Source organism: Panthera uncia, unplaced genomic scaffold (assembly GCF_023721935.1).
Source record: "Panthera uncia isolate 11264 unplaced genomic scaffold, Puncia_PCG_1.0 HiC_scaffold_1506, whole genome shotgun sequence".
NCBI classification, from domain to species: Eukaryota; Metazoa; Chordata; class Mammalia; order Carnivora; family Felidae; genus Panthera; species Panthera uncia.
In genome coordinates this window covers 1-61,496 of record NW_026058147.1, presented here as the reverse complement: position 1 = coordinate 61,496, position 61,496 = coordinate 1, and the positions used below count along the sequence as shown (strand labels likewise).

Sequence of the window (61,496 nt, the reverse complement as noted above, 5' to 3'; positions counted from 1 at the left end):
TGCCTTTAATTTCACCACTGAAGGCCAATTTCTAACATTAGTCATGCGTATTAATCATCAGTATTTTCTCAATAAAGCCCTATTTTGGACACTGAGTATACTAATTGGAAACCTACTGGTTATTGGTTGAGGTGTAGTAAATCAAAGACTGACTCTGGAGCAGGGTACTTTCTGATGGAATGTAGCTGCTGCCCCTTCACTGTGCTTTCTTGATTAGTTCCAGGGTTTGGGCTTCACCTAACAAACACACGTTTTAAAATAAATCACAGGTGCTAGAACACCTGTGCACAAAGGTAACTCACAGGATAAACTCAACATCATCTGGGATCTGACCATCAGTTTCCCAGGCCCAACATTTAATTTTGTCTTTATACCACAAAAGGAAAGCTCAAGGGCCGCCTGGGTGGCTCAGTCGGTTAAGCATCCATCTTCAGCTCAGATCATGATCTTGCAGTTGGGTTCATAAGTTCGAGCCCCTCATCAGGCTCTCTGCCAGTGTGGAGTCAGCTTCTGATCCTCTGTCTCACTCTCTCTGCCCCTCCCTCGCTTGTGTGTGCTCCCACTCTCTCTCTCTCAAAAATAAATAAAAGTTTAAAAAAAAAAAAGGAAAGCTCAAATTACTCAAGCTTATGGAACCTGGTTATAAACCAGAAAGCCACATTATTTGTTTACAATGAGATCTCAAACCACCAGGCAGCTTTGATATTAATAGGATAACATATTTTCTACCCGGACACCATTTTAAGGGGAAGTTATCATCACAAAGTTGCTTGTGAACATTGGACTCTGTACAAGAGCCTGTGGTTAGCAGGTATAGACCTGCCAGAGGCACCTGAGTCCTTAAGCCAGGGTACTTTTTCTCCTTATCTGAGCCCAAATGGACATTGCTAATTGCTGACTTTGGGGGTTCCATGCTCCATCTTTCTTCTGTTCACACAATAGGCCAGAATTCAGGCCACTGTATAATTCATTATGTTTCTACTTATGAAATTACCATGATATTGTGGTTCCAACTCTCTAGAAATATCCGTTTTCTTCTTTATTGAAGTTTGGAGTATAATCAAATTCTTCCATCACGCTTTAACAGGGAGATAGCTTTGAGCGTGTAGGTTATACAGATGGAAATTTCAGAGGACTCATGAGGCAGTGTTCTTTTAATTACAAGCAAATGAAAACCCAACTCAAAACCTCTTGGTTTATGTAATTTCAAAGTTTCTGGCACAGCTGCATCCAAGGGATCAGACAATGTCATCAACCCGGTCCTTTGGATGTGCTCTGCTGGATGTTGGCTTCATCTTTAAGTAGGCTCTTGCCACGTGGTGGGCCTCTAATGGCTCCAGGTTCACATGCTTATAGTTTCAAGTCCAGTTGGAAAAAAGCTTCTCTTTTTCTCAATAGTTCACTAAAAAACTCCTGCAATTAAATTGAACTAGCCTGGCTTGGGTTACATGCCCATTGCTGAACCAGGGTGTTTAGGGGGAGAGAATTCATGGATTGTCTAGACCTTGGTTACATGGCTACTCCTGAGATCTGGTTTTTGTGCATGGATGGAGAGTGAGTGTATCACAATGATGTTGTTACCAGAAGAAGGGGGATGGGTTCCATGTAGGCAAAACCAACAAGTATTCACTGAAGAGGCAACCTGATGTATCTTCTCTCCAATTTCTAGGGGGGTTATTCTCCTTTGTGCCACATATGTCCAAAAAGTAGGTAGAATGGATGACATTCTGCCATCTAGGATCTCAGTCTAGTAGGGAGAGTGTGCACAAATGACCACCACAAACAAACAAATAACCCAACAAGGCAAACATCATGTGAATTCAGTATAGAGGGCAAATGGGAGTTCTGTAAGTTTAAAGGAAAGAGGATTAGTGTAGTGTGAAAAGATAAAGGAAGGCTTCATGGAAGAGGTAGACTTTGAGCCCTGAAGGATTGGTAGGATTTTGGGGGGAGAGGGGTGGGTGGGAAAGCACAAGCAGGGGAAGGGCAGAGAGAGGGTGCAGAGAATCCCAAGGGGGCTCAGTGCTCACAGGCTGACAGCAGTGAGCCCAATGTGGGGCTCAAACTCATAACCAGTGAGATCATGACCTGAGCCAAAGTCTAACACTCAACTGACTGAGTCACCCAGGTGCCCCAGGTAGGATTTTGATAAATGGAAAGACAGAGGGTCTGACACTACAGGGAGGTGGAGGGTACTACACCCTGGAAAGAGCATGGTGGGTATGTCTTTTGTGTCTATGAGATGCTTCAGATTGTGTGTTAAGGATGCAGTCAAAGTCCATGTGATGTCAGGTTGAGCAGTGGGTCCGTGGTAGGTTTGGGCAGCTTATGCAGGGGGAATGCCTTCTGCAAAGGGTAAAGGTGAGTTTCAGGCATTGTGAAGATGTCATAGTTTCTATTTCAGTGTTTCTGAAAGTGTGGTCTGGGATGCGTTTTAAACATGCAGATTTCAGCACTGGTCCCAGACTGATAGAATCAGAATCTCAGAGGGAGTAGGTCCTTAGCCTTTTTGTCTGGGGCTCAGCCCACGCAGATTGTGAGATGTTCTCCAAGCCTACATTCAGCTCTGCCTATCATTTTGACCGGAAGGCCCACTTCCAGTCGCATTACAATAAAAACCTTGTAGCCCTTCCAGAAGACTAAGATTCTTCTGCTCTGCCCCACCTTTACGGCTGTGGCTGGAACCAGAGGCAAGGTGTCACAGCCTCTGGGCTGAGAAGAGTAGAGCTGATCATGGATCCAGAAGGGGGGGCAGGGTACAGGCCTCTCTTGACCTGAAGGAAGAAAGCGAGAGCCTTATCAGATCCACAGAATTGGCCAAGTAGTTCTTCCTGTCACTGTTCTTAATTGGGTACATAGGTACAGACCAAGAAGAGAGGCTTTCGGATTTTGTTTGGAAAAACCCAGACTGCGTGACGTCTGTCAGCACTTAATCTCCAAGCGCACTGAGTACTAACAGACACAAAATGCAATCAGTGGCCTCCCATCCTTTGTAGTGGTGGGCGGGTTTACACTGCAGGTAAATAAACACTTCCATTTCGCACACATTGTCAATAGCTTACATTTTTTTTTGCCTGCTACGGCGCTCTGCATGGAGTAGCCTGAACACTATTATTCTTAAATTAAAGGCTGTTTCCTCTGAGGAAGAAAGCCTGAGCCTGCTGGTAGTTCGCTACAGCAGCTTTTCTGAGTTCATGGTCCTCCTCACACCTTGGGAACTGCGTTAGCATTTTTTGAGAAAGGTAATAGTGGACCGTGCTGTTTATATTCTTTAAATTGAATCAAGATTCACTTGAAACATACAACGCTCTACCAGAAGTGGAAAGATAAGCTAAAGGGCAGACACGCCCAGGTGGGCCTTGTCGTTTTCTTCTCTGCTTGTTAGTGCAGATGCCTGTTGCCGGAAGACCTGGGACACCAAGTTGGGTGGCCCTGGCTGCTGTGCAGTCCTCCACCTAACCATTGCCTCCACCTCCCTCTTCTGAGATGGACTCAATTAGCAGGGCTGGTGGAGTCCCCTTCCCAAGATCAGGTTCAGGAGGAGGGCACACATGGGCTGCCCAGGGGAATCGCCAGTGAACATGCCTTTCCAACCCTGGTCTGTGTCTCCATAGTACCCTGGTGTCCTCTGTGGCCCCAAGCTCATGCCACTCAGGGCAGGCAAACTCAGGCAAAGACAGTATCTGAGCCCAGGAGCTCATTCTTCAATTAGTTGGCTCCCCTTGGCCTGGGACACCAGCGGCGTTCTTTCCCTAACTCTGCCTACTTCCTCCTCCTCATTTTATTTTGTTCTCAATTTTCAATCCCTTTGGAAGAGAAGTGTGATTCTAATTCCTCCTGGGTGATTCCTAGCATGGTGATGAGTCTTTGCTTTCAGCTTCCTGGCTCTGCTATCATGCGTGACCTTTGGAATTTCATGGCTCCCTGCCAGAAACCCTGGTTCTTCCCAGCATCTGTTTAAACACGGTGCTTCCGGTATCAATGCCCTTTGCCTTTCTAACCTTTTTGTCATCTGGCTCTGAGTTCCAAAGGGGATTTTACTGCCTGTCAGGTCAATAATGTTGCCCTGTGGCTGGAAGAAACGCCTTAATAATACGTTTTTGTGTGTGTGTGTAGAGAGTTGCTGAATTTTAAAGATTTGCAGTTGGAGAAAATTTCAAGCCTTCTTTTTACATCTTGAAAAGACCAGCCCTTAGTCTGGCATTCAGTGCCCTCCTCCATGTGGGCTAGCTTGCCTTCGAGCCTTTCCTCCAATCAGCACTACTTTCTTTTTGCTTCTACTTGTACTTTATCCAGTACCCTGGCCTCCTGGACTTTGCTTAAGCTGTTACTTCTGCCTGGATCACCTCCCCCCCGCCCCCCCAGGCTGTTTTCGATTTCTGCATGGTGCAATTTCCACCCATATTCTAAGTGTCAATGTCCATTCCAGAAAGCTTCCCCAGATCTCACTGCATCTGATTTACTCTCCCCCCCACCACACCAGACCCTGCCCTCCCAACCTGCTATTTAAAAAAATTTTTTTTAATGTTTACTTACTTTTGAGAGAGAGAGCACAAGTGGGGGATGAGCAAAGAGAAAGAGGGAGACACAGAATCGGAAGCAAGCTCCAGGCTCTTAGCTATCAGCACGGAGCCCAATGTGGGGCTCAAATCCACAAACTGTGAGCTCATGACCTGACCTGAAGTCAGATGCTTAGCCGACCAAGCCACCCAGATGTCTGGCAACCTGCTATTTTGAGACATAGCCACATTGATACAGCTGTACTGAGATATAATTCAGGTACCAACTCAAATGCATCCATTTAAAATGTTGCAATTCAATGCCTTTTAGCATAATCACAGAGTTGTACAACCAGTCCACAATCAGTTCTAGAATATTTTCATCATCCCATAACCCAATTCCATACTCTCTAGCCATCAATCTGCTCCCTGCCCCCAATCTTCTCCAGCGCTAAGCAACCACTGATCTACTTTCTATCTCTATAGATTTACGTGGTCAGGACATTGCATATAAGTAAAATCACACTATATGTGGTCTTTTGTGACTGACTTCTGCCACATAGAATAGTGTTTTCAAGATTCATCCATGTTGTTACTTGCATCAGTACTATTTCATCGAAGAGGCACACTTTAAAAGCATTATAACATCTCTGAAATAAGGATGCATCTTCAAAGCAATACTGTGCATAGGTTAAATAGCAGCAACTTTTTTTTTTTAGTACTTCTTAATGATGCATCATCCAATCAATGGCATCAAATGCAATGAAACGTTATATTCACATCTCTGCTCTAACCCCTATTGCAATCAGCGTTGTAGCCAACCCATTTGTTTATGTGTCCATCTTGTCCTGTAAACTATAGGCTCCAGAAGGATAGCAACTGTCTCTTAATTATCTTTGGATGCTTTAAATTACCTGGCATAGCACTTGGCTTTTAGAAAGTGCTCAGTAAATGTGAAGAATATGTTCTATTCAGAGACACATACTTTAACAGTAACATGGCAGAGCAGGAGAAAGGTGCAAAATCTTCATGCACACTTTTTTTTTCATGCACACTTAATGACTATGTGGTGTGCTTGTGATTGTTAAATTTTTGGTGACTGATATAGTTATTTAACTAAATATTTAGGCACCTACTGTGTGCCACATCCTGTGTTCTAGGAAGACATGGTACAAAAATGATCATGACACATTCCCGCTCCCAAGGAACTCATATTTTGGAAAGACATTTATATAAATGGTTATACAACAAGGAGAATGGGTGTGGTGTAGGGGCTCCCAATTCCCTGAGACAGAGAGGTGGAAGAAGCTAATTAGAAAGTGGTGCCTATTGGAGCGCCTTGGTGGCTCAATTGGTTAAGCATCTGACTTTTGGTTTTGGCTCAAGTCATGATCTCACAGTTTGTGAGTTTGAGCCCCATATCGGGCTCCATGCTGTCAGCTTGGGATTCTGTCTCTCTCCCTCTCTCTCTCTCTCTCTCTCTCTCTCTGCTTCTCCCCTGCTCATGCTCTCTCTGACTCTCTCTCTCTCTCTCTGTCTCTCTGTCTCTCAAAAACAAAACAAAACAAAACAAAAAAAGGAAGTGTTACTTGTCGTTAATACACAGGCATTACAAACATGGGCTTTACAGTCTGATAGTCTTGAGTGACCTTGTGATTATGACATTGAATTCTCCATGTCTCTATTTCATTATCTGTAAAGTGAATGTAATAAAAGTATGTATCTCTTACAGTTTTAAGAATCAAATGAGACAATGAATATAAAATACCTGACATATCAATAAATGCTCAAATAAATGATAGTCATTCTTGTGAATTTTAGATCATTCAGCCGTGGGGGATTTTACAAGTTATTTAGCCAGGGCGCCTGGGTGGCTCATTAGTTAAGCATCTGACTTTGGCTCAGGTCATGATCTCATGGTTCATGAGTTTGAGCCCTGCATTGGGCTCTGTGCTGACAGCTCAGAGCCTGGAGCCTGCTTCGTATTCTGTGTCTCCTTCTCTCTCTGCCCCTCCCCTGCTCATGCTCTGTCTCTGTCTCTAAAAAAAAAAAAAAAAAAAAAAGATACTATTTAGCCAACCCTCCCCTAATTTTATCCCTTTGAAAGCAAAGCACCTAGGGCTTAACCTCTAACTGGAGGAGGTGGAGTGGGCATCCAGGAGACACTGGAAGCAGGAGACATTAAAATGGCCAAGAATTTTTGGCAAGATGGGCACTTTGGAGGTGAGTTTGTGAAGGCCCGTTCCTCTGGCCCAACCCATTGGCTCTCCTTTTTTCTCCCCCACAGGCAGCCACTTTGTTCACTTAGGCTTCCTATTCATGTATGTAAAATGTGCCCTGTATTTGGACAGCCCTTAGCAGGAAAGTCTCAGCCCAGCCTGGACCATAAGTTCCAGTTCCTTCCTGGGTATGATTTTTCTCTTCTCAACTAACCTGTACATTCCTTGGACTGTCAGGGGCTGAGGTTTCTGCATTTCTGTTCCTCAAATTCTTAGCTGGATTGGCAAAGGAGTTCTACTTAAGTTTTTCATGTTTTTTTTTAACTTTTTCCTTTGAAATACTAACAAGTATTTTTGAATGAAAGAATGGGGAATGAGTATATTTGAGATGAATTATGAATAAATGCACAAACAAATGGTTACAGGGCTGGCTATAACAATTGTTCCTCAAGCAAATTACATTTTTTTTTCAAGGGGGAAAATGAAGTATAGAATGAAGCTAAAAGAATTATACTCCTTTATTAATATTTTTTCAGTTTTATGAATAACATCTTATAATATCACTGTTCAATCAACAGAGCTAGAATAATTGGGTTTTGATAGTTGGTTTCTTTTCTAATAGACATGGCATCTGGAAAACAGTGTTTTATTTTTTTTCTGCTAACTAGACAGACTGATGAAGCTGTTGGTCCCATGGTTACCAATCTTTGTCTAAAAGAAGATGCTGAATGATATAGAAGGCTAAGAAGTATTTTTAGAAACTGTGTATGTTCTCCTCTCCCTCTGGGTGGTGGAGGAAGGGGTGGGACTACAGTTTCAGGACGCTGGTCTTTCAAACCTGGGTCTGAGCACAGGAAGGCCCACGGGTACACTGTCAGAAGTGGGGTTCTACTAAACAGAGGGCATGAGTGTTGACTCAGTTAATAGGAAATGTGACAGAAAATCTGAACTAATAGTAGTTTAAGCAAGATAAAGTTCATTTCTTTTTTAAATTTTTTTTTCAACGTTTTTTATTTATTTTTGGGACAGAGAGAGACAGAGCATGAACGGGGGAGGGGCAGAGAGAGAGGGAGACACAGAATCGGAAACAGGCTCCAGGCTCCGAGCCATCAGCCCAGAGCCTGACGCGGGGCTCGAACTCACAGACCGTGAGATCGTGACCTGGCTGAAGTCGGACGCTTAACCGACTGCGCCACCCAGGCGCCCCGATAAAGTTCATTTCTTCCTCACATAAAACAGCTCCAGATGAAGATAGTGCAGGGCAAGAATAGCTCCATGGTATAGGCTCCTTTCAGCTCTGTGCTCCATTCCAAGGGGTGTGGTCCTCCAGTTTCCAAGATGGCAGCTGGAAACCCAGCCACCTAATTGGAGGGACAGGAAGGAGGCAAAAAGCTCAAACCACTTCCTTATAAGTTTCTTGAAGATGGCAAAGAACTCTTTTGTTTTTATTTTTTTTTTATGTTTATTTTTGAGAGAGAGAGAGATAGAGTGCAAGAAGGGGAGGGGTAGAGAGAGAAAGAGAAGCAGAATCTGAAGCAGGCTCCAGGCCCTGAGCTGTCAGCACAGACCCTGATGCGGAGTTGAAACCCACTAACCATGAGATAATGTCCCAAGCTGAAGTCAGACACTTAACCAACAGAGCCACCGAGGCGCCCTGGCAAAGAAGTCTTTTTTTTTTTTTTTTTTTTGCTTTCATTTTTTTTTTTATGTTTATTTATTTTTGAAGAGAGACAGAGCATGAGTGGGGGAGGAGCAGAGAGAGAGGGAGACACTGAATCTGAAGCAGGCTCCAGGCTCTGAGCTGTCAGTACAGAGCCTGACACAGGGCTCAAACCCACAAACCATGAGATCATGACCTGAGCTGAAGTCAGATGGTCAATGAACTGAGCCACCCAGGAGCCCCAAGAACTCTTTAACTAATATTTCATCAACCAGAACATAACCATGGTGACACCAGTCTTCAGAAGAGGCTGGGAGATGTAGTCTTGATTCCAGGTGATCATGTGCCCAGATTAAAAACCACAGTTGGATTACCAAAAAGGAGAGGAAGAATGAATACAAGAATAGCAAGTAGCTATCTCTGCCATAAGGGCATGGGGTCCCAATACCGGCCCCTGAGTGTTAGGATAGGTGTGGATGGTGGGTGGGGAGCTGGGGCTTATCAGCGTCTCCCAGGCAAGTTCTGCCTGGTAACAGGCCCATGTAAAGTGCTGTCCTGGGAGTTAGTAGCTCCCCCCGCTCCCCATAAGAATGGTTCACAAGACTTTGCCCTACCCCCTGGAAGGCCCCCACTCTCACCCTAGGATCTCTTCTGAATGCAACAGGAATATTTCATCCCTCTACTTCACCCCTTGACTGCTTTCCTTTGAGAGAGATTTAAAACTAGGCTCAGGTACTTGGTGAACATGTCATCTTGGCCAAGTGATTGAACATCTCTGAAGCTCATTTTCCATACCTCTGAAATGTTAATAATCTATAATAAAACATAATAATAATAATAATAATCAGGCCCAACACAAAGTAGGTACTTAAAACAAATGTTAACTACTTTCCCAACCAAATGGGCTGTGTGAAAGTGGAACCCCTAGTGAAATTAGCACTTTCTTCAGATATTCCAAACTTTACCCATACTCTGATCCAATTCTGATTTTGTTAAAAAGGCCAGAACTTACTAAGAGCGTACTATGTGCTAGGCACTATTCTAAGTGTGTTGTGTGTTTTAACTTCATGACAATCCTATGAACTAACCTTTACTATCCCCATTTTACAGAGAGAGTTTAAGTAATGTGCCAAAGCTCTCCTAGCTAGGAAGTAACAGAAACTCTGGATCCAGGTGGTCTGGGCCCAGGGCCTGTGAGCTTAACTGCTAGTGATAAAGCTTCCCCGGGAACTCTCCTCCCGCCCTCTCACCTGTTTAAGATCTTAATCAAAGCTTTGTAAATTTAGCCAGGATCTGACCCTTTTGAAGGCCCCCAACCCCTCCAATCCTTTATCTTCTTAACTTTGTCTCTTACAAAATCTTTTTGGCTGGGGTTAATGATCAGTTATTTAACAAATATTTGTGTCAAGGCTCCGTCTTTCTCTTAAGAGTTCACAGTCTTATTAGAGAGATAAGAAATTGAACGACAGCTATACCATATGACTCAGCAATTACACTTCTGAGTTATATAGCCAGAAGAATTGAAAGCATGGACTTGAACCATGTCTAATGTTCATAGCAGCATGTTCACAATAGCCAAAGAGTGGAAACCACCCAAGTATCCACTGATGGATGAATGGATAAACAAAATGTGGCGTATACATACGATGGAATATTATTCAACCTTCAGAAGGAATGAAATGCTGATACATGCTACAACATGCGTGAATCTTGAAGGCATTATTCTAAGTGAAATAAGCCACACACAAAAGGAGAAATATTGTATGATGCCACTAATATGAGCCACCTAGAAGAGCCAGCTTCATAGAGACTGAGAATAGAATGGTTGTTGCTGGGGCCTGGGAGAAGGGAGCATAGTGTTTAATGGGCACAGAGTTTCAGTTTGGGAAGATTGAAGAGTTCTGGAGATAGTTGGTGGTGGTATTTGCACAAGTGTGTGAATGTATTAAAGTCACGGAACTTTACCCTTAAAAATGGCTATAATTGCTAAGAGGCGGCAGAATAGAGGCACTTGGCCTGGTCATCTATTCCGTCGCTGATATGACCTTTTCCCGTCTGCTCAGTTCCTTTTCCTTGGTGGGTCTTAAAGCCTTCCCATCTCTTGGTCTTCAGCGTGGGCCTGTGGGGGCCGTTAGGAGGCCAGGAGCTGCCTGGCAGAGTAGCTCTGTTGCTCCGGGGTAAGGTGGGAATCCTGCACGTGTGGTGCAGTTTGCTGAGGTCTGAACTGGAGCAAAGTGCAGGCAGTCTGGGGCTTAGAAGCTGAGGTCTGATGCCTGTCCTGCTATCTTAGCCATCCGGGTGAGTGAGCATGAGGGTGTGAATGAAGGGGGCAAGAGGAGATGGAGGGAAGTGTAGGGATCAGAGAAGGTTTGATAGAACTCAGTTAGCATGAAGGAAAAGAGCACCCACAGAGGACACCCAGATTTCCAGTCTGGGTGACTGGGTGGATGGGAGCGCCACTCCTGAGATGTGGAATACACGGGGAAGAATGTGTTTTTTGGGGAAACCCATGCGTTCCCTTTTCCACTTTTGGATATGCCGAGTTGAAGGTTCTTATGACACATTGGAGTAGCCAGTTACCCTAAAGGAAATATTGGTTTTAATTTTATACAGCAAAGACAAAGAAGGGTACACTAGGAGGAGAGCAGATTGAGATTTAAAAAGAAAAAAGAAGAAAGAAAGAAAGAAAGAAAAAAAAAGTGGTGTTTAGAGACCTTCCAAAGGGACTATAGGACCAGATGTACAGCTTGCATAATTTTGTGCAAGTCTGGTTTCTGATTTATGTTTATTTTCAGCCAGTAACCCACACTCATTTTGCTTCTCTTGGTTCTTCTTAGTGAAGACACTGATTGGGATCCAGAAGCATGTGTGAAATCCAAACCATCATTCCCAGTGCTTGAAAGGAAGCAGCAAAACCCCGTTGGTTTTGGTTTATAAAATGCATCCTTAATAGTGTGTCATTGCCCTTGCTGTCTCTGTTTCTGAGCTTGACTTCCCTTCAGAAGCATTGTCATTGGGGAGATGTTTCTATTATTTAATTTGCTTTGTTTTTTAGATTATTAGTGTTGAGCTCCCATTCTACACCTACTATCACTCCAGCTGCAATCTTCAGACATTAACTTCTGGGAGCACTGAACTGGCCTCAGCCTGTCCAGCCTGTCCCCTCCCTCTGCCAGCCCTCCCAGGCTTGTGGATTCAACTACAGCAGTCAGCAAACTCATACCTTTCTCCTTCTGCCTGAACTTGGGACTTTCTCTACACGCTAGCCTTCTTTTGAGTTTTCCTTCTTCTAAAGAAAGACATGGGACAATGACCTTTGGGCACTGTCCCTTTGCTTATCAGTTATGTTACAACAAAAACCCAGAAACAGTCTTGTTTTTGTGTGCTATGCTGTGGTATACTGAGTGCTTTTACATTCATTATCTTCTTATCACCTCCTGGACCTTAATTTCTTCATCTGTGAAATGGGGATTAACATATCTACTCATCTTTCATACTTCACACACTTGTAAAGACTGTGATTGATAAGGGATATAAGAGCCGATGGGAAATGACCAAATCTGATTTGTTAAAAAATATATATAGTGTTAAACTTATAGCTCTGTTTCTGAAGCTCCTCAGCAGCTTACACTCCTATTTTTTTGTTGTTGTTTTTTCAAAAGAAACTGCCAGCTCCCATTTTAGTGTTCTTTTACATGAATAATATTAATTATAATAAAACTCCATTAATCAAGCACTTCCTGGAGCAGATAATAATTACATTAAGAATCCCATTGGGGTGCCTGGGTGGCTCAGTCGGTTAAGCATCCTACTCTTGGTTTTGGCTCAGGTCATGATCTCACAGTTCATGAGTTCAAGCCCTGCATGGGGCTCTGCGGGGACAGCACGGAGCCTGCTTCAGATTCTCTCTCTCTCTCTCTCTCTCTCTCTCTCTCTCTCTCCCTGTCTCTCTGACTCTTTCCTGCTCTCTCTCTCTCTCTCTCTGTCTCTCTCAGAATAAATAAATAAACTTAAAAAAAAAATCCCACTTAGTTCTCAGCCTTGAAAGCGGGTACAAATATGCCTATTTTACAGGGGAGGAAACAGAGGCTCAGAGAGGTTAAAACAGCCAAGTCTAATTCACACCGTGAATAAGTGGCAGAGACGGGTTGTCAACCATGTTTGATGTGAATCTGGAGCCTCCGCCCTAACCACTACAATTTCCTGATTCACTAGCTCTCCATTTTTCAAAGTAACTTCTTTTGCTCCTCCTCCGCCTCCTCCATCCCTTCCCTAAAAGCATCTTTACCCTCAGGCCTCTGAAAGTGTCCATTTTGGAAACCACAAGTAAATAAAAGAAACCTGGTCAGATGCTCTCCACAAGCTTGGGGCAAGTCTTGAGTGTGGGGTGGGAAGCTGGAGGCAGAGGGAGGGGAGGGGAGGGGGCTGACTGGCGGAAGGTAAACACTTTGGACTGTTTGCTGTACCTCTTTGTCTTCACCCAGACAGGAGTGGACAGATCCATGGAATACATCTCCCAGTGGAGAGGTTCCGCCTCCCCTCCATGCCCCGACCCCTGCTCCTTTCAGCTTCCCAGTCCCTGGACTCCTCCCTTTTGACAGTGATGTTTTCCACCCGAAATCTAGCATGCCTTGGGGGTTGGCCAGAGGAGGGAGGGATTGGGGGCCCAGCCGGAAAGGGGGCTGGGGAGAGGAGGAAGATTAAGAAAAGAAAAGCAGCTGGAACTCATCTCCTGGGGAAGGTCCAAGAAGGAGGCCCAGGCCCTGGGAAATCTGCTCGCCTCCTGTTATGCACAGCCCCCCTCCCAGCTTCCTTTTCAGTCTGTGTAACCCAAGGATTCTAATCATTCGTGGCAGTTCCCCACAGCAAGCGGTGCAGATAGCCCAGCAGACACAGGGACCCCCACTGGGAGAGAATACGTGCTTTCAAGCTGCAGGGAGCCCGTTGCCAGAACTTAAAAGATGTCCTTCCAAATGTCAACATTGCAAATCAGGAAAAAAAAATCACTGGGTGTACATGACTCCGGTCAGCAGGATGGTGTGGCCAGCAAATATGTGGATATTTAGTGACAAAGGATGATAAAGGTACTGAACTTGATAGGCGGAGAATTTTAAAACTTCAGTATTTCTGCAGGACTGGTCTCCAGAGGAGCTCCGCAGAGGGTCCGAGCCCATGTGTAAGGAAAGGAACCAGGAAATGAGTTTAACTGACTGAATGTGGGGGAGAGTAAGAGTATCCTCTAAGGAGGGTCTTAAAGTCATTCCAAGCTTGTTTTAAATTTAGAGAAAATTAGGTCATTCTGGAATCATCCTTTGGACCGAGCATGAGGTCAGGAGAAACTATTTTAGAAAATAGATCATATCATGTCACTCCCCTGCTTGAAACCACTGGGAGCTCCCATTAGAATAAAAATAAATCCTGAACTTCCTGCTGCAGCCTGCAGATTTCATGACAGACCCCTGCTGATGTTTCCCACCTCATTTCCCATCCAATAGGCTGTAGCCTTGCTGGCCTTCTTAGGTGTTGAGAGCATCTGCTCTTCCCTTTGGCTAGAAAAATGTTCCTGGCCTCAGCTTATGATGGTGTTTTTCAAATTACAGGTCATAACCAATTAGTGGGTGGTAAAATTAATTTAGTGGGTCATAACCAATTTTTTAAAAGAAGAGCTTAAATATAATAGAAATATTAGACTATACCATAAAATAAGGATGGGTATTGTTTTTATGAAATACATATGCGTGTATGTGTATCCTGGATTATGATGTAAAATAAAATTCTTACTAATGAATCTCAGTCCATAAGCTTTGACAGTCACTGACTTGGGAGCTGGTGATAGATAATATAGGCTTTTCCACCCCCACCCCACCCCTAACCAGGAGCATTTTTGATTTAAAAGAAGCTTTCTGATTTCTTTGTAGAGGCATTATTACAAATGTTCAATAGAAATGAATTGAGCCTAGGGCGCCTGGGTGGCTCAGTCAGTTAAGTGTCTGACTTCAGCTTAGGTCATGATCTCATGGTTCAAGAGTTTGAGCCCTGCATTGGGCCCTGTGCTGACAGCTCAGAGCCTGGAGCCTGCTTCAGATTCTGTGTCTCCCTCTCTCTGTTCCTCCCCTGCTCGCACTCTGTCTCTCTCTCTCAAAAATAAATAAAGATTAAAATAAAATTTAAAAAAAAGAAATGAATTGAGCCCGGCCTCAAAGACCATTAACCAGCTTTAAAAAGTTTTTATGGATCATACATGAAAAACGGTTAATGTCTTATGTCTTTATGTTGTATGACCTTGTTGTACTCATAGGAGAATGGCTGCATATGGGATCCATGGTTAAAAGTCTTATGACAAGATGGGCTTAAATGGCTCTGCTGGTTAAACATCTGACTTTTGATTTGGGTCCAGGTCATGATCTCAGGGTTGTGAGATCAAGTCCCATGTTGGGCTCAGTGCTGGGCATGGAGACTGCTTGAGATTCTCTCTCTCCTTCTCCCTCTGCCCCTGCCCTGCATGTGCTCTCTCTCTCTCTCTCTAAAGAAAAAAAAAAAATTATAAAGAAGATAAAAAATTTTTCAAAAGTCCTATGACAGTTATTGCTACTTAGCCGACCCAACAACCTTTCCCAAGTCCTATTCACTTGTCCTATTTTACTGCGGAGGCTGGCAAAACTAAATGTTCCACTTTCTCGACTCCCTCGCAGCTAGGAAGGGCCATCACACAGATGTGGTCAAAGATATAGATGAAAGTCTGTTCAAATGTGGCTGAAATTTTTTTTTTCCTTTTCTAATAAAAGAAACTTTGGTTGGCATTGTCTCCATCTCTTCGTTTCCTCCTGCTTTGAATGAAGACGAGAAGCCTATAACTGCTTTGGATCTGCAGCCACCATCTTTGGATGATGAAGGAAAGTCCTAGAAAATCACAGAGATTCTGGCTCTGATGGGAATTCTGCAAGTTCTGCTTGTGTCATATTTGCTGATGTCCCGAAGGCTAAAGCCGCGCTCAGAGTCAGTATGGCAGTGGACTACACAAAGGTGTGGATACGAGAACACATGATTCATTGGAGCCATTAATATAACAATCTGCCATTTCCTTCCTCAAGATACTTTATTTTCATCTGTTGAAAACTGGTTGTAGTATATTCATTTTATTAATATAAGACACTTGGCTGTCATCTCCAAAAAATTATCACAGTAAGTATGCAAATCTATGATGTCTAAAATGTGAATGGTACCTTTTTAGATGCAGTGTTGTGGTGCAGTGCGCAACCTGCACAACCATACTTATGGCCCCAATAACTCTTAGCAGCCCATGTTGAGTGTGAGGGTTAGTTTCAAGCCTTAGGTGTCTTTAGTACTTCGCATCTAATACCATGCCTGACATTTTATGAATACAGGTCTTCTGTCACTTTCTCCAAATTCTGTTTGCCTACCACAGAGCTGCCAGAGTTAGATTTTTAAGCAAAATAACAATGGCAACGAATATATTTTGAGCCCTTCCAATGTTCCAAGCACTGTGCTAAGTAGCTCACTTAATCCTTACAATAACCTTAGAAAGCAAGTGTCTTTATTATTCCCATTTTATAGGTGAGAAAATTGAGATTTAGATATATGTAACCTGCCACAGATAAGCCAGCCAGTACAAGGCAGAGCAAAACCAGAAGTCAGGTCTATTTGCCTCCAAAGTACATGTCACGTGTCCTCTGGGATCCTTGGACCACCTGCAACAAAATTACCTACAGTACTTGTTAAAATGCAGAGTCCTGAGCCACATCTTAGACTTAATAAAGCTTGAACTTAGCATGGTTTATGAGGTTCCTCCTAATTTTGCCTTTGCTCCCCTAACTTCATCTTGGCCGGTCCTCTCCATTGCACTTGCTGCCCCCTGCACACAAGTACGCACACTGCAGATGCACACAGAGGCGTTGGGCATACTTGGAATATGCTGGCCCCTTACCCTTGTACCTGAATTCACACAATTCCTTCTCAGAATAACTCCACTTCCGCTTCTTCCCCCTTACTCACTCTGGTGAAATTCCTTTTACCCCTCAAGTTCCAGTTGAAAAGCCAGCCTTTCTGAGAACTTTTCTTATTGCCCGTTCCACAGACAGGCTGCTGCTTCTTCGGAGCTTTTCTTGGTACTTACCAGATAGCTCTACTCCACACTTACTGACAAGTTGATTTTTTCTTCTCACCCTACTTGCTGCATCCTCAGTGAGGCATTTAGTAAGGCTTTTTGTTTGTTTGTTTAAAGGTATAATTGACATGTAACATGAGTTTCAAGTGTACAACATAATGATTCAATATTGTATATATTGCAAAATGGTCACAGTAAGTCTGGTTAACATCCATCACCATACATAGTTATGAATTTTTTTCTTGTAATAAGGACTTTTAAGATCTTCTCTCTTAGCAACTCTCAAATATGCAACACAGTATTATTTTTATTTATTTATTTATTTATTTATTTATTTATTTATTTGAGAGAGAGAGAGAGAGAGAGAGCGTGCACTCAAGCAGTGGGGAGAGGGAGAATCTGAAACAGGCTTCCTGATGTCAGCACAGAGTCCTATGCAGGGCTCCGTCTCATGACCGCAAGATCGTGACCTGAGCCCAAACCAAGAGTTAGATGCTTAGCTAACTGAGCCACCCAGGTGCTCCCACAACACAGTATTATCACCTGTAGTGATCATGCTATATGTTTCCATTTCCATGGCATTTGATAACTGGAAGTTTGTGTCTTCATAAGTTTTAATAAATGTTTTTCAAGAGTCAAATGATTTAAAACAATATTTCTAATGTAAAAATCATAATTTAGTAATAAAGTAGGTCTTAAACCTCAGATTATATTGGAAAGAAAAACACACACACACACACGACCACAAAGCAAGATAATTAAAAAAAAAAAAAAACAGAAAATAGGAAGAGGTAAAATGTCATGTTCTCGACTTACAAAGGGAAATTCAGACTATTTTATTCTAAATGCTAGTATTTAGAGCAAATATAGAATCAAGAATATTTACTTGTTTTTGTTCTATTTTATTATAGAAAATTCAAATCTACACACAAGTAGAGAGACCAGCGCACGGGCCCATCACCCAGTTCCAATAGTTACCAACATTCTTCTGTTCTTCTTTCAAATGATGCCAACAATTAAGTTAATTTAACAATACCCTTGGGTGTGACATTGCAAAACCAGTCATGCTTTTTAAAAGAATGACAGTAACAGCTACCATCTGGTCATTAGTGAACACCTAAAGACAGGAATCACTGTGTGATCATTAGTTTCCTCTCTATGTTGTTATCGGGGAGCAGGGAGGAAGAGGACCCAGACTGCCTTGGTGGGGGCTGACAGCTTGGGGGTGGAGGGGAATCAAAAACCCTTTCCCTTTGCTGCTCAAATTCATCAGAAGCTGGTTGAAAGCTTGAAAAGAAGAAGAAGAATTCGACCAGAAGTTTCTTTGAAGGGAAGCAGATAAAGGTTGTGACTGGAGCCCTAAATTCAGTGACCTGTATCTAGACTTTACGTGATATCCTTCAGAAACTGTCCAAGTATATTGTTTTGTGAGTGTGTGTTAGGGATTAATTTGTTTAATGTAAACATCTAGAATATTTCACTCTTGTGACTTTATTGGCATTTATCAATTTCTTTAAAAGGTATTCTGGGGGGCGCCTGGGTGGCTCAGTCGGTTGAGCTTCCGACTTCGGCTCAGGTCATGATCTCATGGTCTGTGAGTTTGAGCCCTGCGTCGGGTTCTGTGCTGACAGCTCAGAGCCTGGAGCCTGCTTCAGATTCTGTGTCTCCCTCTCTCTCTGACCCTCCCCTGTTCCTGCTCTGTCTCTCTCTGCCTCAAAAATAAATAAACATTAAAAAAAAAATTAAAAAAAAATAAAAGGTATTCTGGGAACCTCAGCAAATGGAAGTTCCCTGGGATGCTCTTGACCCCTGAAAGACTGGTGGAGATTGCGATTCAGAAAAAGTTGAGGTCTTCAGTGTTGTCCCCACTTTTCATCATGAGGGGCTTCTGTCTGATGCTGGTAGAAAGAGTGCCAAGGTTACAATTGGGTCCAAGAGTGGCAAAAAAGGAAAAAAGACAAAGAAGTCACTGGTGACAGGGGAACATTTGGCTGGAGAGGCAGCAAGAAGGAAAAAACAGGAGAGAGATGTGGCGGACAGACTGAGACTGGAAGTGTGAGAAAGGGGAGTGCACCACGCTCTTGGGGTCCATGAAAGGAAATCTGAACTTAGCTTTTATTTAATCCAAATGTCTTCAACTTTCCTAGGAGAAACCAAGGCCCAAAAGGTGGAATCCTAGTAATTAAATCTGTAAAACCTTGAAAGCAAGTCCCACGATGCCTGCCCTAGAGATTTCAAGGCGGATGCTCACCACAGCACAAATGGAAAAGGGAATTTCTGCCCTAAAGGAAAAGGAATACCCTGAGGCACCCATCTCCCCCAACCCCCCCCCCCACACACACCAGAGCCCTCTCAATTAGATCCCAGAGGGCTCCCCACCCCCTCCCTGGGCTGTCCAGCTTCCCAGTAAGGGGGAACAATGAAGGAATTCGGGGTTTCCTACCAAACATGCACTGACCAGATTGGAAGCAACCCCTTGGTAAAGCACGCAGTCAGAATTGCTGACGAGGTCCACCCTCCTTCCCTAGAAACCCGGGGAGTGGGGGTAGGGGAGGCATTGCTGAGTTGGTGATGTCCTGGAGAAAGGGTGGCCTTTGTGAAAAGTGCCGGTTCAGCTGGATGCTTGGGATGACTCCTCCCAACCACCCTGAGTTCTCCTCCAGGAGGGAGAAGGGTGCACAATGAGAGGGTGTGAGGACTTGCTTGGCCAGGCTGGGAAGGCTTGTTGACCATGGCAGTGACAGGCTGTAGGGTGGGGAAGGACAACTAGGGTCTGGGAGAATAGCCAATAGAGAAGGCCTCTGGGGCGGTTCGTTAATGAGCTCATTCATCCAGGCAGGTTAATGGCCAGCAACTGTGGTGCCCAAGAAGCAGTTCACACAGCTGAAGGTTAGGGAGCTAAACAATATGCAGTCATGATGGTTTCCTCTGCCTGTGAGTCAGCAGGCAGTATGTGCAGGAGAGGGTGTGGATAGACCAAGAGAATGTTCTTTCTCCTTTCTAGTAGCAAGTGTGGTGAGCATGTGCAATGGCAATAACTCAGAAATACATTACCCAGAAATCTAAAAATAATGTGATTTTATTACAGCAATAATTATTAATAACATTTTGAAACTATTTTTAATTTGTACCGCCTAGTTAATTTGATCGACTTTAAGCTGTGCGGGGCTCTCTGTAATGAATCAACAACACATGTTAGGCTTTTGCAGTGGAACACCTTTATGTAACAAGCTGCATCCTTTTGGATGTTTATGCACGAAGACCAGCTACACGGAAATGTGGATGAGGCATGAAATTCCAAGATTGCAATAAACAGCAAACACAGGGAAAAACTACTTATTTGGGATGAATGATGCTCTTTGCCAACTGCCTGTTAAAGCATTTTGATTCCAAGTCAGGAAGGAGGGGAGGGAGGAAACATCTTTAGGGTGCATTTAGTAATGCATTCCTGCCTCCCGAGTCCATGCATCTTTCTTCCTTAGAACTCTGTTTTTATTTTTGTTCTCCTTATAGCCTCTTTCAACATTCTTCAGCTGATAGATAGGCAATGAGGCGTGAAGAAGGTGAAGCATCCAAGCTGGAATCCAACACGAACCTGGTTCTCAAGGAGACTTCTCTTAAGACCTCACTACCTCTAGTACAGGCTTAATTCCCAGCCCCTGTGCCCCCCCCCCCCCCCCCCCCCCCCCCCCCGTTTTGAAGCTACTTCCTCTCCCATTCCTGAGCATTTGGAGGCACAAAGCCAACATCAGGGGTGGCAGAGGAGCAGAAGGGCCATTCGGTTCTGGCTTCATGTACATACAGAGCCTCACATATGGCCTCTGGCAGAATCTCCAGACGAGCTTCTCTGCACGCAGTCATACCAGCGCATGCGTGCCATGAAAGGCTCTTTAAAATATACCACAATTAAAATGTCTGTAACTTGTTTTGGCGTGTCTTCATTTAAACTTTTTTTTCATGTTTTATTTATTTTTGAGAGAGAGATTGACATCATGAGCAGGGGAGGGGCAGACACAGAATCTGAAGACAGGCTCCAGGCTCTGAGCTAGCTGCGAGCACAGAGCCTGATGCGGGGCTGGAACCCAGGAACGCTGAGATCATGACCTGAGCTGAAGTCGGATGTTTAACTGACTGAGCCACCCAGGTGCCCCTGGTGTGTCTTCTTCATTTTAAAGATACATTCAGAGCCTCAAAACAGAGAGGCCTCTTGCACCTTCGGAGACCTGAGCGCAGAGTTCTCAAAGGCACACACGCTGCGTAGCCTTTCGGTTACGCAGCGTCAGGGTTGAGGAATGGAGGGTAGAGGTTCTCCGCATGCAGTGGTCCGCCTCTCTAAGAAGCCCGGGGGAAGATGGCAGAATATATCTTGCAGGGTCTCCAGAAAGACTCCCTCTCTCCACCCGTCTCCACCGGCGCCCTCCACCATCTGTGGCCTGTGCGGGCGCCCAGCAGACACGGGGCGCACGCAGACAGGGGCCCACGCTGTTCTCTGGACGCCCTGAGGCTCCATCCTCACGGCCCGGAGAGCCCGGCAAGGTGGGGTCTGCTCACCCTGCTCCCTCCTGCCCGCACAGTGTCACCAGACAGACGCTTACTGCTAAAAGAAAACCTAATTTGTCCTTGGAAGCGGGGCGCCTTCTAGCGGGGGGAATCTCAGCTGGGGGGCATAGGGGAAGGAGGCGCCATCACGCGGGCCGGGATTGGATGTAAATGCACCGAGGGGAGCAAATGAGGGCAAGTCAAGGAGAAAAACCAGGTCTGAGACTTTAATTAGCGGCTTTCCCCCCTTTGGGATTCCTGAGAGCAAATGGAGAGGAGAGAGGAAGGGATCCAGGGAGAGAGGACGCTGGGCTGCTGGCTGTGGAGGAGCACCTGGGGGGAGACTGAGGCCCGCGGGGCGGAAGGACTGACAAAGCTCTGAGCAGGCCCTTAGGGCTGAGCACCCCCTTCGCGTGTGGTGTCACTGCCCCAGCACGGCCCCCGACTCTTGTGGTCAACAAGGATAGTCGCCAGGGCCTGGGAGGGCCACCGGGTGCCAAGGTAAGGAACAAGCCGCCGCTGCTCTCTGTGCGCAGCGGGGCCCTCAGCCAAGGGGGAAGTGAATTAGAAGACGGCGTGGTGGGTGCTAATGTGGATATTCTAGACGGTGTTCACAAGGCGCAGTCAGGGCCCGGCGTGGGTTAAGTCAGTGTTGTTACAATAATTTAATGTTTATTGTTATTTGGGGTGCAAATGGGGGCCGGCAGCAACCGAGGGTATTTGTCTTGTTCACTGCTCCCTCACTCTCACCTAGAGTAAGTCCTGGCAAATGTAATGAGAGTGTCCGTTGACTAAGTGTTTATGAGATATTTATTATATGTACATATATGTATAATGTAAAGTTATATGTGTGTAAAGTTATATGTAAAGTGTGCCTGTGTGTGTGTACATCTGCCTCATTTTACAGACGAGCAAACTAAGGCATGAGATAATCAAGCAGCTTGTGCAAGGTGGCATGGTGAATCTGGGTTTGAATCTGGAATGCTGGCTGGCTACAAAACTAATGTTTTTCATCACCATCCTGTAAATAAGAGATCATTTGAAATGAGATATTTTGAAATGAAAAATTGATTTGCGCTGGAGAATCTAAAGCCTTCAGAGATGAGGAAGCATTTCATTCAGGACTTAAAGAATGACTAGGAGACATGGGAGGGCTTTTGGGGGCTGGGCGAGATCTTTTATTTTCACCTTTCTGCTCTTCAGACAGTTGAGAGTAGGGCACCCTAAAAGTCTTGCTCATATTTTGCATTCAGTGTGGTTCATGAGGAGTTGGGCCAATTACCTGAGTTCTGAGGCACAGACACTATTGTTCATGGTGCAGGGAGACAGTGAGTGATCACAAGGGGAAAACTAAATTCTAGTACCTTTGTACAGAATTTTTAAAAAATATTGTATTCTGTGAGAAAGTGAAGAGGTGGGGCCACATTCAGCTGGATAAATGTGAATGGAATGAATTTTGTCTGAGTGGTCTACATTTTCCCACCTAGATCTTAACTCTTAGAACGTCAACTTTTTCTTTCTGTCTAGACCTGTACCTGGAAAAAGAAGAGAAATTCATTCACACCAAGGTGAAAATGACTAATAACATTTATATCTCAAATAGGCATTTATTGAAAGAGCCTACCCTGCAAGATAGGTAGGTGAATAGAATAGATAGATTAGGGGGCACCTGGGTGACTCAGTGGGTTAAGTGTCCAACTTCAGCTCTGGTCATGATCTCGGGATTCCCGAGTTCAAGCCCCATGTCAGGTTCTGTGCTAACAGCTCAGAGCCCGGAGCCTGCTTTGGATTCTTTGTCTCCCTCTCTTTCTACCCCTCCCCCACTTGCACTCCATCTCTGTCTCAAAAATAAACATTAAAAAAATTTTTTTTAAATAGATTAAGACAGGAAAAGGAAAATGTTGGTAGAATCTAGGTAGTGAGTATATGTGTTTTTACGATAAAATTCTTTTATTTTTGTTGCATGTTTGTAAATTTTCAAGGCCTTATTTCCTATGTGGGAAAGGGGAGGAATGAGTATGAGTTTAGGGGAAAAAAAGACAAATCTTTGTTCTTAAAGAGCTTTTAGTCAGGAGAGGAGATAAAGCACATACACAAATAATTGGGTTCTAAATCTGGGGTAAGATTTTTAGATAAGTCAGGTCTTTTTCCTCTCTGTGTTCTTTTCTTCCTCCTGACCTAGGGCAAGGGTTATGGCTGACTGGGGAAACTGGAAGGAGACCGCTCCTCTTTTTGGCTTTTATATCTAAAAGTCCAAACTCTTAAGAAAAGGAAATGCCCTAGGACAAACAATCCCTCTTAGAATAGAGGAGTGGTGCTGATTCTTAACCCCTAGATGAGAAAGAGATTCTGGAAATGGGGCCCTTCTGCCGGCTTATGTTAGGAAGTAGTAAGTACTCAGATTAGAAATGGCTGTGTGTGGTTTAGGAGAAGATAGCCACCCTCTCCTAATTTATTGACCGAACGAGGACCATTACACTGGGGCACTAAGCATAAAGCAGGACTGTCCCAGGTAAACTGGGAACACAGGCTGCCTCAGAAAAGACTTGAATGCCCTAAGCAGAGCACAGAAGGATGGAGCCCCTGGGTCCAAAGGGGCCTGTAAATAAGAGAAATTGGTGGATGTCCCAGTGATAACCTGGGTGATAATTAATTGGTGGTGCACTTCCCCAACCCCAAGTCTCAGCACTGCCTAAGCCCTGGGGGGCCTTGGCACATCTCTGGGTGATGCTGGGAGTGGAGAGTGGTCCTACATGCCATCAAGGTAAAATGAATATCATTAAACCTGGAAAGGGAAAAAGGGAGAAGGAACAACTAGATGGTAATATGCTATGCACCTCTCAAGAACAGGGATCGTGAGGCACCTGGGTGGCCCAGTAGGCTAAGCAGCTGACTTGATTTCGGCTCAGGTCATGACCTCATGTTTGGTGAGTTTGAGCCCCCTGTCTGGCTCCTCGCTGACAGTGTGGAGCCTGCTTGGGACTTTGCCCCTCTCTCTCTGCCCCTCCTTTGCTCTCACTCTCTCTCAAAGTAAATAAATAAACTTAAAAATAGGGATCATGTCTTTTTTGCTCAATAGCAGAAGCATTTCAAACTAAAACTTCAAAACTGTTTGTTGAATAAATGAATGAATAAGGTAAATGTATGCCCTGGGAAGGATGGTAATGCTGATAACTGAAATAGAGACAGGAAGTAAAAAGGGTTTAGGAGGGAAGATAGTTTTGCTTTTGAAAATACTGGCTTTGAGGTAACAGGGGTATAGTTCCCAGGACCTGAGTGCAAATCAGCTGGATGCTTGGGAGTGGAGCTTCAAGACAGGAGGTCAGTGCTGGGTTTAGGAGCCAGATGCATGCTGGTAGTGAATGTTATGGAATGACTATATCAGTTAGGGATAGGGGGCTGGGGCATACAGGAAACAAGGCCAAAGGAGACAATAAGAAACAATCAGGCATTTGAATTTCAACAAGGCTTAATTTTAGTTAAAGGCATGCCTCTCTAAGGACGCAATTTAACTCAGTGGGAAGGTGGGATGGAAGGGAATGGGCCACCTCAGACAGCTGGTAAACATTATCTACGGAGGCGTGCTGTCGTTTCCAATATCTATTTTAAATTGCTTCATTTAGTAATAAAGAAACTTTTCCCTCACTGAGTTTTTACCCTCAACAATTCACTTTGCAAAATTTCAAACATACAACAAAAATAAAAGAATTTTGCACCATGAACATATTGACCCACTACCTAGATTCTACTGATATTTTACTCTTCTTTTTGATAATTTTTATCAATCCATTCTATCCCTCTACTCACCCTTCAATCCATTTAAATTTTTGACACATTTCAAAGATAATTGCAGAAACTCCTAAATTCTTTAGCATGCTTGTTTTAGTACCAGAATTTAGTAATTTTTTTTTAAATATTTATTTATTTTGAGAGCGAGAGACTGACAGAGAGAGTGGGTTTTTGCAAGGGAGAGTGGGGCAGAGACAGCACCACAAACCATGAGATCATGACCTGAGCTGAAATTAAGAATCAAACACTTAACTGACTGAGCCACCCAGGCGCCCCTATTTTTTCTTTTGATGTAAAATTTAAATACAATAAAATGCACCCATCTTCATAGTATAAGCCCTGAGTTTGTCCCCAAACATTTTATTATAAAAGTTTTCCAAATATACAAAAAAGTTGAAAGAATTTTATAGTGATCCCTTGTATACTCACCACCTAGTTTCATGATTAGCATTTTCTTTGATTTGTTTTAGCATAGTCTATTCAGTCATGTGTTTCTCTATCCATTAATCCACCTAATTTATGAGGCATTGCAGAAACTTTCCTTCTCCCCAATACTTCAGCATGCATACCATAAATCAGAGCTAAACCTGTGTTCAGTTTTCTTTCTTTTGATGTAAAATTTACATTTAGTAAAATGCACAAATCTTAAGGGTACCTTTGCTAACCCTCAACAAATGCACATACCTGTATATCTCAAACCCCTTTTAAGACATGGAACATTACTGTCACCTCAGAAAGTTCCCTCATGCTCTTTCCCACTCAATCTCTGTCCTCTCTTTCCCCAAAGACTATCACATTTTAAATTTTTTCCACCATAGGTTCAATTTGCAAATAGAACCATAAAGCGTGTACTTTTTTTGTGAAAGGCTTCTGTCCCACAGCATAATATTTTTTGAGATCCATTCATGTTATTGCTTATGTCAGTAGTTCATGTCTTTTTATTACCAAGTAGTAAGCCATTATATGAAATACCAAATGGTTATTCTATTGGTGGATACCTGGGCTATTTACAGTTTGGGAGTATAATGAGTAAAACTGCTATAAACATTCTCATATTCTTTTTTGTGGACATATTGGAATTGCTGGGTGTTAAGGGTAGTCTGTGTGTAGTTTTCTAAAAAAATTGTCCGATGATTTCCCTAATGTTGTACTATTTCACACTCATGTGGATGGTGTCTTAAAGTTCTGGTTGCTCCACATACTTACCAACATTTGGAATTGTCCGTCTTTGTAATTTTAGCCATTTTTGTGGGTGTGTAGTGGTAACTCATGGTGTTTTAAATTTGGATTTCCCTGATGATTAAGGATAGTGAGCACTTTTTTATTTGGTGATTGGCCATTTGTCTCTCTTATGTGAAGTATTTGCTCAGCTCTTTTGCCCATTTTAAAAATTGCTTGATTGTCTTTTTCTTCTGATTATTAATTTTAAGGATTTTAAGTAATCTTTATACTCAACATGGGGCTCGAACTCACAACCCCGAGATTGAGTTGAATGGCTCTTAGGAGAGCCAGCCAAGTACCCCTCTCTTTTTCTTATTATATTGTAGTTTTTTGTATGTTCTCGGTACCAGTTCTTTGTCGGATATATGATTTGTGAATATTTTCTCCCAATCAGCGGCTTATGAATTTGTTAGCTTAATGATAGCTTGTGATGAGCAGCTTTTAATTTTGATGAAGTTAAATTTTTTGTGAGCAGTTTGCCAAAACTTTGCCTACTCCCAAGTCAAAGATATTCTCTCGTTTTCCTCTAAAAACTTTATGATTTTAGCTTTTACTTTAGGTCTATAACTCATTTAATATTAACTTTTTTTTGTATAGTGAAGAAGAAGGGGCCAGATTCATATTTTCTCATATGAACATCTAGTTATTACAGCTTTATTTGTTGAAAGAACTTTTTCCCCTATTTAACTGCTTTGGTGACTTTTTTTTTTTTTTTTTTTTTCAAATGACCATATAAGTGCCAGCCTATTTCTGGGCTCTATTCTGTTCTGCAGATCTATTATTGATCCTTAAGCCAGAACCTCATTTTTTTGATGAATTTAGTTTTATAGTAAATCTTGAAGTCTGTAAATGATGTAAGTATTCTAAATTTGTTGTTATTTTCCAAAGTACTTCAGGTATCCTGCCTAGATTCTTTGAATTTCTGTACTAATTTTTGAATGTCTGTCAGTGAAAAAAGTCTCCTTAGACTATGATTAGAGTACAAGGAATCTATGATCCATTTGGGGGAAAACTGTTATCTTTCCACTTATTTAAACTTACTGAATTTCCTTCAACAATGTTTTTAATTGTAAGTATAGAGTTCTTGCATGTCTTTGGCTAAATGTATTCCTAAATGTTTTATGTTTTTTTATATAATTATAAGTTAAGTTTCTAGTTCAATTTTCTTTTTAAAATTGAGTTAAAATTGACATGTGACATGTTAAGTTTATGGTGTATAATGTGTTGATTTGATATATTTATAGAATGCAATATGATTGCCATTGTAGCCTTAGCTAACACTTCCATCACATTACATAATTATCATTTATTACTTTGTGGTGGGAATAATTAAGATCTAGTTTCTTAGCAAGCGCATTTATAACACTATTATTGTCTGTAATTACTATATTGTGCATTAGATCTTCAGGACTTATCTACTGGTTCTAGGTCAATTTTCAATTTTTTGCTGCTAGTATATAAGAACCTAATTATTTTTGTCTATTACCATGTATCCTGAATCCCTGTTAATTTCACTTATTATTTTAACAGTTGTTTGTAGGTTACTTAGGAATTTTTTTGGTAAACAATTTTGCCATATGCAAATAGAGATAGTTTTACTTCTTCCTTTGCAAACTTTTGCCTCTTATCTTTTCTTTCTGCCTTATGGCAAAGGCTAGGACCTCCAGTAGAATCTGAAATAGAAGTCGTTACATTGGATATCCTTGCCTCGATCCTAGTTTTAGGAGGGAACATTCAATATTTCATCATTAAGTATGATGCTAATTATTAGTGTTTGGGTTAGTTGTATTTTTCTAGGAAGTGTTGATTTCATTTATCTTGTTTAATTTTTTGGCATAAAGTTGTTTATAATATTCTCTTATTACCCTTTTAAAACATTTTATTTTTTTAAATTTACATCCAAATTAGTTAGCATATAGTGCAACAATGATTTCAGGAGTAGATTCCTTAGTGCCCCTTACCCATTTAGCCCACCTCTCGCCCCACAATCCCTCCAGTAACCCTCTGTTTGTTCTCCATATGTAAGAATCTCTTATGTTTTGTCCCCTTCCATGTTTTTATATTATTTTTGTTTCCCTTCTCTTATGTTCATCTGTTTTGTCTCTTAAAGTCCTCATATGAGTGAAGTTATATGATATTTGTCTTTCTCTGACTAATTTTGCTTAGCATAATACCCTCCAGTTCCATCCACATAGATGCAAATGGCAAGATTTCATGCTTTTTGATTGCCGAGTAATACTCCATTGTATTTATATTTCCAACATCTTCTTTATCCATTCATCCATTGGTGGAGATTTGGGCTCTTTCCATACTTTGGATTGTTGATAGTGCTGCTAAAAACATTGGGGTTACATATGTCCCTTCGAAACAACACACCTGTATCCCTTGGATAAATACCTAGTAGTGCAATTTCTGGGTCATAGAGTAGTTCTATTTTTAGTTTTTTGAGGAAACTCCATACTGTTTTCCAGAGTGGCTGCACCAGCTTGCGTGCCCACCAACAATGCAAAAGAGATCCTCTTTCTCTGCATTCTTGCCAACATCTGTTGTTGACTAAGTTGTTAATGTTAGCCATTCTGACAGGTGTAAGGTGATATCTCATTGTGGTTTTGATTTGTATTTCCCTGATGTTGACTGATGTTGAGCATTTTTTCATGTGTTGGTTGGCCATCTGGATGTCTTCTTTGGAGAAGTGTCTATTCATGTCTTTTGCCCATTTCTTCACTGGATTATTTGTGTTTTGGGTATTGAGGTTGATAAGTTCTCTATAGATTTTGGATACTAATCCTTTATCTGCTATGTCGTTTGCAAATATCTTCTCCCATTCTGTCGGTTGCCTTTTAGTTTTGCTGATTGTTTCCTTTGCTGTGCAGAAGCTTTTTATCTTGATGAGGTCCCAGTAGTTCACTTTTGCTTTTGTTTCCCTTGCCTCTGAAGACTTTTGAGTAAGTTGCTGCAGCCAAGATCAAAGAGGTTTTGCCTGCTTTTCCTCGAGGATTTTGATGGCTTCCTGTTTTACATTGAGGTCTTTCATCCATTTTGAGTTTATTTTTGTGTATGGTGTAAGAAAGTGGTCCAGGCTCATTTTTCTGCACGTCACTGTCCAGTTTCCCCAGCACCACTTGCCAAAGAGACTTTCTTTATTCCATTGGATATTCTTTCCTGCTTTGTCAAAGATTAGCTGGCCATATGTTTGTGGGTCCATTTCTGGGTTCTGTATTCTGTTCCATTGATTTGAGTGTCTGTTTTTGTGCCAGTACCATACTATCTTGATGATTACAACTTTGTAGTATAGCTTGAAGTCTGGGATTGTGATGCCTCCTGTTTGGTTTTCTTTTTCAAGATCACTTTGGCTATTTGGGCTCTTTACTGGTTCCATACAAATTTTAGGATTATTTGTTCTAGCTCTGTGAAGAATGCTGGTGTTATTTTGATAGGGATTGAATTGAATATATAGACTGCTTTGGGTAGTATCTACATTTTAACAATATTTGTTCTTCCTATCCAGGAGCATGGAATATTTTTCCATTTTTTTGTGTCTTCTTCAGTTTCTTTCATAAGGTTTCTATAGTTCTCAGTGTATAGATTTTTCACCTCTTTGGTTAGATTTATTCCTAGGTATCTTATGGTTTTTGGTGCAATTATAAATGGGATAGATTCCTTGATTTCTCTTTCTATAGCTTCATTGTTGGTGAATAGGAATGCAACCAATTTCTGTACATTGATTTCATATCCTGCAACTTTGCTGAATTCATGAATCAGTTCTAGCAGTGTTTTGGTGGAATCTTTTGGGTTTTACATATAGAGTATCATGTCATCTGCAAAGAGTGAAAGTTTGACCTCCTCCTGGCCAGTTTGGATGCCTTTTATTTCTTTATGTTGTCTGATTGCAGAGGCTAAGACTTCCAATACTATGTTGAATAACAGTAGCAAGAGTGGACATCCCTGTCTTGTTCCTGACCTTAGGGGGAAAGCTCTCAGTTTTTCCCCATTGAGGATGATATTAGTGTTGGGTCATTCATATATGGTTTTTATGATCTCGAGGTATGATCCTTCTATCCCCACTTTCTTGAGAGTTTTTGTCAAGAAAGGATGCTGTATTTTGTCAAATGCTTTCTCTGCATCTATTGAGAGGATCATATGGTTCTTGTCCTTTCTTTTATTGATGTGATGAATCACATTAATTGTTTTGCAGATATTGAACCAGCCCTGCATCCCAGGTATAAATCCCACTTGGTCGTGGTGAATAATTTTTTTAATGTATTGTTGGAGCCGGCTGGCTAATATCTTGTTGAGGATTTTTGCATCCATGTTCATCAGGGAAATTGGTCTATAGTTCTCCTTTTTAGTGGGGTCTTTGTCTGGTTTTGGAATCAAGATAATGCTGGCCTCATAGAAAGAGTTTGGGAGTTTTCCTTCCATTTCTATTTTTTTGGAACAGCTTCAAGAGAATAGGTGTTAACTCTTCCTTAAATGTTTGGTAGAATTCCCCTGGAAAGCCATCTGGCCCTGGACTCCTATTTTTTTGGGAGATTTTTGATTACTAATTCAATTTCTTTACTGGTTATGGGTCTGTTCGAATTTTCTATTTCTTCCTGTTTCAGTTTTGGTAGTATATATGTTTCTAGGAATTTGTCCATTTCTTCCAGATTGTCCATTTTATTGGCATATAATTGGTCATAATATTCTCTTATTATTGTTTTTATTTCTGCTGTGTTGGTTGTGATCTCTCTTTCATTCTTGATTGTATTTATTTGGGTCTTTTCCTTTTTCTTTCTGATCAAACTGGGTAGTGGTTTATCAATTTTGTTAATTCCTTCAAAGAACAAGCTTCTGGTTTCATTGATCTGTTTGTTCTACTGTTTTTTTTTTTTTTTTGGTTTTGATAGCATTAATTTCTGCTCTAATCTTTATTATTTGCAATCTTCTGCTGGTTTTGGGTTTTATTTGCTGGTCTTTTTCCAGCTCTTTAAGGCATAAGTTTAGGCTGTGTATCTGAGATCTTTCTTCCTTCTTTAAGAAGGCCTGGATTGCTATATACTTTCCTCTTAATGACCACCTTTGCTGCATCCCAGAGGTTTTGGGTTGTGGTGTTATCATTTTCATTGGCTTCTATATACTTTTTAATTTCCTCTTTAACTTCTTGGTTAGCCCTTTCATTCTTTAGTAGTATGTTCTTTAGTCTCCAAGTATTTGTTACCTTTCCAAATTTTTTCTTGTGGTTGATGTTGAGTTTCAGTGTTGTGGTCTGAAAATATGCACGGTATGATCTTGATCTTTTTGTACTTGCTCAGGGCTGATTTGTGTCCCAGTATGTGGTCTATTCTGGAGAACGTTCTATGTACACTGGAGAAGAATGTATATTCTGCTGCTTTAGGATGAAATGTTCTGGATATATCTGTTAAGTCCATCTGGTCCAGTGTGTCATTCAAAGCCATTGTTTCCTTGTTGACTTTTTGATTAGATGATCTGTCCATTGCTGTGAGTGGGGTGTTGAAGTCTCCTACTCTTAGGGTATTACTATTGATGAATTTCTTTATGTTTGTGATTAATTGATATATATATATTTGGGTGCATCCACATTTGGCGCATAAATGTTTACAATTGTTAGGTCTTCTTGGTGGATAGACCCCTTAATTATGATATAATGCCCTTCTGCATCTCTTGATACAGTCTTTATTTTAAAGTCTAGATTGTCTGATATAAGTATGGCTACTCTGGCTTTCTTTTGCTGACAATTAGCACAATAGATGGTTCTCCATCCCCTTATTTTCAATCTGAACATGTCTTTAGGTCTAAAGTGGGTCTCTTATAAACAGCATATAGATGGATTTTGTTTTCTTACCCATTCTGTTACCCTATGTCTTTTGATTGGAGCATTTAGTCCATTGACATTTAGAGTGAGTACTGAAAGATATGAATTTATTGCCATTAAGTTGCTTGTAGAGTTGGAGTTTCTGGTGGTGTTCTCTGGTCCTTTCTAATCTTTGTTGCTTTTGGTATGTATGTATGTATGTATGTATGTATTTATCTATCTATCTATCTATCTATCTATCTATCTTTTGTCCCCTCAGAGAGTCCCCCTTAAAGTTTCTTGCAGGGCTGGTTTAGTGGTCACAAACTCCTTTAATTTTTGCTTGTCTGGGAAACTTTTTCTCTCTCCTTCTATTTTGAATGACACTCTTGCTGGATAAAGAATTCTTGGCTGCATATTTTTCTGATTCAGCATATTGAATATATCCTGCCACTCTTTCTGGCCTGCCAAGTTTCTGTGGATAGGTCTGCTGCAAACCTGATCTGTCTTCCCTTGTAGGTTAAGGACTTCTTTCCCTTGCTGCTTTCATGATTCTCTCCTTGCCTGAGTATTTTGTGAATTTGACTATGACATGCCTTGTTTGTGGTCAGTTTTTGTTGAATCTAATGGGAGTCCTCTGCTTCCTGGATTTTGATGTCTGTGTCTTTCCCCAGGTTAGGAAAGTTTTCCGCTATGATTTGCTCACATAACCCTTCTACCCCTATTTCTCTCTCTTCCTCTTCTGGGACCCCTATGATTCTGATGTTGTACCTTTTTAATGAGTCACTGATTTCTCTAATTCTTAAATTGTGCTCTTTTGCCTTAATCTCCCTCTTTTTTTCTGCTTCATTATTCTCCATAAATTTGTCCTCTCTATCGCTGATTGTCTGTTCTGCCTCATCCATCCTTGCTGCTGCGGCAGCCATTCGAGATTGCAGCTTAGTTATAGAATTTTTTATTTCATCCTGATTAGCTTTTACTTCTTTTATACCCCGAAAAGGGATTCTAATCTATTTTGGACTCCAGCTAGTATTCTTATTATCGTGATTCTAATTCTGGTTTAGACATCTTGCTTGTGTCTGTGTTGGTTAAGTCCCTGGCTGTCGTTTCTTCCTGCTCTTTCTTTTGGGGTGAATTCCTGCTGAATTCTGTGGTTCAGCTTGTGCAGATTGTTGTGTTAATCCTCAGATCAGTTTTCTAGGTGTGTAGGATGGTTTAGTGTTGGTCTGGCTGTATTTCATGGAGACTCTTATTACCCTTTTAATATTGATACAATTTGTAGATCCTTCCTGATATAGGATATTTGTGTTCTTGCTTTTCTTTCTGGATTAGATACCTTAGGGATTTATCAATTTTGTTGCCTTTTGCCTTTGTTAATTTCTTATCTTTTTTATTTTGTTAATTTCCACCTTTGCCCTTATTATTTCCTTATTTCTCCTTACTTTTGGCATACATTGCTCTTTCTTTAGCTTTTTGAAGTTGAAACTTAAGTATTGATTTTAGAGTGTTCTTTCCTAATATAAGTGTCTAAAGCTATCAATTTCCTTCTATTCATTTTTGTAAGTATATCACACAATTGTTGGTATGTTTCATATCAGTTTAAAATATTTTCTGATTTTATTTATGATTTGTATGTTGATCCAGGTATGTTATAGAATAGTGGTTTAATTTCCAAATATTTGGGGTTTTTCTAAGTTTCTTGCTGGTATTTCTAATTTAATTCCACAAAGAACATAATCTGTATGTTCAATCAGTATGCTTATAATCAATATGCTTCAATCCTTTTTATTGAGACTTATTTTATGGCCATGCATATAGCCTATCTTGGTACATATTATATGTAATGACAATGATTGTATTCTTCTATTGTTGGCTGTAATGTTCTATAAATATCATTTAGGTCAAGGTGGTTTGGGATAGTGGTCAAATTATTTGTGTTCTTACTGAGATTTTTTTTTGTCTGGTTTTTCTGTCAGATGATGAGGGAGAGATGTTACAAATCATGGATTTGTGTTCTGTCCTCAGTTTTGTCCATTTTTGCTTTGTTAATTTTGAAGTTCTTTTAATAAGTACATAGATATTTATGACTGCTATATCTTTCTGAAGAATTGACACTTCTGTCATTATTAAACGTCCCTCTTTATCTGTGGTAATACTTTTCATCTTGAAGTCTATTTAATCTGATATTAATTTAACCACTTCAGTTTTATGACTAGTGTTCGCTTCGTTTATCTTTTCTCATCTATTTACTTTCAATCTATCGGTTTCTTTATATATATAAATGTGTCTTGTAGAAAATATACACTTGGATCTTGATTTTTATAATTTAGACAGTTTCCACTTTTAAATTGGAGTGTTTAGGCCATTAAAATATAATGTAATTATTCATAAGGTTTAGTTATGGGGCGACAACACTGTTTTCTCTTTGTTTCTGTTTTCTGTTTCTCTATTCTTCCTTTCCTGCCTTATTTTGGATTTAGCATTTTTTAAAATTCCATTTTAATTTACAAATTGGCTATGTTAGAGTTTTTTGCATTTTTAAAATTTTTTATTTTTTAATTTTTTTAAAGTTTATTTATTTATTTTGATAGAGTGAGCGAGAATGTGAGCATGAGTCGGGGAAGGGCACAGAGGGAGAATTCCAAGCAGGCTCAGTGCTGCCAGCCCAGAGCCAGACGTGAGGCTTGATCCTACCAACCATAAGATCATGACCTGCCCCCATGAACCTGTGAGATCATGACCTGAGCTGAAACCAACTCAGGTGTTTAACCGACTGAGCCACCAGGTGCCCCAAGTTTTTGCATTTTTAACTTGATAGCTTAGGGATTACGATTACAGGTCTTGATTCTTTGTAGTTTTTTAAAATCCTTATTTTTTTCTGTTCTTCAAATTGGATAATGCCTATTGATCTATTCTGAAGTTCACTGATGCTTTCCTTTATCACTTCTGTTTTGCTTTTAAATCCATCCAGTGTATTTTTCATCTCAGGTATTATATGTTTACCTGATAATTTTACTTGGTTTCCTTTGTATAGTTTTTATTTATCTTGAGATTTCCTATCTCTTTGATTCACTATGCACCTTCATTAACAAACATTTTCCTTTGTCTCACTGAGCATATTTATAGTAGTTTAAAATGGTTTAAAATCTTTTGTGGTTTAAAATCTTTTTGTGCTAATTCTAGCCTGTGGGTCATCTCAGGGTTGCTCTTTGCTGATTGTCTTTTCTCTTGAGATTGGGTCACAAATTGCTTCTTTTTCCTATGTCAAGTAATTTTGGATTCTAACCTGGATGATGTGAATAGTATATCCTGGAAACTCTGTATTCCGTTATATATTTCTCCAAAGAGTTTTGATATTTTTGTTTTGATAGACCATGAAGTTGGAATTAAATCTCAAGCTCTATCTTTGGGACAACTCAAATTTCAGTTCAATTATTATATCTTTATTTATTTATTTTTTAAATTTATTAACCTTTAAAATTTATATCCGAGTTAGCATATAGTGCAATAATGATTTCAGGAGCAGAATCCTGTGATTCATCCCCTACATATAACACCCAGTGCTCATCCCAACAAGTGTCTTCCTTAATGCCCCTTGCCCATTTAGCCCTTCCCCCCACCCACACCCCCTCCAGCAACCCTCAGCTTATTTTCTGTATCTAAGTCTCTTATGTTTTGTCCCCCTCCCTGTTTTTATATTATTTTTGCCTCCCTTCCCCTATGTTCATCTGTTTTGTATTTTAAATTACACATATGAGTGAAGTCATATGATATGTCATTCTCTGACTAATTTGACTTTGCATAATACAATCTAGTTCTATCTACATTGTTGCAAATGGCAAGATTTCATTCTTTTTGATTGCCGAGTAATACTCCATTGTATTTATATATATGACATCTTCTTCATCCATTCATCCATCGGTGGAGATTTGGGCTCTTTCCATACTTTGGCTATTGTTGATAGTGCTGCTATAAACATTGGGGTACATATGTCCCTTCGAAACTGCACACCTGTATCCCTTGGATAAATACCTAGTAGTGCAATTGCTGGGTCATAGAATAGTTCTATTTTTAGTTTTTTGAGGAATCTCCATACTGTTTTCCAGGGTGGCTGCACCAGCTTGCATTCCCACTGGCAGTGCAAAAGGGTTCCTCTTTCTCCACAACCTTGCCAACATATGTCATTGCCTGAGTTGTTAATTTTAGCCAGTCTGACTAGTGTGAAGTGGTATCTCATTGTAGTTTTAATTTGTATTTCCCTGATGATGAGTGATGTTGAGCATTTTTTCATGTGTCTGTTAGCAATCTGGATGTCTTCTTTAGAAAAGTGTCTATTCGGGGCGCCTGGGTGGCTCAGTCGGTTAAGCTGCCGACTTCGGCTCAGGTCATGATCTTGCGGTCCGTGAGTTTGAGCCCCGCGTCGGGCTCTATGCTGACAGCTCAGAGCCTGGAGCCTGTTTCAGATTCTGTGTGTCCCTCTCTCTGACCCTCCCCCATTCATGCTCTGTCTCTCTCTGTCTCAAAAATAAATAAATGTTGAAAAAAAAATTAAAAAAAAAAAAAGTGTCTATTCATGTCTTTTGCCCATTTCTTCACTGGATTATTTGTTTTTTGAGTGTTGAGTTTGATAAGTTCTCTATAGATTTTGGATACTAACCCTTTATCTGATATATCATTTGCAAATATCTTCTATTCCATCGGTTGCCTTTTAGTTTTGCTAATTGTTTCCTTTGCTTTCAGAAGCTTTTTATCTTGATGAGGTCCCAATAGTTCCTTTTTGCTTTTGTTTCCCTGGCCTCTGGAGACATGTTGAGTAAGAAGTTGCTGCAGCCAAGGTCAAAGAGGTTTTTGCTGGCTTTTTCCTCGAGGATTTTGATGGCTTCCTATCTTACATTGAGGTCTTTCATCCATTTTGAGTTTATTTTTGTGTATGGTGTAAGAAAGTGGTCCAGGTTCATTCTTCTGCACGTCTGCACTGCACTGCACTTCTGCACATCTGGACTGCACTGCCCAGTTTTCCTAGCACCACTTGCTGAAGAGATTGTCTTTATTCCATTGGATATTCTTTCCTGCTTTGTCAAAGATTGGTTGTCCATATGTTTGTGGGTCCATTTCTGGGTTCTCTATTCTGTTCCATTGATCTATGTGTCTGTTTTTGTGCCAGTACCATACTGTCTTGATGTTTACAGCGTTGTAATACATCTTGAAATTTGGAATTGTGATGCCTTCAGCTTTGGTTTTCTTTTTCAAGGTTGCTTTGGCTATTTTGGGGTCTTTTCTGGTTCCGTTCTAATTTTAAGATTAGTTAAAAGATTAACTAAGATTCAAGGTTTAAGATTAGTTTAAGATTAGTTAAGATTGTTCTAGCTTTGTGAAGAATGCAGGTGTCATTTTGATAGAGATTGCATTGAATATGTAGATTGCTTTGGGTAGTATCAACATTTTAACAACATTATTCCATTCCATGAGCATGGAATAATTTTCCATTTTTGTGTGTGTGTGTGTCTTCTTCAATTTCTTTTATAAGGTTTCTATAGTTTTCAGTGTATAGATTTTTTACCTCTTTGGTTAGGTTTATTCCAAGGTATTTATGGTTATTATATCTTTATTTTTGTTCATTTATTTTTAATGGGAGCCATGGGTGGTTTTTGTTGTTTTTTTTTTGTTTTTTTTTTAAGGTTTATTTATTTTTGAGACAGAAAGAGACAGAGCATGAGCAGGGGAGGGTCAGAGAGAGAGGGAGACACAGAATCTGAAACAGGCTCCGGGCTCCGAGCTGTCAGCACGGAGCCCGATGCGGGGCTCGAACTCACGGACCGTGAGATCATGACCTGAGCCGAAGTCGGACGCTCAACCGACTAAGCCACCCAGGCGCCCCTGGGTGTTTTTAATACATGAAAAAAATTGACATTTCAGCTCAGTAGAAAGGGGGAAAATTATTCAATAATAGAGCCTACCAGACAATCATTTGAATGCAAACAAAAGTATACCCTTACATCATACCAAATATTGTCAACTAGCATTGTAGCAATGATTCATGAATAATAATGTAAATTAAATTAACTCAACAGAATTTATGTTAAGCATTATAAAAAGGGAGGTATACTGCCATTATATCAGGTTCAAAAGTTAATTTCTTAAGTCAGTGATACAGCAATTTAAGAAAGTGTACCCATGTGTTTCTTGCTGATTTATAATGTTCAAACTATGTATGTCAAAATGTACAGAAAACAGATCTCTATATGAATACATCAAAATAAATGATCTACTTAAAGTCTACACCTGAATTACATAACTCCTACAAAAATTGAAATTTGTACCTTCCATTATTACTAACAGAGCACCCTAAATCAACTGTCTTAAAGATAAATTTAGTCCTTCACAAAAGAAATAGTCCAGAGGTGTCCTTTACAAAAAAAAAACAATAGTCCAGAGGCAGAATGGCTACAAGACTGGTTGGTTCAGTGGCTCAGTAACAACATTCAGGTACCAGGTTCTTTTTTTTTTTTTTTGAAGTTTAGATAGTTTACTGAGAGCCTCCCTCTCCCACCCTCACAATCTCTAGGTCACTTTTTCCTCTTATAGATCTTGTGTGCTAGCCTCAGGAAGATGGCTAGAGGTGGGGGCATGGCCTACTGCCCGATGAGGCTCATAGGGTGGCTTTAGCTGTCTTCACACTGTGTGAACACAACTGACAGGTTCAGCTCCTCATATAGTGCCTTCACCCGGGGTACATCCTCGGCCATAATTCTCCTGAAGGACCCGGTGCTGTTCTGGAGAGGCCCGCTGTGGACACTAAACTATCAGCCAGCTGCATTTGTTGTCCTGGATGTCAGTGCCAATCTTGCCTGTCACACTGGGTCCCCAAAGAGATCAAGATAATCATCCTGAATCTGAAAGAACTCCCCCATCTCAGGATCTTATTGGCATTGGCATGTTCTTTCTCTTCGTCCGTGCACGCCACATACATGGCAGCAGTACAGGAAGATAGAGGGAGTAGAAAGCTGTCTTGTGCTTGACAATAGATTTGTACCTCTTTGCAGTGAATCTGCCAAGATCCCCATTGCCCTGGGGGGCTGTGATGAGGTCAGGGTCTGGCTGATCTCAGTCTGATAGGAACTCTGTAGGAAAAGCTAAAGGATAGCAGAATTTCATCTAGCACTTCTGCCAGATTGTCACGGTGCTGAGGATGGAATGGACCATCCAGAGACAGGAGAGGCAATTTCCTGGCTCAAGGAGGTCTTGGAGTACGGTGCGAATGAGACCAGTGTCAGCAGAGTTTGACAGCACTGAGAACATTTCAGGAGCTGGTGGAGCCAAGGAAGCAGGATGCTGATAGTCTCTGGTGGGCTGGTGTGTGGAACTGCTCTAAGCTTTCTTCCTGGTGTCATGATGGTTATCAGAAGCCAGGCATAGGTTTGGATGCCATCAATGACGCTTTGCTTCTGGAAGCATGTATCTACCACCTGCTGAAGCCCTAGTGGCAGGAGTAGCCTTCTTACCTGAACTTAAGTTGTAATTCATTTTTGAAAGACATAACGAGACATTACATCCAGACAAGGAGGTATCCAAAAAAAGATTAAGATTCCATTTCACCCTGCATGGTTTCTTAAATCTTTGAGGAAATCTTTTCCAGAAATAATTTGTCAGATACATCTTTTGTTTATCTGTCTAGAATTGGATCCTATGATCAGTCTAAACCAATTGCTAGCAATGAGAAAAGGATTATCATTAATGACAGAAACTGATCTGTGTTTATTCCCTGTCCTGTGATGGGAAATTGACACTCAAACTGGCAGAAAACTGTAAGGAGGCAGTGACTAAGATAGTCCCTGAATGTCTGCCACAAGCACATACTGTGTTCTTAATTCATTCAGTAATAAGAAGGAGTAGAACCTAATGTTTGAAAATGCTATTATATCACATAAAAATACAGATAATTCTTAAGTTACATGGTATTTGTGCTCTACACACTTTCCCTATGTAGGCATCCAAATAGAATAATAGATGAAAAAATTAAAAGTGGGAATATTTTTAAAAACATTTTATTTATTTTTGAGATAGAGACAGAGTACGAGTCGGGGAGGGGCAGAGAGAGAGGGAGACACAGAATCTGAAGCAGGCTCCAGGCTCGGAGCTGTCAGCACAGAGCCTGACGCAGGGCTCAAACTCACGAACCACGAGATCATGACCTGAGCTGAAGTAGGACGCTTAACCGACTGAGCCACCCAGACACCCCTAAAAGTAGGAATATTTTGAGTACATTTTAAAGCTGTATAGACCACAGTAAGTATTACAGTTCTTTCTCTCTACTGGAGACTTCTGGCATTAACAATTTAGAATTATGCAGAATTTTCTATCTCTTTTATATATAGATTTCTAATTATTTTGCTGACTCAAATACAGTTAAAAATATTATTTTAAAAACACTGGTTTTTTCTTTTAATTTTTCTTTTCTTTTCTTTTTTTTTTGAGTTTATTTGAGAGAGAGAATAGGGGAAGGGCAGAGAGAGAGGGAGAGAGAGAATCCCAAGCAGGCTCCCCACTGTCAGCAAGGACCCCAATGTGGAGCTTGAACCCACGAAACATGAGATCATGACCTGAACTGAAATCAAGAGTGAGACACCTAACAGACTGTGCCACCCAGGTGTCCCTAATTTTTATTTTATTTTAATTCCAGTGTAGTTAACATACAGTGTGATATTCATTTTGGGTGTACAATGTAGTGATTTACCAATTCCATACATTAGTAGTGTTCATCATGATAAATGTGCTCTTAATCCCCTTCACCTATTTCACCCATCCCCCTTCCCACCTCTGGTAGCCATCTGTTTGTTCTCTAGAGTTAAGAGTCTTTTTTTGGTTTCTCTCTTTTTTTTACCCTTTGTTCATTTGCTTTTTAAATTTCATATATGAGTGAAATCATATGGTATTTGTCTTTCTCTGTCTTGTTTCATTTAGCATTATACTGTCTAGATCCATCCATATTGTTGCAAATGACAAGATTTCATTCTTTTTACGGCCAAATAATAGTCCATTGTATATATACACTACATCTTTTTTATCTGTACATCTATTGATGGACACCTGGGCTGCTTCCATAATTTGGCTCTTGTAAATAACGCTGCAATAAACATAGTGCTATATATATCCTTTTGAATTAGTGTTATTGTATTCTTTGGGTAAATACCCAGTAGTGCAGTTACTGGATTGCAGGGTGGTTCTGTTTTTAATTTTTTGAGGAACCTCCATACTATCTTCCACAGTGGCTGCAGCAGTTTGCATTCCCACCAACAGTGCAGGAGTGTTCCTTTTTCTCCAAATCCTTACCAACATTTGTTGTTTCTTGAGCTTTTGATTTTAGCCATTCTGACAGGTGTGAGGTGATATCTCATTGTGATTTTGATTTGCATTTCCCTGATGAGTGATGTTTAGCGTCTATTCATGTGTCTGTTGGCCATCTGTATGTCTTCTTTGGAAAAATGTCTATTCATGTTTTCTGCCCTCTTTTAACTGGATTGTGTGTGTGTGTGTGTGTGTGTGTGTGTGTGTGTGTGCTTTTTTTTTCTTTTCATGTTGAGTTGTAATTTTTTGTCTCGTGATGAGAACTCTTAAGATCTATTTTCCTAGCAACTTTGGAATACATAATGCAATCTAGTCATAATGTTGCCCTGTTAACTATAGTCAACCCTCTGCATTGTATCCCTAGGACCTATTTATCTTATAACTGAAAGTTTGTATTTTCTGGAAACGTTCACCCATTTCACCCACCTCATTCACCCACTCATCTATTGATGGACACTTGGGTGGTTTCCATCTCTTGGCTATTGTAAGTAATGTTGCATGAACATGGGAATGCTGATATCTTTTTGAGATAGTGATTTTGTTTACTTCACATAAATACCCAGAAGTAGAATTGCTGAATAATGTGGTAGTTCTATTTTTAACTTTTTGAGAAACCTCCATATTATTTTCCATAGTGATTGTACTAATTTACATTCCCACCAACAGTGCACAAGGGTTCTCTTTCTTCCACATCCTCACCAACACTTGTTATTTTCTTGTCTTTTTGATAAATAGACATTCTAACAGGTGTGAGGTAGTACTTTATTGTCATTTTGATTTGCGTTTCCCTGATGATTCGTGATGTTGAGCACCTTTTCATGTATCTGTTGACTTTTTTTTTTAAGATTTTATTTTTAAGTAATTTCTGCACCCAATATGGGGCTCGAACCTACAACCTGGACTTCAGGCCACAGCTTTTAAGATGTGCAAATAGGCCTCTTTCACAGAAAGACCTGTTTTTCGGTCTGCTGCCCCTGCACTGGGTCCTGGGGAAATAGGTGCAGTGAGTCTGTGTGAATCCATTAAGAACAGTTTCTTAGTTTGCTATACCCTTGTGGGGCTTGTGTATGAAAGCCCCATTGTCTTTCAGAGCTGGATGTTTTGGGGGCTGTCTCCCAGTTGGAAATCTTAAAAGTTGGGGTGACAGATATGTGTTCAAATCTTTTCACTCCTCAAGGAAAAGCTGGGAGTTGTGGGTTCCCTCCTGCTTGTGTGTTGTTATGCCTGGGGTGGAGTTTTGTGAGATTGTGTCTTATCCTCTCCTACCTGTTCTGATACGGGTCCCCCACCCCCGCCATTTCTCATTCACCTGATGTATAGGAGTAGTTCAGCTAGTTTCTGGATTTCTGCCCCCCCCCCCCCAAGGGAATTGTTCCATATGTAGGTATGGTTCAGTGTGTCCATGGGAGGAAGTGAGCCTGAAGCCTCTATGTCATCATCTTGAACCACACTCTGTATTTCTTTTTAAAAATCTCTTTGTTACAGCAGCTTAAACTACACCTAGCTATGATAAAAATACCTGGGAGTGTCTGTCTTCAGGATCTCTAATAACTGCATGAAGGATAAAACCCAGTTACCCATTTAGTCAATAACAGATAACTAATTTGCCTTAGTTTCTCACTTGTTTCTCCACTGTTTTTTTAAGTTGAGGTATAACCCACAGTCAATATAATACATAGGTCTTAAATGTTCATTTTGATGAATTTTGACAATTTTTATATACTCATGTAACTACCACTGAAAGGAAGATACAACAGATTATTTCCATCATTCTAGAAGGTTCTCTTGCATTCCATTTCAGTCAATTAGCTTCCCCCCATTCCCAGGCAACCACTTTCTCGTTTCTATCATTATAGATTAGTTTTGCCAGTTCTAGAAATTGATATGTGGAATCATACAGTACGAACTTTTTGTAACTTCTTTTGATTAATTAACGTAATGGTTTTCATTGACGTTGTTACATGTATATCAATAGTTGTTTTTTACTTTGTATTTATTTATTTTTATTAAAACAAATTTTTTTAATATTTATTTTTGAGAGACAGAGAAACAGGGCACGAGTGGGGAAGGGGCAGAGAGAGAGAGGGAGACAGAATCTGAAGCAGGCTCCAGGCTCTGAGCTGTCAGCACAGAGCCTGATGCAGGGCTTGAACCCACGAACTGCGAGATCATGACCTGAGCCAAAGTCGGATGCTTAACCGACTGAGCCACCCAGGTGCCCCTTAAGTTTATTTATTTTGAAAGAGAGGGAGAGGGAGAGAGAACGCATGCACATTCAAGCATGGGAGGGGCAGAGAGAGAGAGAGAGAAGAGAGAGAATCCCAAGCGGGCTCCACACTGTCAGCGCAGAACCCAATGCAGGGCTCAATCCCATAAACGGTGAGATCATGGCCTCAGCAGAAATCAAGTGTCAGATGCTCAACTGACTGAGCTGCCCAGACGTCCCAATAGTTGTTTTTTACTGATGAATACTATTTCACTGTATTAATGTACTGCTAATGGTAATTTGTTAACCTGTTGACAGAGATTTGAGCTGTTTTGAGTTTTTTGACTATTTGATTCAAGCTTCTATTAACATTCTTCTACAAGTCTTTTTATGGAGATATATTCATTTCTCTAGAGTTATTATCTAAAAGTGGAATTGCTGGGGCGCCTGGGTGGCTCAGTCATTAAACATCTGACTTCAGCTCAGGTCATGATTTCATGATTAGTGAGTTCTGGTCCCACATCGAGTGAGCTGGAGCCCTGCTTTGTGTGAGCCCTGCTTCTCCCTCTCCCCCTCTCCCCCCCTCCCCCTCTTCCTTTCTCCCTCTCCTCCTCTTCCTCTCCCCCTCTCCTAGGATTCTCTCTCTCTCTGTCCCTCACTCACTTGTACCCTTTCTCTCAAAAAGAAAAAAAGGGGAGTTGCTACACTGTAGAGTAAATATATGTATAATTTTGTAAAAACCTACCAGTTTTCTAGTGTGTTACACACTCACTGGCAAAGCATAAGAACCTCATTTGCTCCACAGACCCACCAACACTTGATTTCAGTCACTCTAGCGAGTGGGTAATGGAATCTTTTGTGGTTTGAATTTATATTTCTCTGATGATTTAAATATGTTCCTCACCTTTTCATGTGCTTCTTGACCAACAGTATATCTTCCTTTGTGAAATGTCTACTTCTTTTGCCAAGCTTTAAAAACTTGGATTGTTTTTATTGCTGATTTGTATTCATGTGTCATGCATATTTGCATTTATGCATTATGGACAGAAGACTTTTTGTAAGCTACCTCCCACTGACTTCTGATCAATTTGATCTGAAGAGCTGTGGTTCTACTTTTCTTAGCAGGCAACTCCTATATCTTCAAAATTAGCTGGGCCAGTGTGCAAACTTAAGTATCCAGAGTGATAATGAGCATGCACGTTTCCCACTGTGCCCTTCAAAGATGCTACTCTCTTATCTACCTGTGGAGGCACATTTTTATTTTTTATCTTATTATTTTATTTTATTTACTTTTTTTTTTTTTTTTTTGAGAGAGAAAGAGCACACGAGCAGGGGAGAGGGCCGGAGGGAAAGTGAGAGAATCCCAAGCAGGCTCCACGCTCAGCACAGAGCCCAACGTGGGGCTTGATTCCGCCACCCTGGGATCATGGCCTGAGCTGAAATCAAGAGCCAGACTTTCAACCGACTGAGTCACCCAGGCACCCTACAATTTGTTCTTAAACCCTGTTATATCATTTTCAAAATGTATTCAAAAACAAGTCTTCAGTAAGATTTGTAGAAAAGGTCAAGGAATCCATTTTTAAAAGAAGGAAAAATGGAGGAATAAGAGGAGTTGCATTCTCAACGCGACAATATATGACTGCTCAGGGTTTTAAACTCAGATTAATATGATTATCCTTGGGGGCACCTGGGTGGCTCAGTCAGTTGAGCAGCTGACTCTTGGTTTCGGCTCAGGTCATGATCTCACGATTTCATGGGTTCAAGCCCTACATTGGGCTCTGTGTTGGCAGTGCGGAGCCTGCTTGGGATTCCCTGTCTCCTCTCTCTCACCCTCCCACACTCACACTGTCCGTGTCTCTCTCAAAATAAATAAACTTAAAAAAATTATTCCTTGATTAGGGTGAAGTTTCTTTGGAGTTTTACATAATAACATCAAAACACGTTCAGTGATACATTATTAAACTGAGTTTATTATTAACTTCATTATGAAACTTCTGGAGTAAACTTTGAAAATGTGTTTCTATCCTAAGCTGAAGTTCCTTTTCTACCTGTCTGTTGGCACAGAATCCTAGTCCTGGATGGACATCAGACTGTCTTCTTGCCCTTTAATAAATCCATGTGATACCACATGGATCTGTGTGTTGTTTTTTTTTTTTTTCTTTTAAGTGTCAGAAAGGAAGATTGGTATTTTAAATTCCCATTCTAGTGCTCTGAACCCTCTTTGCTGGGTTGTTCCTTCTTACCAACTCAGCTCCTGTTATCACATAATATAGTCAAATCCTGTATTCTGTTCTAATTAGAGAAGGGACATTACTCTCTTTCATTCTTATACACATTTAGACATATTGCAAACTGTTCCTTTAGGTATCTGTTTTTTAGCTTGGATTTTTTTTTTTCTTGAAAATGAAAAAAATGCATGTTTTTAACTTTACTCACAGGTCTTTGCTTTAGTTCTTTACTCATTCCCACTTGATCCTTTGTAAGTCACCAGAAAGAAAAAGAAAGAAAGGATATAATTGGACTCCCTTTGGGAGTGGACGGGCAGGACGATGACACGTGTAGAGGGTGAGGTGGAGCAAAGCACACGCAGAGACAGAGGCTTACCCCCCTGGACACACCAGGAGACGTAGAGGGACATGGAAGCAGACAAGGCAGAGATGAACAGATACAGAAGTTATGTCTGTTCCTAAATAGGCCTAAGTCTAAATCTGTTGCTCTAGGCACTTTGAGGAACATGGGTGTAGGAATCTCGTTTGAGAACTTGCTTTCCTTCTGATACCTTCTCCTTCAAGAGGTCTGAAGTCACTAGTTTTTCTTTGTTGTCATGGAAGTAGTTCTTAAAGAATTAACAACTACAGAATTCTTTATGGTGCCAGAAGATGACGCTAGGATGATAATCCAGAAGGAGAAATCTGTGTCAGTTATCACCTTACTGCGTCTTCGCTCCATGTCTACTCTTGAATGTATGTTCTGCAGTAGTGGACAGATCGCTTCCATCTCCGTTACGGTGACTGTGATGTTAGGCTTTCTCAGCCGAGGGCACTGGAGGAGCAGGAGGGAAGAAAAGGACTGTCCTGCTGATTTGGCTGGTGAATGAGTAGTGTGTGTATGGGACATCTGATGGAGTTCTGCCCCAACCATGGATTGTCTTGATGACCTTGCAGCCTTAACAGGCGATAGCCATCTCCCGGCCCTGTGGACGAGAAGCCTGTTCCCTGAAGGATTCATGCTTTGCTTCGGTGATTCTGCCAACACCTGCTCCACCATGCAGATCACCTGCGACTCAGATGGTTTCCACTGAGAGGCTGCCCCCCCCCCCCCCCCCGCAGGTCCCCACTGCTTGTGAACATCCTTGCCATTGGCTGCTGACAGACTGTACCCAGCTTGTGCTCTGGAGGGTTGCTTCCTGCTTGCCCAGGGATTGCACCCCAGCTCTGGCCTGGGTAAACCAACACATTCTTCTGCTGAGAGTGCACTAAGTTCTCCAGTGAGGTCTGAACCCAGGCCTTGGGGAAGGGGACCCTTTCCCAGATTGTCTTTCCTTAGGTACTCTCCCTTAGCTCAGGGTATCAAATTTCCTTATATCCTATAGGCACTCATCAGAATTAAGTAATTCTTTATATTAAACTTACCCTGTTCAACCCGCTGTGTCAAGGGGTTTTACTGATGTTTTAGCAAGAAACAGAGTTGTTTTTCCACTGATAGAATATTAGAGAGGAATTTATAGAATGAAGTAGGAATAAATGAGCCAGTTTCTTCATTTGCAGCTTTTTTCTTACCTAATTCTGATTTTAGGGTTTGGAAATTTGACATTTTTGTGTCATAAGCTAGACTTGTCCAATCCATGCTGAGAGAAATTCTAACTCCTGTGTACCTGAGACTTGGGATGGGGCAACAGAAATCTAAGTAAGGTCCCCGCTGAAAAGGTCAGTCATGATTTCAGGTTAGGGCAGATCTCAAGGCAGAACTTCAGATTACTGACATTGTGTGACAGGTTGATTCCTTTTGAGGAAAAATAGTGCAGTTGAGCCTCAAGATGTGCTTAGCTTGTTCAAATTTAAAGCAGATCTGGGAGAAAGTGAGCAGGGAAAAACACCCATATCATAACCTGGGGATTGCACAAAAATGGGACAATATTAACTCATAATGAGTTGTTATTACATAAATTCATGTTAGTCTTTCTGTGATATTAATAAAGACTGTACAATGATTGGTATCAGTGGCCCTCAAACAGTGAAGTATATCAGGATAACCCAGGGAACTTAGAGATGCAGACTCCTAGCCCCCTTGGTGGTGTCTCAACAATGGGCATTTTTTTTTTAAGTTTATTTATTTTTGAGAGAGAAAGCACAAGTAGGGGAGGGACAGAGACAGAAGGAAAGAGAATCCCAAGCAGGCTCCACACTGTCAGCCCGGAGCCTGATTTGGGGCTCAAACCCACAAACTGTGAGATCATGAACAGAGCCAAAGCTGGATGCTTAACCAGCCGAGCCACCCAGGCACCCCAACGATGGGCATTTTTAACAAGCACTCCCATGATTCTCATGCATGGTATTTTTGAGAAACCATGCATTAGCTGGTGTCTGACTGAGCTTCCAGAAGAAAGGTGAGGTTTTTATTTAGAAATAAGAATTAAAAAAAAAACCCAAACCGTTCATGTGTTCCTTTCTGATTTTAAAACAGTCTTTATCATTTTATCCCATTCTTCATCCCAGAGTTAAGGCAACAATGAATATCTTGTCCCCAGTATACTATTTCTGTGTAGAACAGCACCTTCACATTTGTCTGATCATTTTATACTTTGCCAGAGATGGAGAAGTTACTTAAGGCTGAAAGTTCTCCCTTTTTCTTGCCAGTAATAAGGTGCATAAGACTTGTGCTCTTCTAAAGAAACAAAAAATAATTTCAACCCAACAGAATAAAGCCAGTAACATGGAAAATTAAAGGTATCTGGAACAATAAAAGAATAAAAAGCCAATGTTTTCCCAGTATCCAGAAAAAAACCCAAAACACCCAATATCTTGGTAAAAGATGCTTGAATAAAATATAAACTTAAGGTAGTGCTCATATTAGGAACAACTGTGATCTTTTACACTCAGAAGTGATTTTAGATCAGATATTAACAGTGGAATAATAGGAAAACTGGGATGTCGCAGGCTGGGTTCTCTCTTGTATGCCTCAAAGGCCCTCACTTCAACAGATAGCTTCTGTAGGGGTTGACCCATGCTTGCTAATCTTCAAGTTTGGAAATCAGTTGTGCAAAACAGAACCTAAAATGTTCTCCTGGAGAGGAGGAAAAAGTTTTGGTTTTACAGTGTCTCTTGGAAAAACTCAGACACTTTCACTATGGAACCTCCCTGCATTCTTTGGGGTTAAGCAGCCACCACAAGAAACAAAACAGCAGGAGAAAGCCCTGAGTCAACCAGCATGTAGCAACATGCTCAGAACTTCTCAAGTGGCCCAGGAAGTTGGGAGACCTCCCAGTTGTCACAAGACCTCGTCCTTTCTTAGAACTTCACAGGTTTCTCGAGTATCAGCATTTGGATTATTGTGAGGCCACCTCACATCCACCACTTCTGACGGGACATGGCATTTCAGAAATGACCACGTCCACAGTACCGACTGAACAAACATCCTTAAGTCTTGACCAACAACATGCTTATAACTGATTTGCTTATGATCTTGGCTGAGGATATTGCTGGGAGGAAAAAGGATGGCCTCCACTGTAGAGGATTGTTTTTAATAGTGGAAGAGAATGGAAAATAGGAAAGGGATAGAGAACAGGCTTACTGTTGGGCCTAAAGGTATTTGAAAGTTAATGGTGAAGTTAGCGGTCTCTTCTCACCAAGCAAGGGTCAAGTTTTGCTACAGTAGGGATCACACCCACCTGAGAATTCATTTTCAGAGTTGCATGTAAAACCTCCCTCATTTCATGTAACAACAGACAGCAGTTCAGTGTAGCAGAGGAGGGAGTGATATCCTGGCAGGTCCTATGCTTTCAGGTGTTTATGTCATGACAAGCATCTGTTACTCTGAAGGCCACTTATTTTGACATGTATAGATCAGAAAAGTGACTGAAAAAAGACTGAATGTGCAAAGTGTATCCAGTCAAATCCTTCAGAGGAATAATTTTGGAGAGTGTTAGGAACTGGGAGCCCCTAGAATCCCCTTGAGGAATTTGACTAAGAGCAGCTGAAGACATTTACTGGCTGGCTTCCACCTGGTCTAATACAGGGAGCCACTCAGTATCAGCAAGACACAGCTAATTGCCAACGAGTTGATTTGGGGCTCCTGTGTTGGCCTAACTCTGAGGAAATGTCAGACGCACTCTATTTCTCTACCTCAAAAGAACCAGGAGGTGTGGCTGCTGAACACTGTCACAGGTTCCACGGAGTCCCTGGGAAATGGGAACTCTGGATGTAAGAGAGAAGCTTTGACGACATTCCTGGGAAACAGAGGTGCTCTCTTACTGTACTGATGGAGTCAGCGTATAGCCTCCAAAAAAGGAAAGCTTTGGCTTTGGTGTTGATGGCTCACAAGAAACTTCTGGGTGGCCTGTTCGTCCAAGCTCTTCAAAAGACATCTATATTGGGGACCAAAACTATAGTTTTGAAGTTCTTAAAACCAGGAGATACATTTCATTAAGTAATTAAAATGTCTAGGATGGAAGAGGGCATTTGGTCTCTTGAACAAATTTTATTCTCCCAATTCTCTCTAGTACTTGAAGCTCAAATGAGCAGAACTGGCCACCAGCCATGGGTCAAGCACATGTGAAAACAACAAAAAAAAACTAAATCAAAGCCTAGGTTGCACCACCTGCTCAACGTACTAGGCCATCTCCGGCAGCCATTAGCACAGCCTGGCCGCTGGTCCTCACCTCCTGCCACCTCCTGGTCTATTTGAATAGACTTATAACTTGGGCTCTAGAGTACCCTCCAAAAAGTCATAATTTTGAAGCAAAATCACAGTCTTCAGATGCCCCGTCCAAATTCCAAATGGATAGTGCAAAATCACTCTTTGGATATTAAGGAGGCAGTTTTTGATGGTGGTTGATAGGCTTAAGAATTTAGGAAAACTTTTTCAAAAGCATCATTAAAACAGCCTAAGAATAGAGCTCTTAATGTAGGCTACATTTAGCCCAAATCCCCTGCAGAAGCACTGCATGACTTCAGTGGAATTGATTTGGTTGCTGACTTTCCTCTTACACAGATTAGCTGTCGTCCTTGTTGGTAAAATTTAGCTCTGTCTCCCCGCCCCAGCAATCATGCCGTGAAGCACTAAGAAATGATGTGACAGCCATGTGGCACAAAACCTCCTTCCCGGGGAAGGTGGTGTTCCTGTTGGTTGTGGAAGTAAAGCAGCGATGACTGTCAGCAGAAACTGGGATTCCCCCGTACCCATTCTCACACAAACGAAAAAGGTACAAATCAGGCAGACAAGCCAAGGGCTTAAGAAAAAAGTCTCCACGCTCAATGTGATTATCTTTGGAATTCTTCATTTCATTAAGGTTTTCACAAAGTACAAAGCTCAAACATAACTGCCTATGTCCACCACAAAACAGAATCAAATAAGTGGTTAGCACACAAACATAATGATCTTTCTCATTTTAAAAAATATAAATAACGACAATGTTCAAGGTTTTACAGTTTTCTTCTGTGGGTGTTTCTCTTTAAGGCTTTATGTTGCAGACCCTTCATTAATGAGTTCTTATACCTGTTGTCAAGATATACCACCCACAAGCAAGGAAGGCCACTGTGAATACATTCCTGAGGGTGACACTCATCTAAGTTGCCTCAGCCTGTTAAAAACTAAATCGAACGCCCTCCCATCAGTTCTCACAGTTTCATTAATTTTCCTTCTACTAGAAAGTGATCATAGAAAGGAGTAAGTTCCCAGCAGCATTCAAGCTCTCAGATCAATCATGTAGGGTGAGAAGGAAGAAACAGGCTTTTTCCTGGATAGTTTGTTTGTTTGTTTTCCTTTCATCCAGAAAAACCCCAATAACCCATAGAGTTTAAATGGTGGTTTGTACTGAAACATTTTTCAGATTAAATAGTGTTGAGAGAAAGGGTGATCTTTTGGTTGGGTGTTTTAGAAGAGGTTAAAGTGGGGAGGTTAATGTTGGAAAAATACCACTTAAAGTACACCCCCCAACAGGAGCCGTTTCACTCTCAAGGTTTGGGGGCAGAACCAAGGCCCCTGCCTTGGGAATGAAATCAGACGGGAGGCTCTCCAGCAGACACTTGACTTGTTCCTGGCCTAGCTTGATCTTGTCGTCCAGCTTTCGCTGCTCAATGAGGAGTGTTGACTTCATTTTCACGAAATGCTGGTAATCCTGGAGCTGCTCCTCTGACAGGTAGTTGGCCAGGATGTCCAACACTACACGCTCCCTCCGATCCAGGTTCTCCTTGAGCTCCCGGGCATCCTCGTGCTGCCCAGCCAGGACCTTCCTCTTCTCGTTGAGGGAGCTCTGCCAGGGCAAAACCAAGAGATCACCAGAGGGCAAGGGCAAGGAAGGAAACTGCAAAAACACCTTTTACAGGACTGTGAAATCTCCAAGAGTGTATTTCAACTGTTGCTCTAGAGTAAGGAGGCTTACTTTTTGGAAAATCAGTTTATTACCCTTCTGTTGCATGTATATACTTCTCTAACTTGTCAAATTATGTGGCAGCTTTAAGAGAGATTACATTAAACTGGCTGGGGTAAAAGCTCAGCTCTAGGCTTCTAGATTTAAAACGACAATCAATGATTCCACTCACATGAAGTATTTAGAGGTTGCATATATCTATATGAGTAATCAAAAACATAGAGATACAAAGTAGAATGGTGGTTGCCAGGAGCTGGGGGGAAAGGGGTGTATGGAGTCGTTTAATGGATATGAAGTTTCAATTTTACAAGAAGAAAAAGTTCTAGAGATCTGTTGCACAACAATGTGAACATACTCATCACTACTGAATAAAATGGTTGAGGCGGCAAGTTTTAGGTTATATGTAGTTTATCATGATAAAAAACTAAAGGGGGCATGGTGTACCTGGGTGGCTCAGTTAAGCATCCAACTTTGGCTCAGGTCATGATCTCACGGTTTGTGGGTTCAAGCCCCACATCTGGCTCTGTGCTGACAGCTCAGAGCCTGGAGCCTGCTTCCGATTCTGTGTCTCCCTGTCTGCCCCTTCCCACCCCCTTGTTCTCTCTCTCTCTCTCAAAAATAAACATTAAAAAAAAATTAACTGAAAGGGGGGAAAGAAAGGCCAATCTTCACAGTACAAGTATTTACATTGATAGCGGTTCTCAAAGTGTGGACCAGCAGTGGCACATCTCCTGGGAACTTGTTAGAAATGCCAATTTTCAGGGGCTGTTTGATCTACTGAATCCACAGCTTGGGAGCTGGGGCCCAGAAATCTGTGGTTTAATAAGCCTTCCAGGCAATTGTTCCACAGCTGAAGTTTGAGAACCTCTGCTCTGATCCACAAACCATGGGAACATCAGATTTTCCATATCGAAAGAAATCTGTTACCAATTTTTACGCCTTTGAATCTACTATGAGAGAAGTTCTGTTTAACGATGATGGTAGTTTCATATTCTGAGCGTTTCTTACACAAACCCAATGGTAAGATTGGGTTAGCCTACACATGCTAATTTTCTTTATAGAAATCTTTAACATGGCTTTTTACTCATCATGTTGACATATAATGAATCATTTTTTTTATGTTTAATCATTTAAATTTTTCAGGCCAAAGTCATTGAGAAATATTAAAATGAAAATCTAATTACAAGGTAGATCTGTAATTTTATTTCAGTATAAATTGGCTATGTAGGCTTATGAAAGGCTCACAGGCCATGTGCCTTATTTTCCCTTGAACTAGCATGTCAGATCTTACAAAATAATGCCCAGGGGGGAAAGTACAAAGTTTTAGGTTTATCTTACAAATATCTCCATTTTCATGGCTTCCTTCCCCTAATAAGAAAAACACATCTAAAACAACAACAACAACAACAACAACAACAACAAAAAACCCTTAGGTAAGGGGCCTGGCTGGCTCACTCAGTGGAGTATGTAACTCTTGATCTCGGGGTTACGAGTTAGAGCTCCATATTGGGTGTAGAGATTGCTTAAAAATCTTTAATGAAATCTTGCCATTTGCAACGACATGGATGCAGCTAGAGTGTATGATGCTAAGCGAATAGGTCAATCAGAGAAAGACACATACCATATGTTTTCACTCATGTGGAGTTTTAGGAGACAATACAGATGAACATATGGGAAGGGGGGAAAAACAGAGGGAAACAAACCATAAGAGATTCTTAATGATAGAGAACAAACTGAGCGTTGATGGAGAGAGGTGGGTGGGGGATGGGCTAGATGGGTGATGATGGGCATTAAGGAGGGAACTTGTGAGGAGCACTGGGTGTTGTATGTAAGTGATGAATCACTAAATTCTTCTCCTGAAACCAATATTATACTGCATGTTAACTAACTAGAATTTAAATAAAAATTTGGAAAAAAAAAAAGCCCTTAGGGACACATGCACCCCAATGTTTATAGCAGCGTTATCTATGATAGCGAAATTATGGAAGCAGCACAAGTGTCCATCAATAGACGAATGGATAAGGAAGATGTGCTATATATACTATGGAGTATTAGCCATCAAAAGGACTGAAATCTTGCCATTTGCAATGACATGGACAAAGCTAGAGAGTATGATGCTAAGTGAAATATGTCAGAGAAAGACAAATACCATATGATTTTGTTCATATGTGGAATTTAAGAAACAAAGCAAACGAGCACAGGGAAAAAAGAGAAAGAGGCAAACCAAAAAAGAGACTCTTAAATATAGAGAGCAAACTGGGGAGGTGGGTGGTGGGCGGGTTAAATAGAGGATGGGGATACAGGAGTGCACTTCCTGTGACGAGCACAGGATGATGTTTGGAGGTGTTGAATCACTATATTGTACACCTGGAACTAACATTAAACTGCATGTTAACTGGAATTAAAAAAAAAAAAACAAAACACCTTAAATACCTTTAGGGACTGAATTTGAATGAAGACACCTTTCAAAATGCTGTAAAGAAAAAGTGAAAACCTCTTTCTCACCTTTAAAAAATTAGCAAGTATTTTAAACATGAGAAATAGAGAATAATACCTGTGTGCCCATCATTAGCCATGCCAATTCTTAACAGGGGCATTTATCATATTTGCTTCAGATTAAAAGCAAAAACTAGAGAATTCAGTTGAAGCCTTACATATATTCCCCTTCGCCCCACTGGTGACCATTCTACATTTTGCATTTGTTGAACCACTTCTTCTTCCTTCAAATTTCTATTATACTGGGTTTCTTAATGAAGACTGATCGTGATAAAAACGAGTATGGATGTATTATGCATGTGAGCAAGCACACATCTGTATTCGAGGGTGTGTGTGTACATTTAAACGTTGAGTGGAGTTCCATTCTGGAACAACTCCTCTTCTCCTAACGAAAACTGCTTCACTGTTTCTTCTCTCACAGACCTGTGGCATCCATCCCAGCAACCAAACAGGAAACTTAAAGTTAGCTTCCGCTCTGCCCTACCTCTCATCCAGCTTGCCTTACTATTTCAAACTCATTCTCTCACTCCCTAGTCTGTACCCCTGTGGTAGTTGCCTAAGTGAATGGCCTAACTCCTTCTTGGTAGACTCTTAGCCTAAGCCCCACCACTCTTCAGGCTAATTAGGTGATGAAATTAGTTTATGGCTCTTCCTGGCCTCCAGGCTAAAGTCCTAAGTCTGTCAAGTGTGACCCACAAGGTCTCTGTGACTATTTTCTGTGCTGGATACTGCTTGTGCCTCTAGATCCACTTTTCTCAGCCATGCCCTGGGCCTAAGGAAGCTGAATGGTGAAGGCTGCATCAACTGGTGTCCTCTCCCTCTGGGCTTGATCCATGGGTGTCATGGGCAGGAGACTGGAGGGAGGGAGCAGGAGGGAGGGAGCAGGAGGAAGAGCCTGGGGCATCTATCCCTGGCTCCTTCCTTGCCAGGTAGTGGGGACTACATTTGCTCACCATGGCCTCAGGGCTGTAGGACAGACACAGTTAGAATTCTGATAAGGGCTCTCTTCCTCCTCCAAGTGATGCTAACCTTGGGGGGACAGGGAAGCTTCATTATCCCTTCTTCCTCACCCCTTCCCACACCTTCACTGAACATTGTTTATCCCTTTTGAATGAGCCCTCTATTTCCTGTCAATTTCCTGACTGTACACTTTTTTTAATATTTCCTGCAATTCACGATTTTTAAAAACCAAGCAACCATGTATGGTTCTTGAACATGCCATGGTCGTTCTTGACTTTGTCCATGACATTGCTTCTAAACGGTGAAGCCCTCCACGTAGAATTAAGAAATTCTTCTATACCCTGGTCAAGTGTCACCTGTGCCAAGTCTTTCCTGGCCTCCCCCCACCACCTGAGAAGCATTTCGTGGCTGCGTCCGTTGCTGTGCTGCAGCATTGTGGATGCACTTGCTGCTTCCATACTGGTTTTCCTCACTACACGGTGAGTTCCTTGAGGGCGGGGCCTGTGTTTTGGCTGGTGTTCATCCCCAGAATGCGCAGCACCAGACATTTGGTAGGTGCTTGTTTGCTGAGCGGAGGGAAGGAGGAAAGGATGACACTTTTGAGGCAGGCACTTCTAGACGATTTCTAGATGCGGAAGCAAAGACTCAGCACATTTGCATGAGGAGGGCACTCACCGGAAGGAGAGAGGAGATGCAGAAAGTTTTTGGATGCCCAAGCACATTCAGAATACCAACTAGACTTTTTCTACTTCAAAAAATGACATCTTCCCTTTTAAGTTAATACATTAGGAGAAATAACTGGGAAATCCCTGATAGCCCCGAAAGAAAGAGCTATAGATAGGAGGAGCCAGAAAGCAAAGGAGTCTCTTAGTGGCTAGAGTGCTCATCACCTTCTAGCATAAATATGTATGTACAATAGTTACAGGTATGTTTATTGTCTGATTTGTCTTGATAGGGTCCCTGAAGACAGGGATCTGTCTGTTTATTCACGAGCCTCGTGCATCCCAGCAAATAGTTGCTGTACTGATGAGTAGGTGAAGAATCCTATGCAGCTCTGGAATTATGTTCATCATAGAGAATAAAACTTGGGGTCTGCAGCAGGACCCCTCATATCCTGGTTCTATCACTTGCTGGCTTGTTGTGAGGATCCAGCAAGCCCAGTGCTGGGCAAAGAGGAAAGGACTTGAATGTTATCCAGTGTTGCTACCACTGTTACTACCTGTCCTCTTTCTTCCAGTAGAGGGCGCAGTGGAGCCACCTGGGTACATCGTCCCCAAGTGCCTGCAGACCCTCGCTCACAGATTCCCTGGAGCTTGAGTCCACATTCCCACGTGGGAACTCTCCTCAGCCCCAGCAGTTTTTTTTTTTCTTTTTGTCCCTCTCTCCCTTTCTAATGTCACCCTCCCACTATGCTTCTGTCTCTTCCTTTTCCTGGAAAAGAAGGTTAGGAAAGAAAACTCTGGTACCTATGTTTTTACTTTCCTAAGTATTCCCTGAGCCTGAAGTGCCAGCATTACCTCTTGGCATGCAAGATGACTTCTTTGGTGTTTCCCGGTAATGGATACATTGGACCGCCCTCCCTGCCCCAGAGATCATAATCTTCTCCAGAGAAGGGGTCATGTTCAATTGCACCTATGTGCGTGGGTTCAGAGGGAAAAGCCGTTGAACTAAATCGCTAGTCCACCTACCCTTTCTTCATTACTGGCATCTTCACCGAGGCCGCTAAGGACGTTTTCCACACGGGCCAGGCGCCCTGAGAGGGAGAGCAGCAGGTTTACCACCTTGTCCAAGTCCCCGATGAACATCTTGTACTTGTCAAACTCATTCGGCTTGCAGAGCTCACTGATCAAAGCCTCCACCTCTTCCCCCAAGGCATTATTGAGCTTGATGTCCATCAGCAGACTCCCTTTCGCTTCCTGCAGGGTCTCAAGCTTGTGGGTGAGGCTTCCAATGAGCTCGGCCTGTAACCCCAGAGGAGACACACAGCAAACATTAGCCAGTGGAATTGTCAATGGAAAGAGGATTCATTTCTCCCAGGCACATCCTGTCTTTTCAAGGCTAAGCTGAAGGTCCCCTACTCTGTCTGGACTGCCTCTCAACATGACGCCACAATATTCTTTCCTTTCCCTGAATGTCTACAACTGCCTTTCTCTGAGCCTATTCAGTCTTCACAGGCCAACACTTGACTACACATCATCGCCTTGTAATGTTTCCCAATTGAGTCATGCTCTGTACAGCTCAGTTTTCCCAACTGGCTTGTCAACTCACTTTTATTTTACTACTATTTTTTTTTTTAAGTTCAATTTTTTGAGAGAGAGAGAGAGTGCACATGAGCAGGTGAGGGGCAGCGAGAGAGGGAGACAGACTCCAAAGCAGGATCCCCCCCCTGTCAGCTCAAAGTGCGATGCGAGGCTCAAATCCACAAACTGTGAGATCATGACCGGAGCCCAAGTTGGACCTCAACCGACTGAGCCACCCAGATGCCCCATTTATTCACTTTTATAAGGCTTTTCAAGACATGCTCTCTTTTGGTCCTCATAACGATACCACAGGCAGGTAGGGTATAGATTTCTTGTTTTACAAATAGAGAAGCCAAGAGTTAAAGGAACAAAGGGGCTTACCCAAGGTCAGAGAGCTGAGTGGACTATTGAAGATAGTTACCATTCAACAGAGCAGTTACTATGTGCCAGACACCGTGCAATAAACTCTACATGGATTATCTCATTTAGTCTTCCCAACAATCATACATATACAGCAGGTGAAGAAACAGACTCCGGTGAGGTGATGGCCCAAGACACACATACCATTAAGCGGGGCTGCCTTGAACTCAAGTCAGCTTGATTCAGGAACTAGCCTTGTACAGTCATCATAAATATTCACCGAGACCTTTATCAGAAGTCAGCCGTGTGATCTTTCCATCGTGCTCCACTATCTCCACTTGCCTGAGTTATATAATTTGCCATTTTTATTGCAAATGTCTATGCATATGAAACAGTTACACAAGTATCCAATATATTTAACTGAAGGAATGAAGTAAAGGTCTTAGTGGTTTCCAGTTTGATTACACTTATGCTAAAGGTCTACTAGTTTGCTACAAGGGAAATTAAACTTCATGATTTTTAAATTAGTCTTTTGTTTTTCTCTTAGCCTAAGGTAGCCAGATGGAAAAAGGACATAATCTTTTTTTGGTTAAAACCTATTTCTTTACCACTAAAACAGTTCCAGCTCAAAAAAAAATTTTTTTTATGCATATATATAAAATCAAGCCATGTGGCTTCAATTGGAAACTTGGTAAGAAAGGATCACAATTTTGATGTTAGAGTAAAATCTTCATTTTTAAAGGAAGGAAAAGGGGAAAAATAGAAATAATTTTGACTAACAGAACTGAAGGGTCCTGAGGATTTTTGGTACTATTTCTTCATCACCAGAAAATACAACAATTACAATGATATGGGGAAATATTTCTCCATGTTGTGCTCATCTTGGAGCTGGACCATCAGAGGTACTCTGTCTTCCAATCTAAGGTTCAGAGCGTCCTTGAAATGTCTACGTTTTGGCCTTCACGGTGACAACTTGTCTTCTCGACTCACCTAAGCCCAAAGGCTAAACAGTGACTAACACAATTCTCATCTGCTGCACTACCTCGTCATAGGTTATAATCTTTGGCTTTCCTCAAGCTGTGTAGTTAAGACAAAGTCAATGCAAGGATACTTTCAGTAGAGGAAAAACCCGTACAGTCTATATCACTCCCCAACTGAGGAGTCTAAACCCAGAAAAAATGCAGGTGGCAGAGAATATTGTTTAATATTCCTTATGTTCTCCTGGAAAATAGATTTTCCAGAAAACCCCCACCAATTGTGGCTGGCATTTCTGGTATTTGCCTGCTACCCAGCCTGCTAGGCAGCTCCAGAAACACGCCCAGCAGGGTGTGACGATCCTGCGTGGTGTTATCCGTTCTTACGAAGAGAACAGCAAGGAGACGGATGGAAAGCAATAGGAAAAATAAACCCTGCCTGCTGTTACAGCTTCCAGCATTCCCACCAGACAAGGTTCAGAGAAGTCAAATGTCATTACAGCTGCTTTTCAGGTAGACAGTGAGAAACTCTGACATCTCCATGAAGTCAGGCCAGGAGGTTTTCATCTTGCTGCCTGCATTCCCTAGGCTCACCGCTCCGTCACCGGACGATACCTTCTCACAGTTACACCAAATCCAAAGGGGCAGATGACTACGCAACATTTCTATACTCCAGCCTCAGGGAAAGGTCTCTGATTATTCAAATGTGGGATCCATTTCAGCCTCTTGTCTTGAGAAGTATAGTTTCTAGAAAAGTCTTGAAACAGAACTAGGAGATGGAAAAGAAGGTAACGGCCTTGCGTTTTTCATTCCTCTCACTAGGACTTCTTTTGAAACTAATATTGTGTCATCACTTCTGGAACTCAAAGCACTTTTGCTGACAGTTTATTTGATATCATTAAAAAACAAACCCTCATCATGGCCTCAGAAGCTGGTATTTGAAGGGACAGGAGATTCTGAATGTGTGAATGAGCGGAGACCAGGAAGGATATGTCCGTCCTCACATGTTGGGCGGAGTTTCTTCTGGACTCAGCTCGGGGCTCCTACGCGGGTCAATAGTGCCGAAAGGGCAGCCCTCAGGCAGGGCAGTGGGCGGGCAGCGGGCAAAGAAGTGACACAGCGGAACAGCAATGGGAGATCAGGCTTGGCAGCCTAATTCTCTCAGTCTGTCCTCTGCACAGCTTGTTTGGGTTTTCAAAGACCCAGATGCCGGGCAGAACCACAGCCTCTCTGTGCAGGAGCTGATGTGTACTGTGGGCTTCAGGGTAGAAGGAAGACTAGAAGGAGACGGAAATGTCCGGGAGTGATGCAGGGAGGATTCGGTGGGAAGAACCAGGGCACATCTCGTGGCACTCTGGTTTCTGAAAGCTATTTGCCGGGCCATAAGGTGATGTGTTAGCACGTATGGCCATGCTGTGATATAGAAGTTACTGAGCAGTCTCATCCGTCACTCCTGGCCCAAATGGTACATATTTGGATGGTATTTGGTTTTTTAAAATGCTTCTACGTTTAAGTGATGGAAATTTGGATTTAAAACTGCAGTTAAAAGGGATGTGAGTAACTGAAGGCAACAAGGGAAAGTTGGCTATACCAAACAACCATTTCTCTGCCAGGCAGACCTCTTCAAAAAAAACCAAAAAACCAAACCCTACCAACTTCTAGCTGCAGAATTCACTGTGGGAGGGACAACAGGTCTTTTGAGGGGTTTTGTTTCAATAACATTCTAGTCTCTCAGGAGCTGCTTAATTTGCAAAGTCATTCACATTTTTTCACTTCTCATCTGGTGCGAACTGTTACGTCACCCTGTGTGCGATGCAATTTATAGGGTTTTTTCCCTCTAAATATAGTTTAACAGACCCTCCCCCTCCCACCTCACCATTTGCTTGCAGCAACCCTGCTGGGCCCCTTCTGGCCTCCTCACTGCCTCCAGGAGTCAGGAACCTAGGCTCTGACAGAAAACTCACCCCCCATCAAACCACTTGACCTTTGGTGCCTCCATTTTCTCACTCATAGCCAGGGGATAATAATATCTGCCTAAAACTAATAATGTTTGAATATTAAGCTCTTTCTCTGTGCCGGGAACCACTTAAATATTTTACTATTCAATTACTACTCCCAATAACCTGATGAGACAGGTAGTATATTATTATCCCGGTTTTACTGCTGCACAAAGTGAGGTGGCTAGAAGTTATTTAACTTGCGAGATTCAGGTCGTCTGGCTTCAGGGATCAGGGTTTTAGTCACTACGTTAAAATAGCTCATTGGAATGTTCTGAGGCTCAACCATAATAAAGCTTGTGCGAGCATTCTGGGAAATATAAAAGTATTATACACATTCAAGTTATTGCTACTTGTGCTATCATTAAGATTCAGCAATAGTCGGGGAACACTCATTTTAGGGCGCACCTCTAGAGGAATACTCAACGTCTCCCCCATGTGACCATGGCACTTTGCCTTCTGCTCAGGGATCTGTGCTGACCATG

General features: G+C 41.6%; 1 protein-coding gene and 1 pseudogene across 1 annotated transcript; both read right to left on the bottom strand.

Annotated features, from left to right (window-relative positions):
- Nucleotides 1–38,412: 38,412 nt before the first annotated feature.
- On the bottom strand, nucleotides 38,413–46,346 carry LOC125917123 (farnesyl pyrophosphate synthase-like; annotated as a pseudogene).
- Nucleotides 46,347–50,872: 4,526 nt separating this feature from the next.
- LOC125917122 (protein Shroom3-like) lies at nucleotides 50,873–60,653 on the bottom strand. The gene is made up of 2 exons (XM_049623388.1): nucleotides 57,129–60,653; nucleotides 50,873–51,867 (listed from the first exon to the last, which is right to left on the bottom strand). The coding sequence occupies exons 1-2, from the start codon at nucleotides 57,333–57,335 to the stop codon at nucleotides 51,499–51,501; spliced, it is 576 nt and encodes a 191-aa protein (XP_049479345.1). The 5' UTR covers nucleotides 57,336–60,653; the 3' UTR covers nucleotides 50,873–51,498.
- Between the last annotated feature and the right edge of the window lie 843 nt (nucleotides 60,654–61,496).

Excerpts from the sequence above, each read along its gene's own strand:
- LOC125917122 (XM_049623388.1), bottom strand. The coding sequence starts at position 57,335 with ATGGACATCAAGCTCAATAATGCCTTGGGGGAAGAGGTGGAGGCTTTG. Across the intron at positions 51,868-57,128 it reads ATGCCAGTAATGAAGAAAGG|AGCTCCCTCAACGAGAAGAG; the intron begins GTAGGTGGACTA and ends TTGCCCTGGCAG.